Source organism: Oncorhynchus masou, chromosome 24 (genome assembly GCF_036934945.1).
Source record: "Oncorhynchus masou masou isolate Uvic2021 chromosome 24, UVic_Omas_1.1, whole genome shotgun sequence".
In the NCBI taxonomy this organism is placed as follows: Eukaryota; Metazoa; Chordata; class Actinopteri; order Salmoniformes; family Salmonidae; genus Oncorhynchus; species Oncorhynchus masou.
The window spans coordinates 117860812-117932900 of NC_088235.1; the positions used below are offsets into that span (position 1 = coordinate 117860812).

Below are 72089 nucleotides of genomic sequence, written 5' to 3' on the forward strand. Positions count from 1 at the left end.
AGTTTATGTGTCGGGGGGCTAGGGTCAGTTTGTTATATCTGGAGTACTTCTCCTGTCCTATTCAGTGTCCTGTGTGAATCTTAAGTGTGCGTTCTCTAATTCTCTCCTTGTCTCTTTCTTTCTCTCTCTCGGAGGACCTGAGCCCTAGGACCATGCCCCAGGACTACCTGACATGATGACTCCTTGCTGTCCCCAGTCCACCTGGCCGTGCTGCTGCTCCAGTTTCAACTGTTCTGCCTTATTATTATTCGACCATGCTGGTCATTTATGAACATTTGAACATCTGAACATCTTGGCCATGTTCTGTTATAATCTCCACCCGGCACAGCCAGGAGAGGACTGGCCACCCCACATAGCCTGGTTCCTCTCTAGGTTTCTTCCTAGGTTTTGGCCTTTCTAGGGAGTTTTTCCTAGCCACCGTGCTTCTACACCTGCATTGCTTGCTGTTTGGGGTTTTAGGCTGGGTTTCTGTACAGCACTTTGAGATATCAGCTGATGTACGAAGGGCTATATAAATAAATTTGATTTGGTGGTGTTGATGATGTATGCAAATTGGAGGGGGTCAACAAGGTGACTGGTAGTGTTGATGATGTATGCAGATTGGAGGGGGTCAACAAGGTGACTGGTAGTGTTGATGATGTATGCAGATTGGAGGGGGTCAACAAGGTGACTGGTGGTGTTGATGTATGCAGATTGAAGGGGATCAACAAGGGGACTGGTAGTGTTGATGATGTATGCAGATTGGAGGGGGTCAACAAGGTGACTGGTGGTGTTGATGATGTATGCAGATTGGAGGGGGTCAACAAGGTGACTGGTGGTGTTGATGATGTATGCAGATTGGAGGGGGTCAACAAGGTGACTGGTAGTGTTGATGATGTATGCAGATTGGAGGGGGTCAACAAGGTGACTGGTGTTGATGTATGCCTTGATCTTTTCAAGAGATTTAATTAAGAGAGAGGTCAGAGCGACAGTTCTGTAATCATTTTATGCAGACGGATAGTTAGCATCTGAACGGGTTAGAGCAGCTACCCCCTTCTCAAATGAAATCACATTTTATGTCACATACACATGGTTAGCAGATGTTAATGTGAGTGTAGCAAAATGCTTGTGCTTCTAGTTCCGACCATGCAGTAATATCCAACAAGTAATATAACCTAAGAATTTGTTAGAAAAAACACAACAAAAAACTGCACAGTTTCCTAGGAACGCGAAGCGAGGCGGCCATCTCTGTCGGCGCCGGGAGTTCATGTACTTAGTTTGAATGTAGCTGGCACCCTGACATGTACATGTTTGTTTTGCATTTACAATCAATTCTATTAATACACGGTAAGTACCTATAAACAGTTAGTGAAAATCTGTAATACTTTTAATTTGAAACCCAAAAGGGGCGTGTTCTCAGGTAAAAGTCTCAACGGGATCCTTGTGTCATCCTAACTCTGATGTCAACCCGTTGAACATTTCAACGGTTAAAGTAAGGGAGATGGTTAAGGTAACCCATATTTCAACTGTCTCAAGGCATAAAGATCCTTCTGTAACCTGTCTCCTCCCCTTCATCTACCCTGATTGAAGTGGATTTAACAAGTGACATCAATAAGGGATCATAGCTTTCACCTGGTCAGTCTATGTCATGGAAAGAGCAGGTGTTCTTAATGTTTTATATACCCAGTGTATATATTCACATTGTTTTGGTAGATTTTAATTCACCCTTTATTCAAAAAGGGGGAAAAAAGAAAATAAACAACTATATAAGAATGATATGTTACCAAGGATTCAAATGACGTGTCAGTTCCAGCTTTATTTTCCATGTCCTCTCTCTGACTTTGGTCATGATACATCTCTGTGTGGGGAGAATGTCAGTGTTGTTTCCCAACATAGTCACATGTTTTATTCTGTAGCACTGCCTCAAACATCCACAGATCCACTACATATGGTGGCATACCTGCCCTCTGCAATATACGACAGCATGAAAACATACTTAAAATAATTGTCCCTTCTGACATTTTCTGAATCTACAAGTTGGGGAAACAACCACATAAAAATAAAAGCGGTACATTGAGAATTATTCTGAATCAGGCCATGAATCAGTTCAGGTCTAAATGTTCACGTCAGCATTTCCAACATGGCCAGATGACTTCAGCATCAACAGTTACTTAGAGAAATATCACATGCTGTACGGAATATAGAAAAACAGGCAATCCCCTCAAATTAAACACTACTTTAGGACCCTTATCCCACACTACTTTAGGACCCTTATCCCACACTACTTTAGGACCCTTATCCCACACTACTTTAGGACCCTTATCCCACACTACTTTAGGACCCTTATCCCACACTACTTTAGGACCATTATCCCACACTACTTTAGGACCCTTATCCCACACTACTTTAGGACCCTTATCCCACACTACTTTAGGACCCTTATCCCACACTACTTTAGGACCCTTATCCCACACTACTTTAGGACCCTTATCCCACACTACTTTAGGACCCTTATCCCACACTACTTTAGGACCCTTATCCCACACATCGTCAACTCCAGCATTACACCAAACACAGACATCCATCATTACACACACACAATTGACTAACATTTTAATCCTTCATTTCATTAGCCATTCGATAATGTTGAGGATATGGAAGTGTCCGGACAGAAACGTGGTAGAGAACAGTAACAAACAAATGATCAGTCCATTGGAACTCTATCCCGTTCTCAGTGTGCAGGCAACATACAACGTTAATCATCTTAAATACTTCCGAATATGGATTAGTCAATGAGAATGAGAAGTCTATTGAAAGAATCTCCCTTTTGATTTTAGAAGGTTGAATTATTTCTGGGTAGATACTTGGTTTCACATGGCTTTCACATGTTTCTGATAACAGACCAGACAGTGAGGTACAGGAAGGATCATAAGGGTTGGTGATCCATGTTAAACTAAGTACCAAGAAACAGAGGGGTGTGTGGGTCAAACTAAGGGCCTTGAGGAAGAGGGGTGTGTGGGTTAAGACCATTAATTACCAGATGTTTGGGTTCTGGCCTTGGTTGTGAACAGTAAAGCCTCTCCTTTGTTACAGCTCGATTCAACGTGACGTAAACATCATGTAGTGCAGCGTTTCCCAAACTCTGCCTGCCTGCCCCCCCCCCCCGGACAGAGTTTGGGAAATGCTGATATTTGGTCACAGATCAAGTTTCTCTTTTTTATTTATCCAGCAGGTCTACAAAACCAAATGACTGAAACATCTGCAGTTATAATACAATCAGGTTCAGCAGTGGAGAGTGGGAGGGTCTTGGGTCATGTGACAGGGTAGTTACAGTGTGGGTGGCTTCAGCCCGTACTTCCTGGCTACCTCAGTCTGGGCGTATGCTGCGTCACACAGTGAGTAGAGGTGGGCCATCTCCATCTCGGACTTGGCCAGGTTGATGGCCTTGTTGAACATGTCTATTGCCTTGTCCAGGTTGCCCCTGGGAGGGAGAGAGGGATGTTAATAAAGTATTATTTTAACGTGTTTTATACACTGTGGACAAAACATTAAGAACACCTTTCTAAATGATTTGCACCCCCCTCTGCCCTCAGAACAGCCTCCATTCATCAGGGCCATGGACATGTTCCACAGAGATGCTGGGAACATGTTGTCTCCAATGCTTCCCAGAGTTGTGTCAAGTTGGCTGGATGTCCTTTGGGTGGTGGACCATTGTTGCAACACACAGGAAACTGTTGAGCGTGAAAAACCCAGCAGCATTGCAGTTCTTGACACAAACCGGTGCGCCTGGCACCTACTAAAATACCCCATTCACCATCTGAATGACACACAAACACAATCCATGTCTCAAACGTCGCAAGGCTTAAAAATCATTCTTTAACCCATCTCCTCCCCTTCATCTACACTGATTGAAGTGGATTTAACAGGTGGCATCAATCAGGGATCATAGCTTTCACCTGGTCAGTGTAATGTTTTGTCCACCCAGTGTATATTGTATGACATCACATTTAATGTGTATCAGCATATAAACCTAAACATCAGTTATTTCATGTCTTTTAAACCAAACTCCAAAGTGTGTTAAGTGTTTATGTACTGGCCAATATTTTAAAAGTACTCAGCTAACCTTTGAACTTCGATAGTTCCCATGGTTTCGTAGGCAAAGTCACATTTGTTGTCAATCTCGATGGCCTTGCTGATGAGGTCCAGGCCCAGGTCCAAGTCCTGCTTCCACTGGAGCTGCAACAACCTGAATACACCGAGAGGCATTGGCAACTGGCTGGGCACACACAGAACGTGTGTTGTAGTGCTGTCAGACTAACTCACCCCTTGTGGACGTATGTTGTAGCGTTGTCAGACTAACTCACCCCTTGTGGACGTATGTTGTAGTGTTGTCACCCCTTGTGGACGTATGTTGTAGCGTTGTCAGAATAACTCACCCCTTGTGGACGTATGTTGTAGTGTTGTCACCCCTTGTGGACGTATGTTATAGTGTTGTCACCCCTTGTGGACGTATGTTGTAGTGTTGTCACCCCTTGTGGACGTATGTTGTAGTGTTGTCAGACTAACTCACCCCTTGTGGACGTATGTTGTAGTGTTGTCACCCCTTGTGGACGTATGTTGTAGTGTTGTCACCCCTTGTGGACGTATGTTGTAGTGTTGTCAGACTAACTCACCCCTTGTGGACGTATGTTGTAGCGTTGTCAGACTAACTCACCCCTTGTGGACGTATGTTGTAGTGTTGTCACCCCTTGTGGACGTATGTTATAGTGTTGTCTGACTAACTCACCCCTTGTGGACGTATGTTGTAGCGTTGTCAGGCTCCAGGTCAATACACTTGTTGTACATCTGATCTGCCTTGCCAAACTGCTGCTGGTCAGTCAACGCCTGAACAACACAGCGTCACAGGAGAAACGGTTCAGGGTGATTCACATACTCAAGGTAGTTGAGACAACCAGACACAATGTACTGCAAGTGAGACGTGATGTTACGATAGTGTGCCAGACAGGCGAGACTTGCAGTATGTGTGTGAGACGTGACGTTTACCTGAGCGTACAGAGCGTACCCCTCGGCACACTTAGGGAACCTCCTGATGACGTCCTCAAAGCCATCCATGGCCGTCTGCACCTGGGACTGGCTGTTGCCAGTGTACGCCTGTCTGTACTGGAGGGAAATTAGCACAAGAGACTCACAGACTAGCTGGTTAAACTATAATCAACACACATTTAGTATTCTCCACACTGCACCAACCCTAGAGAGCTATACTCCACACTGCACCAACCCTAGAGAGCTATACTCCACACTGCACCAACCCTAGAGAGCTATACTCCACACTGCACCAACCCTAGAGAGCTATACTCCACACTGCCTAACACTGTCCCAACACTGTGCACTGTCCCAACACTGTGCACTGTCCCAACACTGTGCACTGTCCCAACACTGTGCACTGTCCCAACACTGTGCACTGTCCCAACACAGTGTAGAGTGCACTGTCCCAACACAGTGTAGAGTGCACTGTCCCAACACAGTGTAGAGTGCACTGTCCCAACACTGTGTAGAGTGTACTGTCCCAACACTGTGTAGAGTGTACTGTCCCAACACTGTGTAGAGTGTACTGTCCCAACACTGTGTAGAGTGTACTGTCCCAACACTGTGTAGAGTGTACTGTGCCAACACTGTGTAGAGTGTACTGTCCCAACACTGTGTAGAGTGTACTGTCCCAACACTGTGTAGAGTGTACTGTCCAAACACTGTGTAGAGTGTATAGTCCAAACACTGTGTAGAGTGTACTGTCCAAACACTGTGTAGTGTGTACTGTCCAAACACTGTGTAGAGTGTACTGTCCCAACACTGTGTAGAGTGTACTGTCCCAACACTGTGTAGAGTGTACTGTCCCAACACTGTGTAGAGTGTACTGTCCCAACACTGTGTAGAGTGTACTGTCCCAACACTGTGTAGAGTGTACTGTCCCAACACTGTGTAGAGTGTACTGTCCCAACACTGTGTAGAGTGTACTGTCCCAACACTGTGTAGAGTGTACTGTCCCAACACTGTGTAGAGTGTACTGTCCCAACACTGTGTAGAGTGCACTGTCCCAACACTGTGTAGAGTGCACTGTCCCAACACTGTGTAGAGTGCACTGTCCCAACACTGTGTAGTGTGTACTGTCCTAACACTGTGTAGAGCAGACATGGGCAAACTACGGCCCGCGGGCCACATACGGCCCGTTAGGCTTTTTAATCCGGCCCGCCGAACTTGTCCAAATTATAGTAAAAACCTCCTTTTTTCCCCTTTCCCTGCAATGCCCACGTTTCCCCAATAGATGGCGCACTCAAAACACATTGACCGTTGTTGGAGTGGCGCGTATTTCTCTTTATTTCACTTTAATTTTCACTTCGTTTCACGTCACCATTAAGCCCTTCTGTGAAAATGAGCGGACCAAAGAGAAGGAAAGTGGACAGCGAATGCCGAGTGTTTAATAAGGAGTGGACAACAAAATACTTCTTCACTGAAGTCCGATCAACGGCTGTATGTCTGATATGCCAAGAAGCTGTTGCGGTTTTCAAAGAGTACAATATCAGCCGTCACTTTGCCACGAAGCATGCAAACTATGTTAGCAAGCAGTCAACACAAGAACGGGCGGCTACTGCTCAGAGGTTGGCAGCTAATTTACAGAGTCAACAGAACTTTTTTCACCGACAAACTGCAATTCAAGAGTCAAGTACCAAGGCAAGTTATTTGCTGGCATTCAAATTAGCAAAGGCTAGCAAGCCTTTCTCCGAAGGCGAGTTTTTGAAAGAGTGCATGGTAGAGACAGCAGGTCTCTTGTGTCCGGAGAGCAAAGCCAAGTTTGAAAAAATCAATTTAGCACGCAGGACAGTGACTCGCCGCGTGGAACTGATTGACGAAGATATAGTCAGCGAGTTAAACAAAAAGGCGGAGTCCTTTAAGTTATATTCACTAGCACTGGATGAAAGTAACGACATAAAAGACACTGCTCAGGTCCTAATTTTTATCCGAGGGATTAACGACAGTTTTGAGATAACGGAGGAGCTTTTGAGCATGGAATCACTGAAAGGGAAAACGCGAGGAGAGGACTTATATGAACAGTTTTTCTGCTGTGTTATGAAAAAATGCATATGGAAAGTTTGGAAGTGCGTCTTTTAATTAAGAGCAATGCGCATTTACGCACAGCAGCGGTACAGTAGCTTAATTAACACGCCGCATATCGCTCTTAATTTAAATTTAAATTTTCAGCTGATATTTAATACAGCCTATGTCTGTGTGCTTGGCAACGATTCACGTGTACTGTTTGCGCGTGAAGGCGAGGGCGTCCGTGGCGAGTTTGTAGAGCGCGCGGTCAGGACAATCCATCCATGATTTTGCGGAGTTTAACACAAGTAGATATTATTGAGCTTGAGTATTTCGTTGTGTAATAATATGTTTTGAATGTTGAAAGTGATTCCATTTTTCAATAAATGTTGATTTCTTTAACTTTGCACCTTCGATTGAAACTTATTAAAAACAGACGCAATCTTGATAAATCACAGTGCGTATGTTATTTTAATCTATTTACATTTCCTCCTCCCAGTATCTCCGAAATAGTATGTAAATGCCATATCTTGCATATTCCTTGAGACAAATTTATTAACTGATAAGGGCTATTTTTCACATTTTAAAGACAGTTAATAAATTGGGTTGTAGTGTTCTTACTGTGCTATGAGGTTTGCACACACTACATTTAATGCTTTAGTATATCCGGCCCAAACACTCCCTCCAAATGCTCCTGGCCCGGCCCCTCTGTCAAATTTTAGAACCCATTGTGGCCCGCGAGTCAAAAAGTTTGCCCACCTCTGGTGTAGAGTGTACTGTCCCAACACTGTGTAGAGTGTACTGTCCCAACACTGTGTAGTGTGTACTGTCCCAACACTGTGTAGAGTGTACTGTCCCAACACTGTGTAGTGTGTACTGTCCCAACACTGTGTAGTGTGTACTGTCCCAACACCGTGTAGAGTGTACTGTCCCAACACCGTGTAGTGTGTACTGTACCAACACTGTGTAGTGTGTACTGTCCCAACACTGTGTAGTGTGTACTGTCCCAACACTGTGTAGAGTGTACTGTCCCAACACTGTGTAGAGTGTACTGTCCCAACACTGTGTAGAGTGTACTGTCCCAACACTGTGTAGAGTGTACTGTCCCAACACTGTGTAGAGTGTACTGTCCCAACACTGTGTAGAGTGTACTGTCCCAACACTGTGTAGAGTGTACTGTCCCAACACTGTGTAGAGTGTACTGTCCCAACCCTGTGTAGTGTGTACTGTCCCAACACCGTGTAGAGTGTACTGTCCCAACACTGTGTAGAGTGTACTGTCCCAACACTGTGTAGAGTGTACTGTCCCAACCCTGTGTAGTGTGTACTGTCCCAACCCTGTGTAGTGTGTACTGTCCCAACACTGTGTAGTGTGTACTGTCCCAACACTGTGTAGTGTGTACTGTCCCAACACTGTGTAGAGTGTACTGTCCCAACACTGTGTAGCGTGTACTGTCCCAACACTGTGTAGTGTGTACTGTCCCAACACTGTGTAGTGTGTACTGTCCCAACACTGTGTAGAGTGTACTGTCCCAACACTGTGTAGCGTGTACTGTCCCAACACTGTGTAGTGTGTACTGTCCCAACCCTGTGTAGTGTGTACTGTACAGTGGTGGTCTGGTGTCCACTCACCAGGGCGAAACATTTCTGAGCCTGTGCCAGAGCAGAGTCAGGTCTGAGCAGGATGCACTCATCAAAGTCTCCGACGGCCTCCTCCACCTGGTCCAGAAGGATCTTCAACTGAAGGGGAAACACTTCGGTGTGTTAGGGTCAACCAAGCCTGACCTGACTTAATGTCACTTCATGATTGCAACATAGATAGTCACAAATGGAACCTTTTTCTCCATTTAGTGCACTACTTTTGACCAGAGCCCTATGGGTAGGGAACTACTTTTGACCAGAGCCCTATGGGTAGTGCACTACTTTTGACCAGAGCCCTATGGGTAGTGCACTACTTTTGACCAGAGTCCTATGGGTAGTGCACTACTTTTGACCAGAGCCCTATGGGTAGTGCACTACTTTTGACCAGACCCTATGGGTAGGGAACTACTTTTGACCAGAGCCCTATGGGTAGTGCACTACTTTTGACCAGAGCCCTATGGGTAGTGCACTACTTTTGACCAGAGTCCTATGGGTAGGGAACTACTTTTGACCAGAACCCTATGGGTAGGGCACTACTTTTGACCAGAGCCCTATGGGTAGTGCACTACTTTTGACCAGAGTCCTATGGGTAGTGCACTACTTTTGACCAGAGCCCTATGGGTAGTGCACTACTTTTGACCAGAGCCCTATGGGTAGTGCACTACTTTTGACCAGAGCCCTATGGGTAGTGCACTACTTTTGTCCAGAGCCCTATGGGTAGTGCACTACTTTTGACCAGAGCCCTATGGGTAGTGCACTACTTTTGACCAGAGTCCTATGGGTAGGGAACTACTTTTGACCAGAGCACTATGGGTAGGGAACTACTTTTGTCCAGAGCCCTATGGGTAGTGCACTACTTTTGACCAGAGCACTATGGGTAGGGAACTAAATAGGGTGCCATTTGGGCCATAAGGCATAGCGATAGAGACAGCCCTACCTGTCCCCGGTGGTGGTAGACGTCTGCGTTGCGCGTGTCGATCTCAGCGGCCATGTTGAAGTCCTGTGTTGACATCATAGGCTGCTGCTGCTGCATGTACATACTGCCACGCTTGATCAGAGCATTGGCCCTGAGCTGCAGTACCAGGACAGAGACAGGACAAACACAGGGTTTCAGTCAGAGCATTGGCCCTGAGCTGCAGTACCAGGACAGAGACAGGACAAACACAGGGTTTCAGTCAGAGCATTGGCCCTGAGCTGCAGTACCAGGACAGAGACAGGACAAACACAGGGTTTCAGTCAGAGCATTGGCCCTGAGCTGCAGTACCAGGACAGAGACAGGACAAACACAGGGTTTCAGTCAGAGCATTGGCCCTGAGCTGCAGTACCAGGACAGAGACAGGACAAACACAGGGTTTCAGTCAGAGCATTGGCCCTGAGCTGCAGTACCAGGACAGAGACAGGACAAACACAGGGTTTCAGTCAGAGCATTGGCCCTGAGCTGCAGTACCAGGACAGAGACAGGACAAACACAGGGTTTCAGTCAGAGCATTGGCCCTGAGCTGCAGTACCAGGACAGAGACAGGACAAACACAGGGTTTCAGTCAGAGCATTGGCCCTGAGCTGCAGTACCAGGACAGAGACAGGACAAACACAGGGTTTCAGTCAGAGCATTGGCCCTGAGCTGCAGTACCAGGACAGAGACAGGACAAACACAGGGTTTCAGTCAGAGCATTGGCCCTGAGCTGCAGTACCAGGACAGAGACAGGACAAACACAGGGTTTCAGTCAGAGCATTGGCCCTGAGCTGCAGTACCAGGACAGAGACAGGACAAACACAGGGTTTCAGTCAGAGCATTGGCCCTCAGCTGCAGTACCAGGACAGAGACAGGACAAACACAGGGTTTCAGTCAGAGCATTGGCCCTCAGCTGCAGTACCAGGACAGAGACAGGACAAACACAGGGTTTCAGTCAGAGCATTGGCCCTGAGCTGCAGTACCAGGACAGAGACAGGACAAACACAGGGTTTCAGTCAGAGCATTGGCCCTGAGCTGCAGTACCAGGACAGAGACAGGACAAACACAGGGTTTCAGTCAGAGCATTGGCCCTGAGCTGCAGTACCAGGACAGAGACAGGACAAACACAGGGTTTCAGTCAGAGCATTGGCCCTGAGCTGCAGTACCAGGACAGAGACAGGACAAACACAGGGTTTCAGTCAGAGCATTGGCCCTGAGCTGCAGTACCAGGACAGAGACAGGACAAACACAGGGTTTCAGTCAGAGCATTGGCCCTCAGCTGCAGTACCAGGACAGAGACAGGACAAACACAGGGTTTCAGTCAGAGCATTGGCCCTCAGCTGCAGTACCAGGACAGAGACAGGACAAACACAGGGTTTCAGTCAGAGCATTGGCCCTGAGCTGCAGTACCAGGACAGAGACAGGACAAACACAGGGTTTCAGTCAGAGCATTGGCCCTCAGCTGCAGTACCAGGACAGAGACAGGACAAACACAGGGTTTCAGTCAGAGCATTGGCCCTGAGCTGCAGTACCAGGACAGAGACAGGACAAACACAGGGTTTCAGTCAGAGCATTGGCCCTCAGCTGCAGTACCAGGACAGAGACAGGACAAACACAGGGTTTCAGTCAGAGCATTGGCCCTCAGCTGCAGTACCAGGACAGAGACAGGACAAACACAGGGTTTCAGTCAGAGCATTGGCCCTGAGCTGCAGTACCAGGACAGAGACAGGACAAACACATTTTTCAGTCAGAGCATTGGCCCTCAGCTGCAGTACCAGGACAGAGACAGGACAAACACAGGGTTTCAGTCAGAGCATTGGCCCTGAGCTGCAGTACCAGGACAGAGACAGGACAAACACAGGGTTTCAGTCAGAGCATTGGCCCTGAGCTGCAGTACAAGGACAGAGACAGGACAAACACAGGGTTTCAGTCAGAGCATTGGCCCTCAGCTGCAGTACCAGGACAGAGACAGGACAAACACAGGGTTTCAGTCAGAGCATTGGCCCTGAGCTGCAGTACCAGGACAGAGACAGGACAAACACAGGGTTTCAGTCAGAGCATTGGCCCTCAGCTGCAGTACCAGGACAGAGACAGGACAAACACAGGGTTTCAGTCAGAGCATTGGCCCTGAGCTGCAGTACCAGGACAGAGACAGGACAAACACAGGGTTTCAGTCAGAGCATTGGCCCTGAGCTGCAGTACCAGGACAGAGACAGGACAAACACAGGGTTTCAGTCAGAGCATTGGCCCTGAGCTGCAGTACCAGGACAGAGACAGGACAAACACAGGGTTTCAGTCAGAGCATTGGCCCTCAGCTGCAGTACCAGGACAGAGACAGGACAAACACAGGGTTTCAGTCAGAGCATTGGCCCTGAGCTGCAGTACCAGGACAGAGACAGGACAAACACAGGGTTTCAGTCAGAGCATTGGCCCTCAGCTGCAGTACCAGGACAGGGACAGGACAAACACAGGGTTTCAGTCAGAGCATTGGCCCTGAGCTGCAGTACCAGGACAGAGACAGGACAAACACAGGGTTTCAGTCAGAGCATTGGCCCTCAGCTGCAGTACCAGGACAGAGACAGGACAAACACAGGGTTTCAGTCAGAGCATTGGCCCTCAGCTGCAGTACCAGGACAGAGACAGGACAAACACAGGGTTTCAGTCAGAGCATTGGCCCTCAGCTGCAGTACCAGGACAGAGACAGGACAAACACAGGGTTTCAGTCAGAGCATTGGCCCTGAGCTGCAGTACCAGGACAGAGACAGGACAAACACAGGGTTTCAGTCAGAGCATTGGCCCTCAGCTGCAGTACCAGGACAGAGACAGGACAAACACAGGGTTTCAGTCAGAGCATTGGCCCTGAGCTGCAGTACCAGGACAGAGACAGGACAAACACAGGGTTTCAGTCAGAGCATTGGCCCTGAGCTGCAGTACCAGGACAGAGACAGGACAAACACAGGGTTTCAGTCAGAGCATTGGCCCTCAGCGGCAGTACCAGGACAGAGACAGGACAAACACAGGGTTTCAGTCAGAGCATTGGCCCTGAGCTGCAGTACCAGGACAGAGACAGGACAAACACAGGGTTTCAGTCAGAGCATTGGCCCTGAGCTGCAGTACCAGGACAGAGACAGGACAAACACAGGGTTTCAGTCAGAGCATTGGCCGTCAGCTGCAGTACCAGGACAGAGACAGGACAAACACAGGGTTTCAGTCAGAGCATTGGCCCTGAGCTGCAGTACCAGGACAGAGACAGGACAAACACAGGGTTTCAGTCAGAGCATTGGCCCTGAGCTGCAGTACCAGGACAGAGACAGGACAAACACAGGGTTTCAGTCAGAGCATTGGCCCTCAGCGGCAGTACCAGGACAGAGACAGGACAAACACAGGGTTTCAGTCAGAGCATTGGCCCTGAGCTGCAGTACCAGGACAGAGACAGGACAAACACAGGGTTTCAGTCAGAGCATTGGCCCTCAGCTGCAGTACCAGGACAGAGACAGGACAAACACAGGGTTTCAGTCAGAGCACTGGCCGTCAGCTGCAGTACCAGGACAGAGACAGGACAAACACAGGGTTTCAGTCAGAGCATTGGCCCTGAGCTGCAGTACCAGGACAGAGACAGGACAAACACAGGGTTTCAGTCAGAGCATTGGCCCTGAGCTGCAGTACCAGGACAGAGACAGGACAAACACAGGGTTTCAGTCAGAGCATTGGCCGTCAGCTGCAGTACCAGGACAGAGACAGGACAAACACAGGGTTTCAGTCAGAGCATTGGCCCTGAGCTGCAGTACCAGGACAGAGACAGGACAAACACAGGGTTTCAGTCAGAGCATTGGCCCTCAGCTGCAGTACCAGGACAGAGACAGGACAAACACAGGGTTTCAGTCAGAGCATTGGCCGTCAGCTGCAGTACCAGGACAGAGACAGGACAAACACAGGGTTTCAGTCAGAGCATTGGCCGTCAGCTGCAGTACCAGGACAGAGACAGGACAAACACAGGGTTTCAGTCAGAGCATTGGCCGTCAGCTGCAGTACCAGGACAGAGACAGGACAAGCACAGGGTGTATTGGACCTTCCTCGTGCTCTCGAGGAAGACTATAGTCAACGGTGACAGTAGTGGCCACAGGCAGAAAGTCACTACCAGTTTCCACCGACTTCACCACCCCGATCGTAGCGGGTGAAGTACGGTTTCAACATGTTGTCATGACACAGCCGTTTCCTTCCCGCGCTCCGGTGTGGCGATAATGTAATCCAGATCACCAATTCTTTTCACTATGGGGTAAGGGCCTGAAAAGCGAGCATGCAACAGTGAGCCCAGAACGGGCAACAAAACAAAAACTTGGTCACCCACATCTAAAGTACGGATTGGGCTTTTCGCTCGTTACAAACTTAGATTTTAGTTTGAGCCTCAAACTCACAGGTGCATGGCAATCTGTATCGAAAAGCGTTAACATGCTCCAACAAATTTGTTTTTAAGGTGTTACCCTGCATAGCGTGTACGACAGCGTGTTCCAGTTCTCGCCAATATCCAGCAACTTCGCACAGCCATTGAAGAGGAGTGGGACAACATTCCACAGGTCACAATCGACAGCCTGATCAACTCTATGTGAAGGAGATGTGTCTGCTGCATGATGTGAATGCTGGTCAGACACTGACTGGTTTTCTGATCCACCCCCCACCTTTGGTTTTATCTGGATTCCCAGTCATGTGACATCCATAGATTAGGACCTAATGAATGGATTCCCAGTCATGTGACATCCATAGATTAGGACCTAATGAATGGATTCCCAGTCATGTGACATCCATAGATTAGGACCTAATGAATAGATTCCCAGTCATGTGACATCCATAGATTAGGACCTAATGAATGGATTCCCAGTCATGTGACATAGATTAGGACCTAATGAATGGATTCCCAGTCATGTGACATCAATAGATTAGGACCTAATGAATGGATTCCCAGTCATGTGACATCCATAGATTAGGACCTAATGAATGGATTCCCAGTCATGTGACATCAATAGATTAGGACCTAATGAATGGATTCCCAGTCATGTGACATCCATAGATTAGGACCTAATGAATGGATTCCCAGTCATGTGACATCCATAGATTAGGACCTAATGAATGGATTCCCAGTCATGTGACATCCATAGATTAGGACCTAATGAATGGATTCCCAGTCATGTGACATCCATAGATTAGGACCTAATGAATGGATTCCCAGTCATATGACATCCATAGATTAGGACCTAATGAATGGATTCCCAGTCATGTGACATCCATAGATTAGGACCTAATGAATGGATTCCCAGTCATGTGACATCCATAGATTAGGACCTAATGAATAGATTCCCAGTCATGTGACATCCATAGATTAGGACCTAATGAATGGATTCCCAGTCATGTGACATCCATAGATTAGGACCTAATGAATGGATTCCCAGTCATGTGACATCCATAGATTAGGACCTAATGAATGGATTCCCAGTCATGTGACATCCATAGCTTAGGACCTAATGAATGCATTTCATTTGACTGATTTCCTTCTATGAACTGTGAGTCAGTAAAACCTGAAAAACCCTACCTTGATGTTGGCGTCCTCCATGTTGATGACCCGGTCCAGGTCGGGCTGGGCGCCGGTGGCGTTGCCAATCAGGAGGTAGAAGGTTGCCCGTAGCAACAAGGCCTCAGCAGTGTACCGGCCCCCAGACTCCACCTCCTTAGTGCACTCACTGATGATCTTATCATAGTTCTCCTCCTCCATGTACTGCTTGGCCTTCAGGTAACCAGAACTATGGACAGGTTAGAGGTCAGAGGTTAAGAACAGGGTTAATGTACTGCTTGGCCTTCAGATAACCAGAACTATGGACAGGTCAGAGGTTAAGAACAGGGTTAATGTACCGCTTGGCCTTCAGATAACCAGAACTATGGACAGGTTAGAGGTCAGAGGTTAAGGACAGGGTTAATGTACTGGTTGGCCTTCAGGTAACCAGAACTATGGACAGGACAGAGGTCAGAGGTTAAGGACAGGTTTAATGTACTGGTTGGCCTTCAGGTAACCAGAACTATGGACAGGACAGAGGTTAGAGGTTAAGAACAGGGTTAATGTACTGCTTGGCCTTCAGATAACCAGAACTATGGACAGGACAGAGGTCAGAGGTTAAGGACAGGGTTAATGTACTGCTTGGCCTTCAGGTAACCAGAACTATGGACAGGTTAGAGGTTAAGGACAGGGTTAATGCACTGCTTGGCCTTCAGGTAACCAGAACTATGGACAGGTTAGAGGTCAGAGGTTAGGACAGGGTTAATGTACTGCTTGGCCTTCAGGTAACCAGAACTATGGACAGGACAGAGGTTAGAGGTTAAGAACAGGGTTAATGTACTGCTTGGCCTTCAGGTAACCAGAACTATGGACAGGTTAGAGGTTAAGGACAGGGTTAATGCACTGCTTGGCCTTCAGGTAACCAGAACTATGGACAGGTTAGAGGTCAGAGGTTAGGACAGGGTTAATGTACTGCTTGGCCTTCAGGTAACCAGAACTATGGAGAGGTCAGAGGTTAAGGACAGGGTTAATGTACTGCTTGGCCTTCAGGTAACCAGAACTATGGACAGGACAGAGGTTAGAGGTTAAGGACAGGGTTGACATATTAGGATCTTTCAAAATGTATCTTTCCTCAATTCCTATCAATCCTCGGTCCTCACCTTCTCAAAACCCATTGGACAAGAAGGCCTGAGGGGAGGGACTAGTAGTTAGGCAGGCCTTTTCATCCAGAGCCAACATACGGAAAGTGACATCACACAGTGACTTCTGACCTTTCTGTGACCTCTGCGGCCTCGCCCTCGTTGTCCTTGTCCTCGTCCTTCTTCTCGCCCTTCTGGAGCGTCTGGGAGATAATGTCATCGGTGAAGGAGCTGAAGTAGGACTTGATGAACTGAGGAGAAGGCATCAGGGGGTCACGGTTCTGGAGAGAGATGGAAATAGAGGGAGAGACTTGTACTGCTTTCAAAGTATTTACGGTATTTTGCTTAAAAAATATTAAAAAAAAAAAATATATATATATATCTATCTATCGAGTCCATTGTTTATATGACCCCCTTACGAACAGGCCCACCTTTTTGCCATCCGGTGTGCATGCCAGGGATGAGTGGTAGTAGTGGTGTGTGGATGTGGTTGGCTGTCTTATTTTAATAAATCCATTGAGAAAATACACCATCAAAAATGTGTTATCCACGTTCCACCTCTTTCCTAACCCCACTCTGTGGTGTTATCCACGTTCCACCTCTTTCTTACCCCCACTCTGTGGTGTTATCCACGTTTCACCTCTTCCCTAACCCCACTCTGCGGTGTTATCCACGTTCCACCTCTTCCCTAACCCCACTCTGCGGTGTTATCCACGTTTCACCTCTTCCCTAACCCCACTCTGCGGTGTTATCCACGTTCCACCTCTTCCCTAACCCCACTCTGCGGTGTTATCCACGTTTCACCTCTTTCCTACCCCCACTCTGCGGTGTTATCCACGTTCCACCTCTTCCCTAACCCCACTCTGCGGTGTTATCCACGTTTCACCTCTTTCCTACCCCCACTCTGCGGTGTTATCCACGTTTCACCTCTTTCCTACCCCCACTCTGCGGTGTTATCCACGTTCCACCTCTTCCCTAACCCCACTCTGCGGTGTTATCCACGTTCCACCTCTTCCCTAACCCCACTCTGCGGTGTTATCCACGTTCCACCTCTTCCCTAACCCCACTCTGCGGTGTTATCCACGTTCCACCTCTTTCCTACCCCCACTCTGCGGTGTTATCCACGTTTCACCTCTTTCTTACCCCCACTCTGCGGTGTTATCCACGTTTCACCTCTTTCCTACCCCCACTCTGCGGTGTTATCCACGTTCCACCTCTTCCCTAACCCCACTCTGCGGTGTTATCCACGTTCCACCTCTTTCCTACCCCCACTCTGCGGTGTTATCCACGTTTCACCTCTTTCTTACCCCCACTCTGCGGTGTTATCCACGTTTCACCTCTTTCCTACCCCCACTCTGCGGTGTTATCCACGTTCCACCTCTTCCCTAACCCCACTCTGCGGTGTTATCCACGTTCCACCTCTTTCCTACCCCCACTCTGCGGTGTTATCCACGTTTCACCTCTTTCCTAACCCCACTCTGCGGTGTTATCCACGTTCCACCTCTTTCCTACCCCCACTCTGCGGTGTTATCCACGTTCCACCTCTTCCCTAACCCCACTCTGCGGTGTTAGGGAACAGGCGTAGGGTCTTACCTTCATCATGATACAAATAGAAAAAATTAATCCTATTTTCAAAAGCATGTCTCGTTCATATTTCACAACCTCCGTGGGCTTTTGGAGTTGCCTTTACAGGATCTAGCAGAATAATAGCCCTACACTTGATTTGGGCAACATTCTATCATCCTAAATGTATCTGATCAGTACTAGATTAGCTATTCCACCTACACTTATTTGCCCAGCAAGAAACCAATTAACCAAATGGCCTATACAGACAGAGATTCAGTGAAGCAAAATCCCCAAAAGTCAGAGGCTTGTGGTAGGGAGTAGGTCTAGGCTACTAAGTGACCAGTAGGGAGTAGGTCTAGGCTACTAAGTGACCGGTAGGGAGTAGGCCTGGGCTACTAAGTGACCGGTAGGGAGTAGGCCTGGGCTACTAAGTGACCGGTAGGGAGTAGGCCTGGGCTACTAAGTGACCGGTAGGGAGTAGGTCTAGGCTACTAAGTGACCGGTAGGGAGTAGGCTTGGGCTACTAAGTGACCGGTAGGGAGTAGGCCTGGGCTACTAAGTGACCGGTAGGGAGTAGGTCTGGGCTACTAAGTGACCGGTAGGGAGTAGGCTTGGGCTACTAAGTGACCGGTAGGGAGTAGGCCTGGGCTACTAAGTGACCGGTAGGGAGTAGGCCTGGGCTACTAAGTGACCGGTAGGGAGTAGGCCTGGGCTACTAAGTGACCGGTAGGGAGTAGGCCTGGGCTACTAAGTGACCGGTAGGGAGTAGGCCTGGGCTACTAAGTGACCGGTAGGGAGTAGGCCTGGGCTACTAAGTGACCGGTAGGGAGTAGGCCTGGGCTACTAAGTGACCGGTAGGGAGTAGGCCTGGGCTACTAAGTGACCGGTAGGGAGTAGGCCTGGGCTACTAAGTGACCGGTAGGGAGTAGGCCTGGGCTACTAAGTGACCGGTAGGGAGTAGGCCTGGGCTACTAAGTGACCGGTAGGGAGTAGGCCTGGGCTACTAAGTGACCGGTAGGGAGTAGGCCTGGGCTACTAAGTGACCGGTAGGGAGTAGGCCTGGGCTACTAAGTGACCGGTAGGGAGTAGGCTTGGGCTACTAAGTGACCGGTAGGGAGTAGGCCTGGGCTACTAAGTGACCGGTAGGGAGTAGGCCTGGGCTACTAAGTGACCGGTAGGGAGTAGGCCTGGGCTACTAAGTGACCGGTAGGGAGTAGGCCTGGGCTACTAAGTGACCGGTAGGGAGTAGGCCTGGGCTACTAAGTGACCGGTAGGGAGTAGGCTTGGGCTACTAAGTGACTGGTAGGGAGTAGGCCTGGGCTACTAAGTGACTGGTAGGGAGTAGGCCTGGGCTACTAAGTGACCGGTAGGGAGTAGGCCTAGGCTACTGCGAGTGAAGAGCAACATAATCCACTTGATAAACTACACAACAAGCTGGTAGAATGTTCTGATCAGGGCCAATGAATGAGCCAACTAGACAAGTTGATCCAGAGCATCCCAAACATGCTCAATGGGTGACATGTCTGGTGAGTATGCAGACCATGGAAGAACTGGGACACCATACACACTACGCTGCCTGCTCAGTACAGTACACCTACTCAGTACAGTTGAACCTGTGATTCATCCGTGAACAGCACACTTCTCCAGCGTGCCAGTGGCCACTGAAGTCAGTTATGACACCAAGCTGCAGTCAGATCAAGACTAGTGAGGACTAGTGAGGATGACAAGCACGAGAATGAGCTTCCATTAGCCTAACTATATTTGGTATTGGTGCATTACCACTACAAGCCCGACAGTGATAATGCACCATACCAAACACTAAGCCCGACAGTGATAATGCCCCACACCAAACACAAAGCCTGACAGTGATAATGCACCACACCAAACACTAAGCCCGACAGTGATAATGCCCCATACCAAACACTAAGCCCGACAGTGATAATGCCCCATACCAAACACTAAGCCCGACAGTGATAATGGCCCATACCAAACACTAAGCCCGACAGTGATAATGGCCCATACCAAACACTAAGCCCGACAGTGATAATGGCCCATACCAAACACTAAGCCCGACAGTGATAATGGCCCATACCAAACACTAAGCCCGACAGTGATAATGGCCCATACCAAACACTAAGCCCGACAGTGATAATGCACCACACCAAACACTAAGCCCGACAGTGATAATGCACCACACCAAACACAAAGCCCGACAGTGATAATGCCCCACACCAAACACTAAGCCCGACAGTGATAATGCACCACACCAAACACTAAGCCCGACAGTGATAATGCACCACACCAAACACTAAGCCCGACAGTGATAATGCCCCATACCAAACACTAAGCCTGACAGTGATAATGCCCCATACCAAACACTAAGCCTGACAGTGATAATGCCCCATACCAAACACTAAGCCTGACAGTGATAATGCCCCATACCAAACACTAAGCCTGACAGTGATAATGCCCCATACCAAACACTAAGCCTGACAGTGATAATGCCCCATACCAAACACTAAGCCTGACAGTGATAATGGCCCATACCAAACACTAAGCCTGACAGTGATAATGGCCCATACCAAACACTAAGCCTGACAGTGATAATGGCCCATACCAAACACTAAGCCTGACAGTGATAATGGCCCATACCAAACACTAAGCCTGACAGTGATAATGGCCCATACCAAACACTAAGCCTGACAGTGATAATGGCCCATACCAAACACTAAGCCTGACAGTGATAATGGCCCATACCAAACACTAAGCCTGACAGTGATAATGGCCCATACCAAACACTAAGCCTGACAGTGATAATGGCCCATACCAAACACTAAGCCTGACAGTGATAATGGCCCATACCAAACACTAAGCCTGACAGTGATAATGCATCAAAATTCAATTAAACTCAGCAAAAAAAAGAAACATCCAGGACCCTTTTCAGGACCCCTAATTTGTAAAAATCCCAAAAACTCCACAGACCTTCATTGTAAAGGGTTTAAACACTGTTTCCCATGCTTGTTCAATGAACCATAAACAATTAATGAACATGCACCTGTGGAACGGTCGTTAAGACACTAACAGCTTACAGATGGTATGCAATTAAGGTCACAGTTATGAAAACTTAGGACACTAAAGAGGCCTTTCCATAAACACCAAAAGAAAGATGCCCAGGGTCCCTGCTCATCTGCGTGAACGTGCCTTAGGCATGCTGCAAGGAGGCATTAGGACTGCAGATGTGGCCAATGTCTGTACTGTGAGACGCCTAAGACCGCACTACAGGGAGACAGGACGGACAGCTGATGGTCCTCACAGTGGCAGACCACGTGTAACAACACCTGCACAGGATCGGTACATCCGAACATCACACCAGCGGGACAGGTACAGTACAGCAACAACTGCCCGAGTTACACCAGGAACGCACAATCCCTCCATCAGTGCTCAGACTGTCTGCAATAGGCTGAGGGAGGCTGGACTGAGGTCTTGTAGTTCTGTTGTAAGGCAGGTCCTCACCAGACATCACCAGCAACGTTGTCGCCTATGGGCACAAACCCACCGTTGCTGGACCAGACAGGACTGGCAAAAAGTGCTCTTCACTGACGAGCAGCGGTTGTCTCACAAGGGGTGATGGTCGGATTCGCATTTATCGTTGAAGGAATGACCGTTACACCGAGGCCTGTACTCTGGAGCGGGATCGATTTGGAGGTGGAGGGTCCGTCATGGTCTGGGGCAGTGTGTCACAGCATCATCGGACTGAGCTTGTTGTCATTGCAGGCAATCTTAACGCTGTGCTTTACAGGGAAGACAACCCCCTCCCTCATGTGGTACCCTTCCTACAGGCTCATCCTGACATGACCCTCCAGCATGACAATGCCACCAGCCATATTGCTCGTTCTGTGCGTGATTTCCTACAAGACAGGAATGTCAGTGTTCTGCCAGAGCCTGGATCTCAATCCCATTGAGCACGTCTGGGACCTGTTGGATCGGAGGGTGAGGGCTAGGGCCATTCCCCCCAGAAATGTCTGGGAACTTGCAGGTGCCTTGGTGGAAGAGTAGGGTAACATCTCACATAAAGAACTGCCAAATATGGTGCAGGAGGAGATGCATTGCAGTATTTAATGCAGCTGGTGGCCACACCAGATACTGACTGTTACTTTTTATTTTGACCCCCCCCCCTTTTGTTCAGGGACACATTATTCCATTTCTGTTAGTCACATGTCTGTGGAACTTGTTCAGTTTATGTCTCAGTTGTTGAATCTTGATATGTTCATACAAATATTTACACATGTTAAGTTTGCTGAAAATAAACGCAGTTGACAGTGAGAGGATTTTTTTTTTTTTTGCTGAGTTTAGTTGTAATCAAACAGCATCTATGTTCAGTAAGGAGCAACAGGAGAGCTGGGACATCCTCTCACCTTGTATTTGTCTTTGGCCTTCTCCTTCCCCAGCAGTTTCAGGACTTTGTCTGCTAGCAGCATACTCTGCTGGTTCTGGAAGGCCTCCAGGATACACACCGCTGTCACATCTACAGGAACAGGAGGGGGGGGGTATATGGGGGTTCCCTTGTTATCTACAGGAACAGGAGGGGGGGGGTATATGGGGGTTCCCTTGTTATCTACAGGAACAGGAGGAGGGGGAATATATGGGGGTTCCCTTGTTATCTACAGGAACAGGAGGGGGATATATGGGGGTTCCCTTGTTATCTACAGGAACAGGAGGGGGGTATATGGGGGTTCCCTTGTTATCTACAGGAACAGGAGGAGGGGGAATATATGGGGGTTCCCTTGTTATCTACAGGAACAGGAGGGGGGATATATGGGGGTTCCCTTGTTATCTACAGGAACAGGAGGAGGGGGGAATATATGGGGGTTCCCTTGTTATCTACAGGAACAGGAGGAGGAGGGGGAATATATGGGGGTTCCCTTGTTATCTACAGGAACAGGAGGAGGAGGGGGAATATATGGGGGTTCCCTTGTTATCTACAGGAACAGGAGGAGGGGGGGAATATATGGGGGTTCCCTTGTTATCTACAGGAACAGGAGGAGGAGGGGGTATATGGGGGTTCCCTTGTTATCTACAGGAACAGGAGGAGGGGGGAATATATGGGGGTTCCCTTGTTATCTACAGGAACAGGAGGAGGGGGGAATATATGGGGGTTCCCTTGTTATCTACAGGAACAGGAGGGGGATATATGGGGGTTCCCTTGTTATCTACAGGAACAGGAGGAGGAGGGGGTATATGGGGGTTCCCTTGTTATCTACAGGAACAGGAGGAGGGGGAATATATGGGGGTTCCCTTGTCATCTACAGGAACAGGAGGAGGAGGGGGGAATATATGGGGGTTCACTTGTTATCTACAGGAACAGGAGGAGGGGGAATATATGGGGGTTCCCTTGTTATCTACAGGAACAGGAGGAGGAGGGGGGGAATATATGGGGGTTCCCTTGTTATCTACAGGAACAGGAGGAGGGGGGGAATATATGGGGGTTCCCTTGTCATCTACAGGAACAGGAGGAGGAGGGGGGAATATATGGGGGTTCCCTTGTTATCTACAGGAACAGGAGGGGAATATATGGGGGTTCCCTTGTTATCTACAGGAACAGGAGGAGGGGGGGTATATGGGGGTTCCCTTGTTATCTACAGGAATAGGAGGAGGGGGGAATATATGGGGGTTCCCTTGTTATCTACAGGAATAGGAGGAGGGGGGAATATATGGGGGTTCCCTTGTTATCTACAGGAATAGGAGGAGGGGGGAATATATGGGGGTTCCCTTGTTATCTACAGGAACAGGAGGAGGGGGAATATATGGGGGTTCCCTTGTTATCTACAGGAACAGGAGGAGGGGGGGGAATATATGGGGGTTCCCTTGTTATCTACAGGAACAGGAGGAGGGGGAATATATGGGGGTTCCCTTGTCATCTACAGGAACAGGAGGAGGGGGGAATATATGGGGGTTCCCTTGTCATCTACAGGAACAGGAGGAGGAGGGGGGAATATATGGGGGTTCCCTTGTTATCTACAGGAACAGGAGGAGGGGGGGGAATATATGGGGGTTCCCTTGTCATCTACAGGAACAGGAGGAGGAGGGGGGAATATATGGGGGTTCCCTTGTTATCTACAGGAACAGGAGGAGGAGGGGGAATATATGGGGGTTCCCTTGTTATCTACAGGAACAGGAGGAGGAGGGGGAATATATGGGGGTTCCCTTGTTATCTACAGGAACAGGAGGGGGAATATATGGGGGTTCCCTTGTAATCTACAGGAACAGTAGGGGGGGAATATATGGGGGTTCCCTTGTTATCTACAGGAACAGGAGGAGGAGGGGGAATATATGGGGGTTCCCTTGTCATCTACAGGAATAGGAGGAGGAGGGGGGGGAATATATGGGGGTTCCCTTGTTATCTACAGGAACAGGAGGAGGAGGGGGAATATATGGGGGTTCCCTTGTTATCTACAGGAACAGGAGGAGGGGGTATATGGGGGTTCCCTTGTTATCTACAGGAACAGGAGGGGGGGAATATATGGGGGTTCCCTTGTTATCTACAGGAACAGGAGGGGGAATATATGGGGGTTCCCTTGTTATCTACAGGAACAGGAGGGGGAATATATGGGGGTTCCCTTGTTATCTACAGGAACAGGAGGAGGAGGGGGGTATATGGGGGTTCCCTTGTCATCTACAGGAACAGGAGGAGGGGGAATATATGGGGGTTCCCTTGTTATCTACAGGAACAGGAGGGGGAATATATGGGGGTTCCCTTGTTATCTACAGGAACAGGAGGAGAATATATGGGGTTCCCTTGTCATCTACAGGAACAGGAGGAGGGGGGGGGAATATATGGGGGTTCCCTTGTTATCTACAGGAACAGGAGGAGGGGGTATATGGGGGTTCCCTTGTTATCTACAGGAACAGGAGGAGGGGGGTATATGGGGGTTCCCTTGTCATCTACAGGAACAGGAGGAGGGGGAATATATGGGGGTTCCCTTGTTATCTACAGGAAGAGGGGGGGTATATGGGGGTTCCCTTGTTATCTACAGGAACAGGAGGGGGAATATATGGGGGTTCCCGTGTCATCTACAGGAACAGGAGGAGGGGGAATATATGGGGGTTCCCTTGTTATCTACAGGAAGAGGGGGAATATATGGGGGTTCCCTTGTTATCTACAGGAACAGGAGGGGGAATATATGGGGGTTCCCTTGTTATCTACAGGAACAGGAGGAGGGGGGAATATATGGGGGTTCCCTTGTCATCTACAGGAACAGGAGGAGGAGGGGGGAATATATGGGGGTTCCCTTGTTATCTACAGGAACAGGAGGAGGGGGGGAATATATGGGGGTTCCCTTGTTATCTACAGGAACAGGAGGAGGAGGGGGGAATATATGGGGGTTCCCTTGTTATCTACAGGAACAGGAGGGGGAATATATGGGGGTTCCCTTGTAATCTACAGGAACAGTAGGGGGAATATATGGGGGTTCCCTTGTTATCTACAGGAACAGGAGGAGGAGGGGGAATATATGGGGGTTCCCTTGTCATCTACAGGAATAGGAGGAGGAGGGGGGATTATATGGGGGTTCCCTTGTTATCTACAGGAAGAGGGGGGAATATATGGGGGTTCCCTTGTTATCTACAGGAACAGGAGGGGGAATATATGGGGGTTCCCTTGTTATCTACAGGAACAGGAGGAGGGGGGGAATATATGGGGGTTCCCATGTCATCTACAGGAACAGGAGGAGGAGGGGAATATATGGGGGTTCCCTTGTTATCTACAGGAAAAGGAGGAGGGGTGGAATATATGGGGGTTCCCTTGTTATCTACAGGAACAGGAGGAGGAGGGGGGAATATATGGGGGTTCCCTTGTTATCTACAGGAACAGGAGGGGGGAATATATGGGGGTTCCCTTGTAATCTACAGGAACAGTAGGGGGGGAATATATGGGGGTTCCCTTGTTATCTACAGGAACAGGAGGAGGAGGGGGGAATATATGGGGGTTCCCTTGTCATCTACAGGAATAGGAGGAGGAGGGGGGAATATATGGGGGTTCCCTTGTTATCTACAGGAACAGGAGGAGGAGGGGGGAATATATGGGGGTTCCCTTGTTATCTACAGGAACAGGAGGAGGAGGAGGGTATATGGGGGTTCCCTTGTTATCTACAGGAACAGGAGGGGGGGAATATATGGGGGTTCCCTTGTTATCTACAGGAACAGGAGGGGGAATATATGGGGGTTCCCTTGTTATCTACAGGAACAGGAGGAGGAGGGGGTATATGGGGGTTCCCTTGTTATCTACAGGAACAGGAGGAGGAGGGGGAATATATGGGGGTTCCCTTGTTATCTACAGGAACAGGAGGAGGAGGAGGGTATATGGGGGTTCCCTTGTTATCTACAGGAACAGGAGGGGGGAATATATGGGGGTTCCCTTGTTATCTACAGGAACAGGAGGGGGAATATATGGGGGTTCCCTTGTTATCTACAGGAACAGGAGGAGGAGGGGGTATATGGGGGTTCCCTTGTTATCTACAGGAACAGGAGGAGGAGGGGGAATATATGGGGGTTCCCTTGTTATCTACAGGAACAGGAGGAGGAGGAGGGTATATGGGGGTTCCCTTGTTATCTACAGGAACAGGAGGGGGGAATATATGGGGGTTCCCTTGTTATCTACAGGAACAGGAGGGGGAATATATGGGGGTTCCCTTGTTATCTACAGGAACAGGAGGAGGAGGGGGTATATGGGGGTTCCCTTGTTATCTACAGGAACAGGAGGAGGAGGGGGTATATGGGGGTTCCCTTGTTATCTACAGGAACAGGAGGGGGAATATATGGGGGTTCCCTTGTTATCTACAGGAACAGGAGGGGGAATATATGGGGTTTCCCTTGTTATCTACAGGAACAGGAGGGGGAATATATGGGGGTTCCCTTGTAATCTACAGGAACAGTAGGGGGGAATATATGGGGGTTCCCTTGTTATCTACAGGAACAGGAGGAGGAGGGGGAATATATGGGGGTTCCCTTGTCATCTACAGGAATAGGAGGAGGAGGGGGAATATATGGGGGTTCCCTTGTTATCTACAGGAACAGGAGGAGGAGGGGGAATATATGGGGGTTCCCTTGTTATCTACAGGAACAGGAGGAGGAGGAGGGTATATGGGGGTTCCCTTGTTATCTACAGGAACAGGAGGGGGGAATATATGGGGGTTCCCTTGTTATCTACAGGAACAGGAGGGGGAATATATGGGGGTTCCCTTGTTATCTACAGGAACAGGAGGAGGAGGGGGGTATATGGGGGTTCCCTTGTTATCTACAGGAACAGGAGGAGGAGGGGGGAATATATGGGGGTTCCCTTGTTATCTACAGGAACAGGAGGAGGAGGAGGGTATATGGGGGTTCCCTTGTTATCTACAGGAACAGGAGGGGGAATATATGGGGGTTCCCTTGTTATCTACAGGAACAGGAGGGGGAATATATGGGGGTTCCCTTGTTATCTACAGGAACAGGAGGAGGAGGGGGGTATATGGGGGTTCCCTTGTTATCTACAGGAACAGGAGGAGGAGGGGGGAATATATGGGGGTTCCCTTGTTATCTACAGGAACAGGAGGAGGAGGGGGGTATATGGGGGTTCCCTTGTTATCTACAGGAACAGGAGGGGGAATATATGGGGTTTCCCTTGTTATCTACAGGAACAGGAGGGGGGAATATATGGGGGTTCCCTTGTTATCTACAGGAACAGGAGGAGGAGGGGGGTATATGGGGGTTCCCTTGTTATCTACAGGAACAGGAGGAGGAGGGGGGTATATGGGGGTTCCCTTGTTATCTACAGGAACAGGAGGGGGGAATATATGGGGGTTCCCTTGTTATCTACAGGAACAGGAGGGGGGAATATATGGGGTTTCCCTTGTTATCTACAGGAACAGGAGGGGGGAATATATGGGGGTTCCCTTGTTATCTACAGGAACAGGAGGAGGAGGGGGTATATGGGGGTTCCCTTGTCATCTACAGGAACAGGAGGAGGGGGAATATATGGGGGTTCCCTTGTTATCTACAGGAACAGGAGGGGGGGAATATATGGGGGTTCCCTTGTTATCTACAGGAACAGGAGGGGGGGAATATATGGGGGTTCCCTTGTTATCTACAGGAACAGGAGGAGGGGGGGAATATATGGGGTTCCCTTGTTATCTACAGGAATAGGAGGAGGGGGGAATATATGGGGGTTCCCTTGTCATCTACAGGAACAGGAGGAGGGGGGGAATATATGGGGGTTCACTTGTTATCTACAGGAACAGGAGGGGGGAATATATGGGGGTTCCCGTGTCATCTACAGGAACAGGAGGAGGGGGAATATATGGGGGTTCCCTTGTTATCTACAGGAAGAGGGGGAATATATGGGGGTTCCCTTGTTATCTACAGGAACAGGAGGGGGAATATATGGGGGTTCCCTTGTTATCTACAGGAACAGGAGGAGGGGGAATATATGGGGGTTCCCTTGTCATCTACAGGAACAGGAGGAGGAGGGGGAATATATGGGGGTTCCCTTGTTATCTACAGGAACAGGAGGAGGGGGAATATATGGGGGTTCCCTTGTTATCTACAGGAACAGGAGGAGGAGGGGGAATATATGGGGGTTCCCTTGTTATCTACAGGAACAGGAGGGGGAATATATGGGGGTTCCCTTGTAATCTACAGGAACAGTAGGGGGAATATATGGGGGTTCCCTTGTTATCTACAGGAACAGGAGGAGGAGGGGGAATATATGGGGGTTCCCTTGTCATCTACAGGAATAGGAGGAGGAGGGGGATTATATGGGGGTTCCCTTGTTATCTACAGGAAGAGGGGGAATATATGGGGGTTCCCTTGTTATCTACAGGAACAGGAGGGGGAATATATGGGGGTTCCCTTGTTATCTACAGGAACAGGAGGAGGGGGAATATATGGGGGTTCCCTTGTCATCTACAGGAACAGGAGGAGGAGGGGAATATATGGGGGTTCCCTTGTTATCTACAGGAACAGGAGGAGGGGGGAATATATGGGGGTTCCCTTGTTATCTACAGGAACAGGAGGAGGAGGGGGAATATATGGGGGTTCCCTTGTTATCTACAGGAACAGGAGGGGGAATATATGGGGGTTCCCTTGTAATCTACAGGAACAGTAGGGGGGAATATATGGGGGTTCCCTTGTTATCTACAGGAACAGGAGGAGGAGGGGGAATATATGGGGGTTCCCTTGTCATCTACAGGAATAGGAGGAGGAGGGGGAATATATGGGGGTTCCCTTGTTATCTACAGGAACAGGAGGAGGAGGGGGAATATATGGGGGTTCCCTTGTTATCTACAGGAACAGGAGGAGGAGGAGGGTATATGGGGGTTCCCTTGTTATCTACAGGAACAGGAGGGGGGAATATATGGGGGTTCCCTTGTTATCTACAGGAACAGGAGGGGGAATATATGGGGGTTCCCTTGTTATCTACAGGAACAGGAGGAGGAGGGGGTATATGGGGGTTCCCTTGTTATCTACAGGAACAGGAGGAGGAGGGGGAATATATGGGGGTTCCCTTGTTATCTACAGGAACAGGAGGAGGAGGAGGGTATATGGGGGTTCCCTTGTTATCTACAGGAACAGGAGGGGGAATATATGGGGGTTCCCTTGTTATCTACAGGAACAGGAGGGGGAATATATGGGGGTTCCCTTGTTATCTACAGGAACAGGAGGAGGAGGGGGTATATGGGGGTTCCCTTGTTATCTACAGGAACAGGAGGAGGAGGGGGAATATATGGGGGTTCCCTTGTTATCTACAGGAACAGGAGGAGGAGGAGGGTATATGGGGGTTCCCTTGTTATCTACAGGAACAGGAGGGGGAATATATGGGGGTTCCCTTGTTATCTACAGGAACAGGAGGGGGAATATATGGGGGTTCCCTTGTTATCTACAGGAACAGGAGGAGGAGGGGGTATATGGGGGTTCCCTTGTTATCTACAGGAACAGGAGGAGGAGGGGGTATATGGGGGTTCCCTTGTTATCTACAGGAACAGGAGGGGGAATATATGGGGGTTCCCTTGTTATCTACAGGAACAGGAGGGGGAATATATGGGGTTTCCCTTGTTATCTACAGGAACAGGAGGGGGAATATATGGGGGTTCCCTTGTAATCTACAGGAACAGTAGGGGGAATATATGGGGGTTCCCTTGTTATCTACAGGAACAGGAGGAGGAGGGGGAATATATGGGGGTTCCCTTGTCATCTACAGGAATAGGAGGAGGAGGGGGAATATATGGGGGTTCCCTTGTTATCTACAGGAACAGGAGGAGGAGGGGGGAATATATGGGGGTTCCCTTGTTATCTACAGGAACAGGAGGAGGAGGAGGGTATATGGGGGTTCCCTTGTTATCTACAGGAACAGGAGGGGGAATATATGGGGGTTCCCTTGTTATCTACAGGAACAGGAGGGGGGAATATATGGGGGTTCCCTTGTTATCTACAGGAACAGGAGGAGGAGGGGGGTATATGGGGGTTCCCTTGTTATCTACAGGAACAGGAGGAGGGGGGAATATATGGGGGTTCCCTTGTTATCTACAGGAACAGGAGGAGGAGGAGGGTATATGGGGGTTCCCTTGTTATCTACAGGAACAGGAGGGGGAATATATGGGGGTTCCCTTGTTATCTACAGGAACAGGAGGGGGAATATATGGGGGTTCCCTTGTTATCTACAGGAACAGGAGGAGGAGGGGGTATATGGGGGTTCCCTTGTTATCTACAGGAACAGGAGGAGGAGGGGGAATATATGGGGGTTCCCTTGTTATCTACAGGAACAGGAGGAGGAGGAGGGTATATGGGGGTTCCCTTGTTATCTACAGGAACAGGAGGGGGGGAATATATGGGGGTTCCCTTGTTATCTACAGGAACAGGAGGGGGGGAATATATGGGGGTTCCCTTGTTATCTACAGGAACAGGAGGAGGAGGGGGTATATGGGGGTTCCCTTGTTATCTACAGGAACAGGAGGAGGAGGGGGGTATATGGGGGTTCCCTTGTTATCTACAGGAACAGGAGGGGGAATATATGGGGGTTCCCTTGTTATCTACAGGAACAGGAGGGGGAATATATGGGGTTTCCCTTGTTATCTACAGGAACAGGAGGGGGAATATATGGGGGTTCCCTTGTTATCTACAGGAACAGGAGGAGGAGGGGGTATATGGGGGTTCCCTTGTCATCTACAGGAACAGGAGGAGGGGGAATATATGGGGGTTCCCTTGTTATCTACAGGAACAGGAGGGGGGAATATATGGGGGTTCCCTTGTTATCTACAGGAACAGGAGGGGGAATATATGGGGGTTCCCTTGTTATCTACAGGAACAGGAGGAGGGGGGAATATATGGGGTTCCCTTGTTATCTACAGGAATAGGAGGAGGGGGGAATATATGGGGGTTCCCTTGTCATCTACAGGAACAGGAGGAGGGGGGAATATATGGGGTTCCCTTGTTATCTACAGGAATAGGAGGAGGGGGAATATATGGGGGTTCCCTTGTTATCTACAGGAACAGGAGGAGGAGGGGGGGAATATATGGGGGTTCCCTTGTTATCTACAGGAACAGGAGGAGGGGGGAATATATGGGGTTCCCTTGTTATCTACAGGAACAGGAGGAGGGGGGGTATATGGGGGTTCCCTTGTTATCTACAGGAACAGGAGGAGGGGGAATATATGGGGGTTCCCTTGTCATCTACAGGAACAGGAGGAGGGGGAATATATGGGGGTTCCCTTGTTATCTACAGGAAGAGGGGGGTATATGGGGGTTCCCTTGTTATCTACAGGAACAGGAGGGGGAATATATGGGGGTTCCCGTGTCATCTACAGGAACAGGAGGAGGGGGAATATATGGGGGTTCCCTTGTTATCTACAGGAAGAGGGGGAATATATGGGGGTTCCCTTGTTATCTACAGGAACAGGAGGAGGGGGAATATATGGGGGTTCCCTTGTTATCTACAGGAACAGGAGGAGGGGGAATATATGGGGGTTCCCTTGTTATCTACAGGAAGAGGGGGAATATATGGGGGTTCCCTTGTTATCTACAGGAACAGGAGGAGGGGGGTATATGGGGGTTCCCTTGTTATCTACAGGAACAGGAGGAGGGGGGGTATATGGGGGTTCCCTTGTCATCTACAGGAACAGGAGGAGGGGGGAATATATGGGGGTTCCCTTGTTATCTACAGGAAGAGGGGGGTATATGGGGGTTCCCTTGTTATCTACAGGAACAGGAGGGGGAATATATGGGGGTTCCCGTGTCATCTACAGGAACAGGAGGAGGGGGAATATATGGGGGTTCCCTTGTTATCTACAGGAAGAGGGGGGAATATATGGGGGTTCCCTTGTTATCTACAGGAACAGGAGGAGGAGGGGGGAATATATGGGGGTTCCCTTGTTATCTACAGGAACTGGGGGGGGGGGGGGGATATGGGATATACCTATCCTCCAGTGTGTGTGTGACAGTCCACCTTCAATGTAGTTATTGTTGTCCAGTGTGTGTGTGTGTGTGTGTCTACCTTCCATGTAGTTCTTGTTATCCAGTGTGTGTGTGTGTGTGTGTGTCTACCTTCCATGTAGTTCTTGTTATCCAGTGTGTGTGTGTACCTTCCATGTAGTTCTTGTTATCCAGTGTGTGTGTGTGTGTGTGTACCTTCCATGTAGTTCTTGTTATCCAGTGTGTGTGTGTGTGTACCTTCCATGTAGTTCTTGTTATCCAGTGTGTGTGTGTGTGTGTGTGTGTGTGTACCTTCCAGGCACTCCTTCTTGTTGTCCAGTCTCTCCAGGGCCTTGGCCCTCCTGAACAGGGCCTTGATGTAGCGTGGGTTCATCTCTACAGCCTTGGTACAGTCCTGCACCACCTCTGTCCACATCATCTACAAACACAGACAGTTTATGTCAATGACACAGCACCACATGACACCCAAACCCTGGATACAGCACCACATGACACCCAAACCCTGGGTACAGCACCACATGACACCCAAACCCTGGGTACAGCACCACATGACACCCAAACCCTGGGTACAGCACCACATGACACCCAAACCCTGGGTACAGCACCACATGACACCCAAACCCTGGGTACAGCACCACATGACACCCAAACCCTGGGTACAGCACCACGACACCCAAACCCTGGGTACAGCACCACATGACACCCAAACCCTGGGTACAGCACCACATGACACCCAAACCCTGGGTACAGCACCACATGACACCCAAACCCTGGGTACAGCACCACATGACACCCAAACCCTGGATACAACACCACATGACACCCAAACCCTGGGTACAGCACCACGACACCCAAACCCTGGGTACAGCACCACATGAAACCCAAACTCTGGGTACAGCACCACGACACCCAAACCCTGGGTACAGCACCACATGAAACCCAAACTCTGGGTACAGCACCACATGACACCCAAACCCTGGGTGCAGCACCACTTAAAACCCAAACCCTGGATACAGCACCACATGACACCCAAACCCTGGGTACAGCACCACATGACACCCAAACCCTGGGTACAGCACCACATGAAACCCAAACCCTGGGTACAGCACCACATGAAACCCAAACCCTGGGTACAGCACCACGACACCCAAACCCTGGGTACAGCACCACGACACCCAAACCCTGGTTACAGCACCACGACACCCAAACCCTGGTTACAGCACCACATGACACCCAAACCCTGGGTACAGCACCACGACACCCAAACCCTGGGTACAGCACCACGACACCCAAAACCTGGGTACAGCACCACGACACCCAAACCCTGGGTACAGCACCACGACACCCAAACCCTGGGTAGTCCTGCACCACCTCTGTCCACTTCACCGAGAGGTGACAACCAATGTCGTTAATGTTAACACGAGGACACTCTAGTTGTCCAGTGTAAACCAGTGATGTCTGATGACACCTTCAATCAGAAGATGGGCTCATTGTAATGGCTGGTATGGAATTAATGAAACAGCATTCCATTCCAGCTAGTATTATGAGCTGTCCTCCCCTCACCAGCCTCCACTGCTATAAACCCACATGAACACATACAGAGCAACATAATGAATGGTTTCCAAGGTGATAGTTGTCACTAACCTGCTGTTCGTAGGCAGCAGCTCTGTTCTGGTAGAAGGTGGACAGGTCTGTCTGGTTGTCTCTAGGACACAGACCGATGGCCTCTGTGTAACACTGGATGGCCTGCTCATACTTCCCAGCCTTGAAGTACTTGTTACCCTTGTTCTTAGCACCCTGGGCCCGGTCCAGAGGACTCTACAGGATGGAAGGGAGGGAGACAGAGTTAGTGGCACCCTGGGCCCGGTCCAGAGGACTATACAGGATGGAAGGGAGGGAGACAGAGTTAGTGGCACCCTGGGCCCGGTCCAGAGGACTCTACAGGATGGAAGGGAGGGAGACAGAGTTAGTGGCACCCTGGGCCCGGTCCAGAGGACTCTACAGGATGGAAAGGAGGGAGAGTTAGTAGCACCCTGGGCCCGGTCCAGAGGACTCTACAGGATGGAAGGGAGGGAGACAGAGTTAGTGGCACCCTGGGCCCGGTCCAGAGGACTCTACAGGATGGAAGGGAGAGTTAGTGGCACCATGGGCCCGGTCCAGAGGACTCTACAGGATGGAAGGGAGAGTTAGTGGCACCCTGGGCCCGGTCCAGAGGACTATACAGGATGGAAGGGCGGGAGACAGAGTTAGTGGCACCCTGGGTCAAGGGTGAACAAGGAGTAATTAAAAATAATAAACACAGCTCCAACTAGGTTGGAGGGGGAAGAGAGGGATGCATGTGTGTGCCTAACGAAAACAAAGAGGGTCCTTAATCTATGTTTGAACCAACCCAGCTATAACTCTGGTGAGATAGGACAGGGAGTACCCCTCCAGGTTTCCTTTATCTTGGGGGGAATGGAACGGTCAGTTGGGTAGTGATCAATTGTGGTGAGAATGGTAGAGAAGTAGCCGATGCACATTTTTATGGCGACACATCAGTGGGGAGAACTGTCACAAAGCCTGTGTCTGATGGTTGATTATGGAGAGCGTTCGCAATTTCGGCTGTTTTTTCGTTAATGGCATAATTAGGGTTGGTATCACTGCTGAGGTCAGAGATCAATCCTTTTATGGGTGGAGGTTCACTAATTAGCGGAGGAGTGGTGACCACCTGTGATAGCTTGCACATTATTAGAAACATTTAGAGGAAAAATGTTCCTATTTTCTTTCAAAGTTTGGGTTTGGAATTCATTGGAAGCTGCAAAAAAGACACGTTTAATCTATTTATAGATGTTGACGAACTCAGTACTGTACCAGTAATGTGGAAGTTGCACGTGAATGAATTTGCAAAAGCAAATGTAATTAATTAATCAATGCCAATGATTAATCCTACCTGGGTAGGCTATCTGGGTATTAAACTTTAATTAACCTGAGAAGTTTCTTCATCTAGGTTAATATGACAAGTTTAAAAATGTTCCCTTGTTAGCTTTAGCATGCAAGCTAAATCTTCCTTTGTGCCTGGAAATGCAGCACATAGGATTCCCTTGGCAACGGAAAGGTTTTACTTCTAACGTATTATGTTGAAGCTTACATCTCCCGATCGGCTGGCTCTTTGTCCTCGCTCAAGAAATGAATCATTACCGAGCCTAACCGCGTCTGAAACGCGTTTGGCCAAACGCTCGATTTCTCAGATTTCTAGAATTATCTTTCTCGGCCCTCATACAGAAATGTATTCCCTTACGTTACCCACTGACTAGAACGACACGGAGGGGAATCCTCAGCACACACACAATAATGCTTGTCTATCACTCCAAAAATGTGTACGATAAACGTGGTATATTATGTAATCTGCCATTCAATTTTATACAGGCTGAATCAAAATGAAAGCGTCATTCTATTTTAGATTCCTATCAGGGGGCTCCAATTATGTTGTGTCTTTGGCTATGCCGGATTAAGTGATATGACATGCTATTCTATAAAATAATTTATCCGTAATTAATATCACCTGATTGAGCTAATCATGTAAATGTAATTAACTAGAGAGTCGGGCACCATGAAAGAATATTTATAGAGCTGTTATCTTCCGAATAAACTCTTAAAGACCTAGTAATATTTTACATCAATAGGAGTCAATATCAATCGTCATCTTAATTCAGTCTCATCTGCACGAACCCTGGCTAACAAGTTCAACCAGCAATACAAAATTGGGTTTAATTATTTATTTACTAAATACCTAACTAATCACACAGAATTACACATACACATAATTAAATCATAACTTGATTACAAATTACGTCATAAAGGAAAACGTCCCTAGCGGGCGGAACAGATATGATAGCTTGTTACACAAAGGAAAAGGGCTGGGTTTGAGTGAAAGAGCGGGAAGACTGAGGGACACAGGGAGAAGCTGTGCTATCGTAAATACAGTATCTGCTGCATTCTAAATTACCGCCCATTTGGAAAAGAAAAATGCAATAAATATTTACTCGGAGCTGCGCTTCGGTAGGTTGGTGGTAGATGGAAGGCCGTGTTGCCAAACGGAGTCCTTTGAAGAATGTCTCTGGTTGTCAATTGGATACGATGTAGTAACGTTGTTGTGTGACAGACGGGATACTCTGTCTGTTCCTTCCTAACCCTCGTTGCATCTGCTGTTGCTAACTCAACGGCTTGGAGGTATCACTTCTGTAGTGAATAAGAGTTCAAAGTTCATACCATTCGCAACCAAAGCTCGCGCTGATGTTGGCCTCCTTCTGTAGTTATTGTCTGAACCATTCTGACATCGGACCGTCGTCCTACATCCTCGGAACAGGAAGTTATATTGTCGTCAAGGGCTTATATAGGAAGGGAGAGGAGGGCGTGTTTGAAAAGTTTTATAGCCCATGTCCCTTCACAGGTGCGGGCCACTGATTGAGCAGAGCCCTCTCTTATGAAAACCCAAATCTCACTTTTTAGAAGCTAAAATCACATTTCATCCCATCACAAATAATTTAATATTCAAACATTTAAATTGAACAACAATTCCATGTGAATCCGATAACTCTGATGTGTAGACTTTCCACTGTAGAGTTTATGTCATCTTATCATTGATGAGAATGTCTCAGATGACAACCGAACTGACATCATATTCATTAAGTACCACCGCATATGTTCAATTGGTCGGATTACCAGAATATAGTTCATCCCCCCCCCCCACCTACCGAAGTTCCCAGAATCTCTATGTTAACCAAAGGGTTTGCAAATGTAACCTCAGTTGGGTAGAGAAAGGAAAAAGGGAGAAAGAGGTATTTATGACTGTCATAAACCTACCCCCCAGGCCAGCGTCATGACACATCCATCCAGCCAGACTGTCCCCCTACTCCATCCTAACCATCCATCCAGCCAGACTGTCCCCCTACTCCATCCTAACCATCCATCCTGGCAGCCCCCCATCCAAACCATCCATCCAGCCACACTGTCCCCCTACTCCATCCTAACCATCCATCCAAACTGTCCCCCTACTCCATCCCTAACCATCCATCCAGCCTGACTGTCCCCCTACTCCATCCTAACCATTCATCCAAACTGTCCCCCTACTCCATCCCAACCATCCATCCAGCCTGACTCTCCCCCTACTCCATCCTAACCATCCATCCATCCTGACTGTCCCCCTACTCCATCCTAACATCCATCCATCCTGACTGTCCCCCTACTCCATCCATCCAGCCTGACTGTCCCCCTACTCCATCCTAACCATCCATCCATCCTGACTGTCCCCCTACTCCATCCATCCAAAATGTCCCCCTACTCCATCCCTAACCATCCATCCAGCCTGACTGACCCCCTACTCCATCCCTAACCATCCATCCATCCTGACTGTCCCCCTACTCCATCCATCCAGCCTGACTGTCCCCCTACTCCATCCATCCAGCCACACTGTCCCCCTACTCCATCCATCCAGCCACACTGTCCCCCTACTCCATCCATCCAGCCACACTGTCCCCCTACTCCATCCATCCTGACTGTCCCCCTACTCCATCCATCCTGACTGTCCCCCTACTCCATCCATCCAGCCACACTGTCCCCCTACCCCATCCTAACCATCCATCCATCCTGACTGTCCCCCTACTCCATCCTAACATCCATCCATCCTGACTGTCCCCCTACTCCATCCATCCAGCCTGACTGTCCCCCTACTCCATCCTAACCATCCATCCATCCTGACTGTCCCCCTACTCCATCCATCCAAAATGTCCCCCTACTCCATCCCTAACCATCCATCCAGCCTGACTGACCCCCTACTCCATCCCTAACCATCCATCCTGACTGTCCCCCTACTCCATCCATCCAGCCTGACTGTCCCCCTACTCCATCCATCCAGCCACACTGTGCCCCTACTCCATCCATCAAGACTGTCCCCCTACTCCATCCATCCAGCCACACTGTCCCCCTACTCCATCCATCCAGCCACACTGTCCCCCTACTCCATCCATCCAGCCACACTGTCCCCCTACTCCATCCATCCAGCCTGACTGTCCCCCTACTCCATCCATCCAGCCTGACTGTCCCCCTACTCCATCCATCCAGCCTGACTGTCCCCCTACTCCATCCAGCCACACTGGCCCCCTACTCTATCCAACCTGACTGTCCCCCTACTCCATCCATCCAGCCACACTGTCCCCCTACTTCATCCATCCAGCCTGACTGTCCCCCTACTCCATCCATCCATCCTGACTGTCCCCCTACTCCATCCATCCTGACTGTCCCCCTACTCCATCCATCCAGCCACACTGTCCCCCTACTCCATCCAACCTGACTGTCCCCCTACTCCATCCATCCAGCCACACTGTCCCCCTACTCCATCCATCCAGCCACACTGTCCCCCTACTCCATCCATCCAGCCACACTGTCCCCCTACTCCATCCATCCAGCCTGACTGTCCCCCTACTCCATCCATCCATCCTGACTGTCCCCCTACTCCATCCATCCATCCTGACTGTCCCCCTACTCCATCCATCCAGCCTGACTGTCCCCCTACTCCATCCATCCAGCCACACTGTCCCCCTACTCCATCCATCCATCCTGACTGTCCCCCTACTCCATCCATCCATCCATCCATCCTGACTGTCCCCCTACTCCATCCATCCATCCATCCTGACTGTCCCCCTACTCCATCCATCCATCCATCCTGACTGTCCCCCTACTCCATCCATCCATCCATCCTGACTGTCCCCCTACTCCATCCATCCATCCATCCTGACTGTCCCCCTACTCCATCCATCCATCCATCCTGACTGTCCCCCTACTCCATCCATCCATCCATCCTGACTGTCCCCCTACTCCATCCATCCATCCTGACTGTCCCCCTACTCCATCCATCCATCCTGACTGTCCCCCCACTCCATCCATCCATCCTGACTGTCCCCCCACTCCATCTATCCATCCTGACTGTCCCCCTACTCCATCCATCCATCCTGACTGTCCCCCTACTCCATCCATCCATCCTGACTGTCCCCCTACTCCATCCATCCATCCTGACTGTCCCCCTACTCCATCCATCCATCCTGACTGTCCCCCTACTCCATCCATCCAGCCACACTGTCCCCCTACTCCATCCATCCAGCCACACTGTCCCCCTACTCCATCCATCCAGCCACACTGTCCCCCTACTCCATCCATCCAGCCACACTGTCCCCCTACTCCATCCATCCATCCTGACTGTCCCCCTACTCCATCCATCCATCCTGACTGTCCCCCTACTCCATCCATCCATCCTGACTGTCCCCCTACTCCATCCATCCAGCCACACTGTCCCCCTACTCCATCCATCCAGCCACACTGTCCCCCTACTCCATCCATCCATCCTGACTGTCCCCCTACTCCAGGGAGTGAGAAGGGATCCCTCTCAGATGGTGTAATCGACCATGTCAAAGAAAGGGAGGGGCTAGACAGACAGGGTTATTTTCAAGCCAACAAGAACGACTCATGGTGCTGACTTGTGTAAACGGAGGCCCCTGCAAACCTGCAGCCCTGACATTGAGTAAGTTTACATGCACAATAATAATTGAATATTAAACATTATGGCAGTAGTAATTTAAACACCTTATCTTAAAATCAGCATAAGTTAATAATACAAGTAAACATACGCTGATTAAAACACCTGGTTTTCTGAGCAATGTTTTCAATGATTCGGACAAGTAAACACCTTAATGGGCGTTCCAGTGGTGTGTTTGATCCGCACACGTGCCAGCACCAGGCGAGTGGGCCTCCCTCTTTAGGGCGAGTGGGCCTCCCTCTTTAGGGCGAGTGGGCCTCCCTCTTTAGGGCGAGTGGGCCTCCCTCTTTAGGGCGAGTGGGGGGAGTATCCATTTTAGTAAACATATACATTTTATCAAATCAAATACGCTTCCCTGAAAGAACATGGTCGCTGTATTAGAACGTGTATTTTGATTGACGAAGTCCCAACAGGGAGCCTGATTTCAGTCCATGTAAACAGGATTATTAGGGAAATCGTTCTTGCATATCACACAAATGTTTTATTCAAACTATTATATTAATCTGACAGTCCACAATAATGGTATGATTGTGTGCCTTACTCATTGGCAGCTCACCTGCATAGCTAGACGTTAGGCTCATCACAGACAGATCACTTCTGTGGCTGAATTCATTCAAATGAGGAGAGACTTTGAACTGTGGACTCAGGTTGGGTGTAGCTAGCAGGTTACAAATGACCTCAGAATGGAGTGAGGCAGTGCAGTGGAAGGTTCCTATACAACACTGACTGTGGACTTGTCACATTGATTGGGTTGTGTGAATGTGTACAAGCAATTAACACAACAAGATGTCAGAACTATGTAGCTTTAAATGCAGATTCAGGATCGGACTTTTTGTTCGACTGGCAAGCCCTTCCCTGTCTGAACCAATTAAGATCTGTCCCCCCTTACCAACTATGGGAACAAGGGCAATCACAGAGACCAACCAATGAGCAACAATGAGCAGGAGTTCTGACCATCGGTAGTGTTTGGTGACTTGTTAGCAAACGAGTAAACGAAAGGAAAAGCAAGGTGACTCAATACAGTCAGAAAATATTCACACCCCTTTTTCCACATTTTGTTGTTACACAGCCTGAATTTATAAAAGGGATACAATTGAGACTGTTTTGGTCACTGGCCAAAACACACACAATACCCCATAATGTCAAAGTGGAATTATGTTTATTGAAATTGTTACAAATGAATTAATAAATGAAAAATGTATATGTCTTGAGTCAATAAGTATTCAACCGCTAAATAAGTTGTTTAACATGATTTTGAATGACTACACCTGTAAGGTCCCTCGGTCCAGCACTGAATTTCAAAACAGATTCAACCAAAGACCAGGGATGTTTTCCAAAGCCTCGATGGGTAAAATGTTTAAAAAAGCACACCTTGAATATCCCTTTGATCATGGTGAAGTTATTAATTACACTTTGGATGGTGTATCAATAAGCCCAGTCACTACAAAGATACAGGCGTCCTTCCTAACTCAGTTGCCGGAGAAGAAGGAAACAGCTCAGGGATTTCACCATGAGGCCAATGGTGACTTTAAAACAGTCACAGAGTTTAATGGCTGTGACAGGAGAAGACTGAGGATGGATCCACAACATTGTAGTTATTCCACAATACTAAACTAATTGACAGAGTGAAAAGAACAAAGGCTGTAGAGAATACTAATACTCCAAAACCTTGTTTGCAACAAGGCACTAAAACAATACTGTAAAAGACTTAGCAAAGTAATACACTTTTTGAAGTTGTAAATGAGAACTTGTTCTCAACTGGCCTACCTGGTTAAATAAAGGTGTTCTCAACTGGCCTACCTGGTTAAATAAAGGTGTTCTCAACTGGCCTACCTGGTTAAATAAAGGTGTTCTCAACTGGCCTATCTGGTAAAATAAAAAAATAAAAAAAGTCTGGTTAGCTTCAGTTGATCAGAGTATCGCACTGATAACGCAAAGGTTGCAGGTTTGATACCCGTACTGGACAAGATCTATTTTGGGGCGGCAGGTAGCCTAGTTGTTAGAGTGTTGGACCGGGAGGCAGGTAGCCTAGTGGTCAGAGAGTTGGACCGGGAGGCAGGTAGCCCAGTGGTTAGAGTTGGACTGGGAGGCAGGAAGCCTAGTGGTTAGAGAGTTGGACCGGGAGACAGGTAGCCCAGTGGTTAGAGAGTTGGACCGGGAGACAGGTAGCCCAGTGGTTAGAGAGTTGGACCGGGAGACAGGTAGCCCAGTGGTTAGAGAGTTGGACCGGGAGGCAGGTAGCCTAGTGGTTTCTAGAGTTGGACCGGGAGGCAGGTAGCCTAGTGGTTAGAGAGTTGTACCGGGAGACAGGTAGCCCAGTGGTTAGAGAGTTGGACCAGGAGACAGGTAGCCCAGTGGTTAGAGAGTAGGACAGGGAGGCAGGTAGCCCAGTGGTTAGAGAGTTGGACCGGGAGACAGGTAGCCCAGTGGTTAGAGAGTTGGACCGGAAGGCAGGTAGCCTAGTGGTTTCTAGAGTTGGACCGGGAGGCAGGTAGCCTAGTGGTTAGAGAGTTGGACCGGGAGACAGGTAGCCCAGTGGTTAGAGAGTTGGACCGGAAGGCAGGAAGCCTAGTGGTTAGAGAGTTGGACCGGGAGGCAGGAAGCCTAGTAGTTAGAGAGTTGGACCGGGAGGCAGGAAGCCCAGTGGTTAGAGAGTTGGACCGGGAGACAGGTAGCCCAGTGGTTAGAGAGTTGGACCGGAAGGCAGGTAGCCTAGTGGTTTCTAGAGTTGGACCGGGAGGCAGGTAGCCTAGTGGTCAGAGAGTTGGACCGGGAGGCAGGTAGCCCAGTGGTTAGAGTTGGACCGGGAGGCAGGTAGCCCAGTGGTTAGAGAGTTGGACCGGGAGACAGGTAGCCTAGTGGTTAGAGAGTAGGACCGGAAGGCAGGTAGCCTAGTGGTTTCTAGAGTTGGACCGGGAGGCAGGTAGCCTTGTGGTGAGAGAGTTGGACCGGGAGGCAGGTAGCCTAGTGGTCAGAGAGTTGGACCGGGAGGCAGGTAGCCTAGTGTTTAGAGAGTTGGACCGGGAGGCAGGTAGCCCTGTGGTGAGAGAGTTGGACCGGGAGGCAGGTAGCCCAGTGGTTAGAGAGTTGGACCGGGAGGCAGGTAGTCTAGTGGTTAGAGAGTTGGACTGGGAGGCAGGTAGCCTAGTGGTCAGAGAGTTGGACCGGGAGGCAGGTAGCCTAGTGGTCAGAGAGTTGGACCGGGAGGCAGGTAGCCTAGTGGTTAGAGAGTTGGACCGGGAGGCAGGTAGCCCAGTGGTTAGAGAGTTGGACCGGGAGGCAGGTAGCCCAGTGGTTAGAGAGTTGGACCGGGAGGCAGGTAGCCTAGTGGTTAGAGAGTTGGACCGGGAGGCAGGTAGCCCAGTGGTTAGAGAGTTGGACCGGGAGGCAGGTAGCCCAGTGGTTAGAGAGTTGGACCGGGAGGCAGGTAGCCTAGTGGTTAGAGAGTTGGACCGGGAGGCAGGTAGCCTAGTGGTTTCTAGAGTTGGACCGGGAGGCAGGTAGCCCAGTGGTCAGAGTTGGACCGGGAGGCAGGTAGCCCAGTGGTTAGAGTTGGACCGGGAGGCAGGTAGCCCAGTGGTTAGAGTTGGACCGGGAGGTTGCTAGATCAAATCCCCGAGCTGACAGGGTAAAAATCTGTCGTTCTGCCCCTGAACAGACAGTTAACCCACTGTTCCTAGGCCGTCATTATAAATACGAATTTGTTCTTAACTGACTTGCCTCCCGGTTAAGGTTAAATTTAACAAGTCAAGGGGTATGAATCCTTCTTGATGGCTCTATAGAATTAGTAAAACATGTGCTTGGCTCTCAGTTCAACTAGCTAGTTAGCGACATGTTTTGCTCATACCACGCTAAATATGACTTAGTGTAACTACATTAGTTTCCTTCGTTGAAATTGTTATTTAGGCGCCTAGTTAACGTCAGTGAGCGTGCTTTTTTTTTTACCATTCTAACTAGCTACCTAGCTAGTTAGCGGCCATCTGCTACATATAGGTGGGATTCATTGACAGTCTGTCCTTGAATGTATTTCGGCACTGAACAAATTCTGCTCAAGGAACACGGATTTAGTGTTATAGCTAGTACCAGGCTGGGCAGGAAAACTGAAGTAAAGCAGAGTTATATCTAGGAGAGCCTGAGATTCATACCATGTCCTCCAGCTCGCGACTGGTTCGGTTAGCTGCGCCGTCTTGGCCCTGGACGGGGCTCGCGCTGCCTTCTGGAGTTGTCCGTTCCCCATTCCGTTTCCCCGGTGAGTCCTTCGTCTTGCTGCGGTTCCACAGGTAAACAGCTCCTACACCCAGCACTATGGGGGTTCCGATCAGGAGGGCCAGCTGCCAGCGAGGGAGACTGCTCCCGGACTGCGGCTCAACGGGCTTTGAAGCGGCCATCATCCACCATGCAAGGAGAGCACACAACACAGCTTACACTACCGACTCCGTTATCGGCGAGGTCATTGCAGAAACAGCGGAATCTTGGGATACTGGCGGGCGCCTTGCAACTGCAACCGGGGCGGGGTACTCTGTACTTCCGGACTACACAGGACAACAACAACAAAAACACCACTGCAAAATGACATGCAGTGCAAGGGCCCCATCTTGTGTACGTTGTATGTAATGGAGGCTTCAACAAATTCATATCAACAGACCCACCTTGACTATGAGAGATACAGTATGTCTGTATTTGTTGTGCTTTACCACCTGTGCTTTACCACTGATAAAGATGGTCATTATTTAACACTCACATAAACTGTTAATGTTATTAACCTTTATTTTAACAAGGTGTCATATTGAGACCAAAGCTGCGTTCGAATACCCATACTACCATACTATATACTATATACTATTAGTCTATAGGTCTAGAGACTAGAACTGTGTTCCAATAACCATACTAACATACTGTATACTACATACTATATACTATTAGTCCATAGGTCTAGAGACTAGAACTGTGTTCCAATACCCATACTAACATACTGTATTACATTTACATTTAAGTCATTTAGCAGACGCTCTTATCCAGAGCGACCTGTATACTACATACTATATACTATTAGTCTATAGGTCTAGAACTGTGTTCCAATACCCATACTAACATACTGTATACTACATACTATATACTATTAGTCTATAGGTCTAGAGACTAGAGCTGTGTTCCAATACCCATACTAACATACTGTATACTACATACTATTAGTCTATAGGTCTAGAGACTATAGCTGTGTTCTAATACCCATACTAACATACTGTATACTACATACTATATAATATTAGTCTATAGGTCTAGAGACTAGAGCTGTGTTCTAATACCCATACTAACACACTGTATACTACATACTTTAACCTCCCCACGTCTACCTTTGACTCATTCCTCTCTGCCTCCTTCTTTCCACTCCTCTCCTCTTTTGACCTCACCCTCTCACCTTCCCCCCCTACTCACAAGGCAGGCAATATGCTCGACCTCATCTTTACTAGATGCTGTTCTTCCACTAACCTCATCGCAACTCCCCTCCAAGTCTCCGACCACTACCTCGTATCCTTTTCCCTCTCGCTCTCATCCAACACTTCCCACACTGCCCCTACTCGGATGGTATCGCGCCGTCCCAACCTTCGCTCTCTCTCCCCCGCTACTCTCTCCTCTTCCATCCTATCATCTCTTCCCTCTGCTCAAACCTTCTCCAACCTATCTCCTGATTCTGCCTCCTCAACCCTCCTCTCTTCCCTTTCTGCATCCTTTGACTCTCTATGTCCCCTATCCTCCAGGCCAGCTCGGTCCTCCCCTCCCGCTCCGTGGCTCGACGACTCATTGCGAGCTCACAGAACAGGGCTCCGGGCAGCCGAGCGGAAATGGAAGAAAACTCGCCTCCCTGCGGACCTGGCATCCTTTCACTCCCTCCTCTCTACATTTTCCTCCTCTGTCTCTGCTGCTAAAGCCACTTTCTACCACTCTAAATTCCAAGCATCTGCCTCTAACCCTAGGAAGCTCTTTGCCACCTTCTCCTCCCTCCTGAATCCTCCTCCCCCTCCCCCTCCTCCCTCTCTGCAGATGACTTCGTCAACCATTTTGAAAAGAAGGTCGACGACATCCGATCCTCGTTTGCTAAGTCAAACGACACCGCTGGTTCTGCTCACACTGCCCTACCCTGTGCTCTGACCTCTTTCTCCCCTCTCTCTCCAGATGAAATCTCGCTTCTTGTGACGGCCGGCCGCCCAACAACCTGCCCGCTTGACCCTATCCCCTCCTCTCTTCTCCAGACCATTTCCGGAGACCTTCTCCCTTACCTCACCTCGCTCATCAACTCATCCCTGACCGCTGGCTACGTCCCTTCCGTCTTCAAGAGAGCGAGAGTTGCACCCTTCTGAAAAAACCTACACTCGATCCCTCCGATGTCAACAACTACAGACCAGTATCCCTTCTTTCTTTTCTCTCCAAAACTCTTGAACGTGCCGTCCTTGGCCAGCTCTCCCGCTATCTCTCTCAGAATGACCTTCTTGATCCAAATCAGTCAGGTTTCAAGACTAGTCATTCAACTGAGACTTCTCTTCTCTGTATCACGGAGGCGCTCCGCACTGCTAAAGCTAACTCTCTCTCCTCTGCTCTCATCCTTCTAGACCTATCGGCTGCCTTCAATACTGTGAACCATCAGATCCTCCTCTCCACCCTCTCCGAGTTGGGCATCTCCGGCGCGGCCCACGCTTGGATTGCGTCCTACCTGACAGGTCGCTCCTACCAGGTGGCGTGGCGAGAATCTGTCTCCTCACCACGCGCTCTCACCACTGGTGTCCCCCAGGGCTCTGTTCTAGGCCCTCTCCTATTCTCGCTATACACCAAGTCACTTGGCTCTGTCATAACCTCACATGGTCTCTCCTATCATTGCTATGCAGACGACACACAATTAATCTTCTCCTTTCCCCTTCTGATGACCAGGTGGCGAATCGCATCTCTGCATGTCTGGCAGACATATCAGTGTGGATGACGGATCACCACCTCAAGCTGAACCTCGGCAAGGCGGAGCTGCTCTTCCTCCCGGGGAAGGACTGCCCGTTCCATGATCTCGCCATCACGGTTGACAACTCCATTGTGTCCTCCTCCCAGAGCGCTAAGAACCTTGGCGTGATCCTGGACAACACCCTGTCGTTCTCAACTAACATCAAGGCGGTGGCCCGTTCCTGTAGGTTCATGCTCTACAACATCCGTAGAGTACGACCCTGCCTCACACAGGAAGCGGCGCAGGTCCTAATCCAGGCACTTGTCATCTCCCGTCTGGATTACTGCAACTCGCTGTTGGCTGGGCTCCCTGCCTGTGCCATTAAACCCCTACAACTCATCCAGAACGCCGCAGCCCGTCTGGTGTTCAACCTTCCCAAGTTCTCTCACGTCACCCCGCTCCTCCGCTCTCTCCACTGGCTTCCAGTTGAAGCTCGCATCCGCTACAAGACCATGGTGCTTGCCTACGGAGCTGTGAGGGGAACGGCACCGCAGTACCTCCAGGCTCTGATCAGGCCCTACACCCAAACAAGGGCACTGCGTTCATCCACCTCTGGCCTGCTCGCCTCCCTACCACTGAGGAAGTACAGTTCCCGCTCAGCGCAGTCAAAACTGTTCGCTGCTCTTGCCCCCCAATGGTGGAACAAACTCCCTCACGACGCCAGGACAGCGGAGTCAATCACCACCTTCCGGAGACACCTGAAACCCCACCTCTTCAAGGAATACCTAGGATAGGATAAAGTAATCCTTCTCACCCCCCCCCCCTTAAATGATTTAGATGCACTATTGTAAAGTGGCTGTTCCACTGATGTCATAAGGTGAATTCACCAATTTGTAAGTCGCTCTGGATAAGAGCGTCTGCCAAATGACTTGACTTAAATGTATGACTTAAATGTATGTCATGTAAATGTATTAGTCTATAGGTCTAGAGCTGTGTTCCAATACCCATACTAACACACTGTATACTACATACTATATACTATATACTATTAGTCTATTGGTCTAGAGACTAGAACTGTGTTCCAATACCTATACTAACACACTGTATACTACATACTATATACTACATACTATATACTACATACTATATACTATTAGTCTATAGGTCTAGACACTAGAGCTGTGTTCCAATACCCATACTAACACACTGTATACTACATACTATATACTATTAGTCTATAGGTCTAGAGGCTAGAGCTGTGTTCCAATACCCATACTAACACACTGTATACTACATACTATATACTATTAGTCTATAGGTCTAGAGACTAGAGCTGTGTTCCAATACCCATACTAACACACTGTATACTACATACTATATACTATTAGTCTATAGGTCTAGAGGCTAGAGCTGTGTTCCAATACCCATACTAACACACTGTATACCACATACTGTATACTATATACTATTAGTGTCAGGACCTGGTTACGAACCTGGGTCTCCGGAGTGAGAAACAGTCACTTAACCAACTGAGCCACGAATAGTCAGCAGAACCCAGAAGATGAGGCAGACACAGCAGTACTTAAGACGGTGTATTTAATAAAGAAAAAATCCTTAAATACAAAAAATGGCAAATCCAAAAGGTAGTAGGAAAAGCACAAAAAGGCCTCAAAAAAACTCACAAAAAATAAACAAAAAACAGAATACCACAAGAGCGTCACCCGGAATCGACAAGAGTACACAGAACACTAGGGCAGGGTGCTAACATACAAACACAGAGCACAGAACTGAGGGAAACTAAGGGTTTAAATACAATTAGAGAAAACGAGGCACAGGTGCAAATAATAATGGGGATCAAGGGAAAAACATAGGGACAAAAAGCACAATGGGGGCATCTACTGACCAAAACCCGGAACAACCCTGGCCAAATCCTGACAATTAGTCTATAGGTCTAGAGCTGTCTTCTAATACCCATACTAACATACGGTATACTACATACTATATATTATTAGTCTATAGGTCTAGAGACTATAGCTGTGTTCTAAAACCCATACTAACATACTGTATACTACATACTATATACTATATACTATTAGTCTATAGGTCTAGAGTTGTGTTCCAATACCCATACTAACATACTGTATACTACATACTATATACTATATACTTTTAGTCTATAGATCTAGAGACTAGAACTGTGTTCCAATACCCATACTTACACACTGTATACTACATATTGTATACTATATACTATATACTATTAGTCTATAGGTCTAGAGCTGTGTTCCAATACCCATACTAACACACTGTATACCACATACTATAAACTATATACTGTTAGTCTATAGGTCTAGAGACTAGAACTGTGTTCCAATACCCATACTAACATACTGTATACTACATACTATATACTATATACTATTAGTCTATAGGTCTAGAGCTGTGTTCCAATACCCATACTAACATACTGTATAGTACATACTATATACTATTAGTCTATAGGTCTAGAGCTGTGTTCCAATACCTATACTAACACACTGTATACTACATACTATATACTGTATACTATTAGTCTATAGATCTAGAGCTGTGTTCCAATACCCATACTAACATACTGTATACTACATACTATATACTATTAGTCTATAGGTCTAGAGCTGTGTTCCAATACCCATACTAACATACTGTATACCACATACTATAAACTACTAGTTCATTTTAGCCTACTGGAAACAAATGGTATTGTTTCATTTGCGCATATAGCTCTTCGCCTGTCTACCGGAAGTTGATACTGTTGTTATGCATCCTCTTGCTAGGTAGTTAGCAAAACAAATGAGTAGTTATACATTTTACAACTTCGGGTGTGTTCTTAAATTCAATCTGGAGTGCCAGAATGCGCTCGTTCAAAGTGTTGTCAGATTGCCCATTAGTAAATTCAGACACTGGACAGGAGTAGGGTTGATTTGAGCGTTCTGACCTTACAACGAGCAGTCAAGGACCCAAGATAACGTTGGCTAGCTTGCTAGCTACTTCCAGACACAAATGAGACCACTCTGACCATTTTACTCGCCCTAGTAGAGCTGGTTAGGCAGTTTTAATGTTATCAAGAGCGGTGGTGACTGTAACTGTGCTGTTGGCAACAATTTAATTACGCTTTTTTGTAAAGTTTGCTGACACCAGCCATATTCAACTGGTGTTGAGCGCTTGTAAATTCATCAGTTATTCTGTGCTCTGGTAACTCGGAGTAGATAGCCAGAGCAAATTTACGAAAGCACTCGATTGTCCATTGAGTACGCACAACGCCTATACCATTTACCTAAGCTAAGAACGACGGGAATAATCAAGTCAATAAACCTTGGGTAGTTAGTTAGCCTATAGTTAATATACTGGCAAGTTTGATGTATAAGTAGCCAACTAACGTTAGCTAGCTAACATACCGGTACATATTGCTGTAAAGATACACTATGTGGTTCATAAGGAAAGCTTAGCTAACAAATTGTCAGCCAACATAACGTGTAAGGTAATTTATTTGAAAAGTCATTACGTTATGTGGCAAAGAAGGGGGTCGAGTGGTAAATGGCAGATATGTGAGAGCAGAACTAATAAACGGGCTCTCCCCGATCACTAAAATGGCCACCCCTGTCAGAACTACAGATCACAAAATGGCCGACCACCAAAACTACAAGTCCCAGAAGCAAGGGGAACCCTCAGAAGGTGGAGCCAACCCACAGATAAAGGGTCAAGTAAAACCAGGAAGAGAAGAAGAGAGTGCTGGAAGGATCTATGAACAATAGAGAAAGAGACAATAGAGATTGGCTGGATTTACCGTGTATGAGTTGGACTGTTTTGGACTTACCTGTTGGCGTTTGGACCTGGACCTACCGAGAACCCTGCTATCCTTGACCTCGCCTACGGCCTGGGTGGACCAGGACGGAGAAACAAACACTCAGGTACTGTCCTGTTCGAAAGAACTCTCATTCTTGGGTGATTTGGTGACAGTTTACCACTTAGTTTGTGACAAACGCTCCTAACCTTGAAGAGGTTTGCCACACGTGGTGGAGGATGCGGGCATGGACTAACCATACCACTGGTTAGGTAGAAGAAAAAGAAAAATGTTCAGTTAGCACTCCAAAGGGGAGTCAGGTTTTTTTTTTGTGGCTTTGTTTGGTTAGGACAGTTTCTCAGGAAAATGAGTATGGAGGGAGCCATACAGGCCCTGTTACAAGCGGCGGCCGCCCAACAAGAGGCAACTAGAGCTCAACAAATAGCTCATCAGGATGCAATGCGAATGTATCAGGACACGTTACAGGTCCAGCACCGCACCAACCAGCTGCTCAGAGGAGAGCAAGAGAGAAACACCCAGGAGTTAAGAGAAGGCCTAAAGGTTCTAGCGGACCAAATTGGGGCTCAATTACCAGCTGCAAATACCCAGAGGAGGGCCAATCATTTTCTTCAAAAAATGACAGCGCAGGATGATGTGGAAGCATATCTTACCACCTTCGAAAGGACGGCAGAGAGGGAGAAGTGGCCAAAAGAAGAATGGGCAGGGCTTCTGGCACCATACCTGGCAGGGGACGCTCAAAAAGCGTATTTCGACCTGGAGTTGAAAGATGCACAGGATTACGATAAACTAAAGGGAGAGATCCTGACTAGACTGGGAGTGACCAATACCGTGAGGGCACACCGCTTCCACCAGTGGTCCTACCGACCGGGACAACCCCCACGAACACAGATGTTCGACTTGATTCACCTGGCACGGAAATGGTTGCGACCAGAGACCCGGTCATCCGCCGAGATCGTCGAGACCATCGTACTCAACCAGTTTCAGCGAGGTCTACCCCAAGAAGTGAGACGATGGGTTGGCCAGAACGAGGTACTTTCCGCCGACCATCTCGTGGGCCTGGTTGAACGGTATTGTACGGCAGGAACAGCTGAGCAGGCACAGGAGGAAAGATTCCCGTTCCCCAGGCATGGGCAAACCAGCGGACAGGGTAAGGCTGTCCCAGCATATAGAGGGGGAAGAGAGCAGCGTGGGGCCATGAGGAAAGAATCAGAATCAGGCCGAGACACTAAGGGAAAAAACGGAAACCGGGACTGGGTGTCGAGGGGGTCTCTCCCCCGAACCCCTATTATCTGTTACAATTGTAATCAACCAGGACATATTGCAGCCTACTGCCCTATTAAAGAAGAGCCAATGCAATGTAACCTCGGTGAAAATGAAGATGATATACGGTATGCATGTCCTGTTGTAACCACTGTACTTGAAAGATCAAGAAACAAACATATATGTGCAGGGTGAATGTTGAAGGGAAAGAGGTTGAAGCACTGCTGGATTCCGGCAGTATGCTAACCCTGGTCGTTGCAAGCCTAGTTCCGAATCATAAACTGGATACAAGACAGGATATCAGTGTTACATGCATTCATGGGGATACCCGTCTGTACCCCACGGCCTTAGTGAGCATACAAACAGAGGACGGTCTGCTGGATTATGAGGTCGGCTTGGGAGCAGTGCTATCCCAAGAGGTAGAAGGGGTGGAACACCCCATCCTGTTTTTAAGCAGGAAGCTGGAACCACGGGAAACCAACTACTCAGTCGTTGAGAAAGAGGCGCTGGCAGTAAAGTGGGCTCTAGAAAGCCTGAAATACTACCTGCTGGGGCGCCACTTCACCATCATCAGTGACCATGCCCCACTCACCTGGATGCATAGGGCTAAAGAGAAGAACGCTCGGGTGATGCGGTGGTTTTTGAGTCTCCAACCGTTTCATTTTGACTTGAAACACAGAGCAGGGAAGGAAATGGGAATCGTGGATGGGTTATCCCGCATGCACGCATATTTTGTTGCGGTAGCCCGACCTAGGGGGTCGGATCTAGGGGGAGAGATGTGTGGCAAAGAAGGGGGTCGAGTGGTAAATGGCAGATATGTGAGAGCAGAACTAATAAACGGGCTCTGCCCGATCACTAAAATGGCCACCCCTGTCAGAACTACAGATCACAAAATGGCCGACCACCAAAACTACAAGTCCCAGAAGCAAGGGGAACCCTCAGAAGGTGGAGCCAACCCACAGATAAAGGGTCAAGAAAAACCAGGAAGAGAAGAAGAGAGTGCTGGAAGGATCTATGAACAATAGAGAAAGAGACAATAGAGATTGGCTGGATTTACCGTGTATGAGTTGGACTGTTTTGGACTTACCTGTTGGCGTTTGGACCTGGACCTACCGAGAACACTGCTATCCTTGACCTCGCCTACGGCCTGGGTGGACCAGGACGGAGAAACAAACACTCAGGTACTGTCCTGTTCGAAAGAACTCTCATTCTTGGGTGATTTGGTGACAGTTTACCACTTAGTTTGTGACAAACGCTCCTAACCTTGAAGAGGTTTGCCACAGTTATTACATTGCTCAACATTTTCTCAACATTTATCATAATTAGTTAAAGCAATGAATTTGTATCCGCTCCAGTTGTACTTCGGCTGCATATTGTCCGCCATTTTCCTCAAATATCAAAACGTTGTGAAGCTATGACCATTTCCTGAAGATTTGCATTATGGGCCCTAAAAGTACAGTAATAGTGTCCACTGCTTGTATACTTCGTATTTTGGCGAATGTGTAGTACAACATCTGAACGTTTGGCATGCTAACTATATCCATACTATGACCAATAAGCCTACTATATACTCAATTTACATCACAAATAGTACGCTTAGTGCGGTTTGTATGGGAATTCAAACACAGCTCAAGTCTCTTTTTCAAATGATCCCTGCACAATACAAACACATACATCAATATAAAATATTACATTCCCTAAACGGAACAGGCATTCAAGCCTCCCCTGCAACACATTCAAACCTGAGCCTCCCCTGCAACACATCCCAGCCTGAGCCTCCCCTGCAACACATTCCACACATGTGGAATATAAAAACCCAAAGCAGCTCTCCCTGCAACACATTCCAGCCTGAGCCTCCCCTGCAACACATTCCAGGCTGAGCCTCCCCTGCAACACATTCCAGCCTGAGTCTCCCCTGCAACACATTCCAGCCTGAGTCTCCCCTGCAACACATTCCAGCCTGAGTCTCCCCTGCAACACATTCCAGCCTGAGTCTCCCCTGCAACACATTCCAGCCTGAGTCTCCCCTGCAACACATTCCAGGCTGAGCCTCCCCTGCAACACATTCCAGCCTGAGCCTCCCCTGCAACACATTCCACATATGTGGAATATAAAAACCCAAAGCAGCTCTCCCTGCAACACATTCCAGGCTGAGCCTCCCCTGCAACACATTTCACATATGTGGAATATAAAAACCCAAAGCAGCTCTCCCTGCAACACATTCCAGCCTGAGCCTCCCCTGCAACACATTTCACATATGTGGAATATAAAAACCCAAAGCAGCTCTCCCTGCAACACATTCCAGCCTGAGCCTCCCCTGCAACACATTCCACATATGTGGAATATAAAAACCCAAAGCAGCTCTCCCTGCAACACATTCCAGCCTGAGCCTCCCCTGCAACACATTCCAGGCTGAGCCTCCCCTGCAACACATCCCAGCCTGAGCCTCCCCTGCAACACATTCCAGCCTGAGCCTCCCCTGCAACACATTCCAGCCTGAGTCTCCCCTGCAACACATCCCAGCCTGAGCCTCCTCTGCAACACATTCCAGGCTGAGCCTCCCCTGCAACACATTCCAGGCTGAGCCTCCCCTGCAACACATTCCAGGCTGAGCCTCCCCTGCAACACATTCCAGGCTGAGCCTCCCCTGCAACACATTCCAGGCTGAGCCTCCCCTGCAACACATTCCAGGCTGAGCCTCCCCTGCAACACATTCCAGGCTGAGCCTCCCCTGCAACACATTCCAGGCTGAGCCTCCCCTGCAACACATTCCAGGCTGAGCCTCCCCTGCAACACATTCCAGCCTGAGTCTCCCCTGCAACACATTCCAGCCTGAGTCTCCCCTGCAACACATTCCAGGCTGAGCCTCCCCTGCAACACATTCCAGGCTGAGCCTCCCCTGCAACACATTCCAGCCTGAGCCTCCCCTGCAACACATTCCACATATGTGGAATATAAAAACCCAAAGCAGCTCTCCCTGCAACACATTCCAGGCTGAGCCTCCCCTGCAACACATTTCACATATGTGGAATATAAAAACCCAAAGCAGCTCTCCCTGCAACACATTCCAGCCTGAGCCTCCCCTGCAACACATTCCACATATGTGGAATATAAAAACCCAAAGCAGCTCTCCCTGCAACACATTCCAGCCTGAGCCTCCCCTGCAACACATTCCAGCCTGAGTCTCCCCTGCAACACATTCCAGCCTGAGCCTCCCCTGCAACACATCCCAGCCTGAGCCTCCCCTGCAACACATTCCAGCCTGAGTCTCCCCTGCAACACATCCCAGCCTGAGCCTCCCCTGCAACACATTCCAGGCTGAGCCTCCCCTGCAACACATTCCAGGCTGAGCCTCCTCTGCAACACATTCCACATATGTGGAATATAAAAACCCAAAGCAGCTCTCCCTGCAACACATTCCAGCCTGAGCCTCCCCTGCAACACATTCCACATATGTGGAATATAAAAACCCAAAGCAGCTCTCCCTGCAACACATTCCAGGCTGAGCCTCCCCTGCAACACATTTCACATATGTGGAATATAAAAACCCAAAGCAGCTCTCCCTGCAACACATTCCAGCCTGAGCCTCCCCTGCAACACATTCCACATATGTGGAATATAAAAACCCAAAGCAGCTCTCCCTGCAACACATTCCAGCCTGAGCCTCCCCTGCAACACATTCCACATATGTGGAATATAAAAACCCAAAGCAGCTCTCCCTGCAACACATTCCAGCCTGAGCCTCCCCTGCAACACATTCCAGCCTGAGCCTCCCCTGCAACACATTCCAGCCTGAGCCTCCCCTGCAACACATTCCAGGCTGAGCCTCCCCTGCAACACATTCCAGGCTGAGCCTCCCCTGCAACACATTCCAGCCTGAGCCTCCCCTGCAACACATTCCACATGTGGAATATAAAAACCCAAAGCAGCTCTCCCTGCAACACATTCCAGGCTGAGCCTCCCCTGCAACACATTTCACATATGTGGAATATAAAAACCCAAAGCAGCTCTCCCTGCAACACATTCCAGCCTGAGCCTCCCTGCAACACATTCCACATATGTGGAATATAAAAACCCAAAGCAGCTTTCCCTGCAACACATTCCAGGCTGAGCCTCCCCTGCAACACATTTCACATATGTGGAATATAAAAACCCAAAGCAGCTCTCCCTGCAACACATTCCAGCCTGAGCCTCCCCTGCAACACATTCCACATATGTGGAATATAAAAACCCAAAGCAGCTCTCCCTGCAACACATTCCAGGCTGAGCCTCCCCTGCAACACATTCCAGGCTGAGCCTCCCCTGCAACACATTCCAGGCTGAGCCTCCCCTGCAACACATTCCAGGCTGAGCCTCCCCTGCAACACATTCCAGGCTGAGCCTCCCCTGCAACACATTCCAGGCTGAGCCTCCCCTGCAACACATTTCACATATGTGGAATATAAAAACCCAAAGCAGCTCTCCCTGCAACACATTCCAGCCTGAGCCTCCCCTGCAACACATTCCACATATGTGGAATATAAAAACCCAAAGCAGCTTTCCCTGCAACACATTCCAGGCTGAGCCTCCCCTGCAACACATTTCACATATGTGGAATATAAAAACCCAAAGCAGCTCTCCCTGCAACACATTCCAGCCTGAGCCTCCCCTGCAACACATTCCACATATGTGGAATATAAAAACCCAAAGCAGCTCTCCCTGCAACACATTCCAGGCTGAGCCTCCCCTGCAACACATTCCAGGCTGAGCCTCCCCTGCAACACATTCCAGGCTGAGCCTCCCCTGCAACACATTCCAGGCTGAGCCTCCCCTGCAACACATTCCAGGCTGAGCCTCCCCTGCAACACATTCCAGGCTGAGCCTCCCCTGCAACACATTCCAGGCTGAGCCTCCCCTGCAACACATTCCAGCCTGAGCCTCCCCTGCAACACATTCCAGCCTGAGTCTCCCCTGCAACACATCCCAGCCTGAGCCTCCCCTGCAACACATTCCAGCCTGAGCCTCCCCTGCAACACATCCCAGCCTGAGTCTCCCCTGCAACACATCCCAGCCTGAGCCTCCCCTGCAACACATTCCAGCCTGAGCCTCCCCTGCAACACATTCCAGGCTGAGCCTCCCCTGCAACACATTCCAGGCTGAGCCTCCCCTGCAACACATCCCAGCCTGAGTCTCCCCTGCAACACATCCCAGCCTGAGTCTCCCCTGCAACACATTCCAGGCTGAGCCTCCCCTGCAACACATTCCAGGCTGAGCCTCCCCTGCAACACATTCCAGGCTGAGCCTCCCCTGCAACACATTCCAGCCTGAGCCTCCCCTGCAACACATTCCACATATGTGGAATATAAAAACCCAAAGCAGCTCTCCCTGCAACACATTCCAGGCTGAGCCTCCCCTGCAACACATTTCACATATGTGGAATATAAAAACCCAAAGCAGCTCTCCCTGCAACACATTCCAGCCTGAGCCTCCCCTGCAACACATTCCACATATGTGGAATATAAAAACCCAAAGCAGCTCTCCCTGCAACACATTCAAACCTGAGCCTCCCCTGCAACACATTCCACATATGTGGAATATAAAAACCCAAAGCAGCTCTCCCTGCAACACATTCCAGCCTGAGCCTCCCCTGCAACACATTCCAGGCTGAGCCTCCCCTGCAACACATTCCAGCCTGAGCCTCCCCTGCAACACATTCCACATATGTGGAATATAAAAACCCAAAGCAGCTCTCCCTGCAACACATTCCAGGCTGAGCCTCCCCTGCAACACATTTCACATATGTGGAATATAAAAACCCAAAGCAGCTCTCCCTGCAACACATTCCAGCCTGAGCCTCCCCTGCAACACATTCCACATATGTGGAATATAAAAACCCAAAGCAGCTCTCCCTGCAACACATTCCAGGCTGAGCCTCCCCTGCAACACATTTCACATTCATATTTTATTGTTTTGACATTGATTAGTGATGTCAGATGCATCGGATGATTACGTAGGAGTGCTTTGTAAATAAACAGAAGTGAAGGCTGCTCTCTTCTTACATACAGAGAGGCCCAACCACCTTTTGATACAAAACACACATGGAGGTCAGTGTGGAAGATGCAGCCTCTAGAGGTCAGTGTAGGAGCTGGGGATTTATAAGTGTCTCAAATGTTAAAAGTATAATTGAGCCCCCTATAAATTTACCTGACACCCCTGTGCACTCCTTCACCAGGTTCTCCTTCTCATCCTTCTCTGTTTCAGAAGTGTGTAAAGCCCTGAAAGAAATTAATTTAAAGAAATCCCCTGTCCCTGACAAACTAGACCCCGCCTCCTACACCTAGCCACAGACATCATTGCTCCCCCTGAACATGTATTTTTAACCTTACGCTTGAGGAAATCCCCAAGTAATGGAAATCTGCTTTTGTACTGCCTCTTGAAAGGTGGAGATCCTTCGCTACTTGACAACTATCAACCCATATCAACATTGTCTGTACTGTCAAAGGTACTGGAGTCCTTAGTTAGTAGGCAGCTAAAGACCTACTTCCAAGAAAACAACATCTTAAATGAAATGCAATCAGGTTTTAGGTCTGGCCACAGCACTGTTTCAGCAACATTGAAGGTTTTTAAATGACATCCACTGTGCTCTTGATAAGAAGTTACATTGTGTGTGTTTTTATTGATTTGTCGAAGGCTTTGGTCACCGTGGACCATGCTATGTTAGTGCAAATGTTAAAATGTTTTGGAATTACTGGTCATGCTCTAGATAGGTAATTTATTAACCAATCAAATCGTACACAATGTGTAATGGTGGATGGTTGTAAATCTGAGTCCATAGAGGTGTGCTCAGGTGTTCCGCAAGGTTCTATTTTAGGCCCACTGTTGTTCATTTTGTACATCAACAACATTGGGGATCTTATTGAAACAGCGGATGTTCATTTTTAAACAGATGATACTGTTCTTTACTGTCAGTTTTGGATTTTAGTGATGATATATATATATATATATATATGTGTGTGTGTGTATGTATATATATATATATATATATATATATATATATATATGCAGGCCTCAGCCACTACCCTGAGAGCACTTGATTCAGTGAGTCATGCGGACTCCACAACTACCACATATCCACAGTACTAAATCCATGTGTGTGTGTATAGTGCGTATGTTATCGCGTGTGTGTGTATGCATGTGTCTGTGCCTATGTTTGTGTTGCTTCACAGTCCCCGCTGTTCCATAAGGTGTATTTTTATGTTTTTTTAATCTAATTTTAAAAACACTGCTCTACCAGACAGCACCTCTCAACTTGGGATTGGTGCGGTTCCCTCATCCATAGCTGCACTGAGAGTGAAAAGAGGTGGCACAAGTCAAGAACAATGGTAAGGCTGTGCGGATGGTTATTGAAGGCTATTATGAGTCATATAAATGAGAGATGTGAATTTGATGATCTAAGTGCCCCTTGGTATTCCTAGGGTGTGAAGCCAGGCCCTGTTATCAGGATGATGGTCTTGTCATCAAGACCCAAGGAGAGGAGACTGGCTGAGGGAGTGAGGTAAAAATGTTGAGCATTTATTATAATCTGAGCTAATCTTTGATCTAATAGATCGACGCTCGTTGGATGTGGCAGGGCTTGCAAACTATTTTGGACTAGAAAGAGAAACCCAGCCACGTGTTGCCCAGTGACGTGAGCCTACCAGAAGAGCTAAATGCCTTTTATGCTCACTTCGAGGCAAGCAACACTGAAGCATGCATGAGAGCACCAGCTGTTCCGGACAACTGTATGATCACGCTCTCCATGGCCGATATGAGCAAGACCTTTAAACAGGTCCACATTCATAAGGCCGTGGGACCAGACATATTACCAGGACGTGTACACTGCGCATGCGCGGACCAACTGGCAAGTGTCTTCACTGATATTTTCAACATCTCCCTGACTGAGTCTGTAATACCCACATGTTTCAAGCAGACCACCATAGTACCTGTACCAAGAATGTGAAGGTAACCTGCCTAAATTACTACCACCCCGTAGCAGAAAGGCTGGTCATGGCTCATATCAACACCATCATCCCGGAAACCCTGGACCCAGTCCAATTCACATACTGCCCCAACAGATCCACAGATGACGCAATCTCAATCGCACCCCACACTGCCCTTTCCCACCTGGACAAAAGGAACACCTATGTGAGAATGCTGTTCATTGACTACAGCTCAGCGTTCAACACCATAGTTCCCACAAATCCATTCACTAAGCTAAGGACCCTGGGACTAAACACCTCCCTCTGCAACTGGATCCTGGACTTCTTGATGAGCTGCCCCCAGATGGTAAGGGTAGGAAACAACACATCTACCACGCTGATCCTCAACACCGGGGCCCCTCAGGGCTGCGTGCTTAGTCCTCTCCTGTACTCCCTGTTCACCCACGTCTAACTGGCCAGGCGTGACTCCATCACCATCACTAAATTTTGACACAACAGTGGGAGGCCTGATCACCGACAACGACGAGACAGCCTATAGGGAGGAGGTCAGAAACCTGGTAGTGTGGTGCCAGGACAACAACCTCTCCCTCAACATGGGCAAAACAAAGGAGTTGATAGTGGACTACAGGGAAAAGGAGGGCCAAACAGGCCCCCATTAACATCGACAGGGCTGTAGTGGAGTGGGTCGAGAGTTTCAAGTTCCTTGGTGTCCACATCACCAACGAACTATCATGGTCCAAACACACCAAGACAGTCGTGAAGAGGGCACGACAATATATTTTCTCCCCCAGGAGACTGAAAAGATTGGCCATGGGTCCCCAGATCCTCCAAAAAACCTACAGCAGCACAATCGAGAGGATCCTGACCGGTTGCATCACCGCCTGGTATGGCAGCTGCTCGGCATCCGACCTAAAGGCGCTACAGAGGGTATGGGGACAACCCAGTACATCACTGGGGCCAAGCTTCCTGCCATCCAGGACCTACAGTACCAGTCACAAGTTTGGACACACCTACTCATTCAAGGGTTTTTCTTTATTTTTTCAAATTTCTACATTGTAGAATCACAGTGAAGACATCAAAACTATGAAATAATACATATGGAATCATGTAGTGACCAAGAGGTAGTCACCTGGAATTAATTTCAATGAACAGGTGTGCCTTCTTAAAAGTTAAGTTGTGGAATTTCTTTCCTTCTTAATGCGTTTGAGCCAATCAGTTGTGTTGTGACAAGGTAGGGGTGGTATATAGAAGATAAAAGTCCATATTATGGCAAGAACAGCTCAAATAAGCAAAGAGAAATGACAGTCCATCATGACTAACACATGAAGATCAGTCAATTCGGAGAATTTTAAAGTGAAACTGAAAGTGCAGTTGCAAAAACCATCAAGCGCTGTGATGAAACTGGCTCTCATGACTACAGCCACAGGAAAGAAAGAGCCAGCTGTAGAGGATAAGTTTAGAGTTAACCGCACCTCAGATTGCAGCCCAAAAAAATGCTTCACAGAGTTCAAGTAACAGACACATCTCAACATCAACTGTTCAGAGGAGACTGCATGATTCAGGTTTTCATGGTTGCAAAGAAACCACTAAAGGACACCAATAATAACAAGAGACTTGCTTGGGCCAAGAAACATGAGCAATGGACATCAAACCGGTGGAAATCTGTCCTTTGGTCTGGAGTCCAAATTTGAAATTCTTTGTTCCAACCGTCGTGTCTTTGTGAGACGCAGAGTAGGTGAACGGATGATCTCTGCATGTGTGGATCCCACCATGAAGCATGGAGGGGGAGGTGCAATGATGTGGGGGTGTTTTGCTGGTAACATTGTCTGTGATTTATTTAGAATTCAAGGCACACTTAACCAGCAGGCTACCACAGCATTCTGCAGCGATATGCCATCCCATCTGGTTTGCGCTTAGTGGAACTATAATTTGTTTTTCAACAGGACAATGACCCAAAAGACACCTCCAGGCTGTGTAAGAGCTATTTGACTAAGGAGAGTGATGGAGTGCTGCAGCAGATGACCTGGCCTCCACAATCACCCGACCTCAACCCAATGAGATGGTTTGGGATGAGTTGGACCGCAGAGTGAAGGAAAAGCAGCCAACAAGTGCTCAGAATATGTGGAAACTCCTTGAAGACTGTTGGAAAAGCAATCCTCATGAAGCTGGTTGAGAGAATACCAAGAGTGTGCAAAGCTGTCAACGGGTGGCTACTTTGAAGAATATAAAATATATTTTGATTTGTTTAACACTTTTTTTTTGTTACTACATGATTCCATATGTGTTATTACATAGTTTTTATGTCTTCACTATTATTCTACAATGTAGTAAATAGTAAAAATAAAGAAAAACCCTTGAATGAGTAAGTGTGTCCAAACTTATGACTGGTACTATATACTCTAGGCGGTGTCAGAGGAAGGTCCAAAAAATGGTCAACGACTCCAGTCACCCAAGTCATAGACTGTTCTCTCTGCAACCGCATGTAAAGCAGTACTGGATCGCCAAGTCTAAGTCCAAAAGGCTCCTTAACAGCTTCTACCCCAAGCTATAAGACTGCTGAACAATTAATCAAATGCCCATCTGGTCTATTTACATTGACCCCCCTTTGTTTTTACACTACAACTCTGTTCATTATCTATGCATTGTCACTTTACCCCAACCTACATGTACAAACTAACTTGACTAACCTTCCAGCTAGTAATGAGGAATCGGCTCAAAAGTGGTCCTCTTCTGGGGGGCCGGGACTGATTCAATCGGCCCGGAATCGAAATGAATGACTGCCCAGAATCAGCCCAAAGACATCGGGCCGTTTCCATCTACTGGAATTCAACCGACTTTGCCGGCATCTCACCAGAATCTCCCCAGAAGCGGCAGATGCAAATGTAAATAAATGTTTACAAAAATCACCAGATTTAGTCATTTTACTATTATACATTTTATGCATACAAATTATACCCGTCCACCAAAAAATAAATGTTATATCGAAGGAAACACCGTACACCTGGTGACTGTGTCAGCATGCATTTGCCTGGCCCGCCACAGGAGTCGCTACAGCGCGATGGGACAAGGACATCCCGACCGGCCAAAACCTCCCTTAACTCGGACGACGCTGGGCCAATTGTGCGTCTCCTCATGGGTCTCCCAGTCGTTGCCGGCACGGGTATCGATCTAGCATCTGTAGCAACAAACTGCAGGGCAGTGTCTGAGACCGCTGCGCCACTCGGGAGGCTCCATCCACAAAGTTTTTAATGCTTATCAGTCGCCTTGCACAAAGTATCAAAATATAAAAATACTACTTAAACAGGACTCTTAAAGGATTTCATCTAAATGTTAATTGTATTTTTTTATCAGAAACAATGAGAAAATATGGAAAAATAAATGAATCATGAAATGTTATATAAAGCAGTCCGTGTAATCATCTGCCAGAGATTATCCCCAATCGGCCAGAGCTCCAAGTAATACATTTGGGCCAAATAACTCACCGGAATCGGCCTGAGCTCAATCCCCACATCCTAGCCATAAGTAACATTAATGAAAACTCAGGGAGAAAAATGTGTAGATTCACATGCAGAGCGTGGCATGTGTTTATTTCACAGGCAGGAATCGTGGTCACAGGGAGGCAATGGTCATACACAGGTAGGCAAGCAGGCAGGTGAATCAGAACTAGGACTGAAGGCTGGTTCTCACAAACGAGCTGGGAAAAGGCTTAGTAGAGTCAAAACGAACAATAACTCACAAAGGCACAACCAGAATGAACTGAACTAAATACGTAGCTGATGAAACCAGGTGAGTAACTAACACTGACACACATTTACATTTACATTTAAGTCATTTAGCAGACGCTCTTATCCAGAGCGCGACTTACAAATTGGTGAATTCACCTTCTGACATCCAGTGGAACAGCCACTTTACAATAGTGCATCTAAATCATTAAGGGGGGGGGGGGGTGGTGAGAAGGATTACTTATCCTATCCTGGTTTCAATCCCATCATTACGTGTTGTGTATTGAACCCTCCGTTTCCCTTCATGTCGTTGTCAGTGATTGTTTGTTGTATGTTAGTGCAAGTCGTGTTTGGTGTGTGACGGGTTTTGTACCCTTATTTATTATTTGATTTTTTTTCAGCATTTTATTAAACTGCTCCGTTTTATACCAAGTTCACTCTCCTACGAGACAGATCTAGATCTAGCTGGTCTGTCATAATACAATAGAGACAGTAGATCTAGCTAGTCTGTCATAATATAATAGAGGCAGTAAATCTAGCTGGTCTGTCATAATATAATAGAGACAGTAGATGTAGCTGGTCTGTCATAATATAATAGAGACATTAGATCTACCTGGTCTTTCATAATATAATAGAGGCAGTAAATCTTGCTGGTCTGTCATAATACAATAGAGACAGTAGAACGAGCTGATCTGTCATATTATAATAGAGACAGCATATCTAGCTGGTCTGTCATATTATAATAGAGACAGTAGATGTATCTGGTCTGTCATAATATAATAGAGACAGATGTCGCTGGTCTTTCATAATATAGTAGAGACAGCATATCTAGCTGGTCTGTCATATTATTATAGAGACAGTAGATCTAGCTGGTCTTTCATAATATAGTAGAGACAGTAGATCTAGCTGGTCTGGCATAATCTAATAGAGACAGTAGATGTCGCTGGTCTTTCATAATATAGTAGAGACAGCATATCTAGCTGGTCTGTCATATTATTATAGAGACAGTAGATCTAGCTGGTCTTTCATAATATAGTAGAGACAGTAGATCTAGCTGGTCTGTCATAATATAATAGGGACAGTAAATCTTGCTGGTCTGTCATAATATAATAGAGACAGTAGATCTAGCTGGTCTTTCATAATATATTAGAGACAGCATATCTAGCTGGTCTGTCATATTATTATATATACAGTAGATCTAGCTGGTCTGTCATAATATAATAGAGACAGTAGATCTTGCTGGTCTGTCATAATATAATAGCGACATTAGATCTTCCTGGTCTTTCAAAGTATAATAGAGGCAGTAAATCTAGCTGGTCTGTCATATTATGATAGAGACAGTAGATGTGGCTGGTCTGTCATAATAGATACAGTAGATCTCGCTGGTCTGTCATTATACAATAGAGACAGAGACAGTAGATGTAGCTGGTCTGTCATAATATAATAGAGACATTAGATCTACCTGGTCTTTCATAATATAATAGAGGCAGTAAATCTGGCTGGTCTGTCATAATACAATAGAGGCTGTAGAACGAGCTGGTCTGTCATATTATAATAGAGACAGTAGATCTAGCTGGTCTGGCATAATCTAATAGAGACAATAGATCTAGCTGGTCTGGCATAATCTAATAGAGACAATAGATCTAGCTGGTCTTTCATAATATAGTAGAGACAGTATATCTAGTTGGTCTGTCATATTATAATAGAGACAATAGATCTAGCTTGTCTGTCATATTATATTAGAGACAGTTGTTCTAGCTGGTCTGTCATGTTATAATAGAGACAGTAGATCTAGCTGGTCTGTCATATTATTATAGAGACAGTAGATCTAGCTGGTCTGTCATATTATAATATAGACACTAGATCTAGCTGGTCTGTCATAATCTAATAGAGACAGTAGATCTAGCTGGTCTGTCATATTATTATAGAGACAGTAGATCTAGCTGGTCTGTCATATTATAATATAGACACTAGATCTAGCTGGTCTGTCATAATCTAATAGAGACAGTAGATCTAGCTGGTCTGTCATGTTATTATAGAAACAGTAGATCTAGCTGGTCTGGCATAATCTAATAGAGACAGTAGATGTAGCTGGTCTGTCATATTATAATAGATACAGTAGATCTACCTGGTCTGTAATAATATAATACAGACAGAGACTGTAGATCTAGCTGGTCTGTCATATTATAATAGAGACAGTAGATCTAGCTGGTCTTTCATAATATATTAGAGGCAGTAAATCTAGCTGGTCTGTCATAATACAATAGAGACAGTAGAACTAGCTGGTCTGTCATATTATAATAGAGACAGTAGATCTAGCTGGTCTTTCATAATATAATAGAGACAGTAAATCTAGCTGGTCTGTCATAATACAATAGAGAGAGTATATCTAGCTGGTCTGTCATATTATAATAGAGACAGTAGATCTAGCTGGTCTGGCATAATATAATAGAGACAGTAGATCTCGCTGGTCTGTCATATTATAATAGAGACAGTAGATGTAGCTGGTCTATCATAGTATAGTAGAGACAGAGACGGTAGATCTTGCTGGTCTGTCATATTATAATAGAGACAGTAGATCTAGCTGGTCTGGCATAATCTAATAGAGACAATAGATCTTGCTGGTCTGTCATATTATAGAGACAGTAAGTCTAGCTGGTCTGTCATAATATAATAGATACAGTAGATCGAGCTGGTCTGTCATAATATAATAGAGATAGTAGATCTAGCTGGTCTTTCATAATATAATAGAGACAGTAGATCTAGCTGGTCTTTCATAATATAATAGAGACAGTAAATCTAGCTGGTCTGTCATAATATAATAGAGATAGTAGATCTAGCTGGTCTTTCATAATATAGTAGAGACAGCATATCTAGCTTGTCTGTCATATTATTATAGAGACAGTAGATCGAGCTGGTCTGTCATATTATAATAGAGACAATATATCTAGCTGGTCTGCCATATTATAATAGATACAGTAGATCTAGCTGGTCTTTTATATTATAATAGATAGATCTAGCTGGTCTGTCATAATACAATAGAGACAGTGACAGTAGATTGAGCTGGTCTGTCACGTTATAATAGAGACACTGGATCTAGCTGGTATGTCATTATACAATAGAGACAGTAGATCTAGCTGGTCTGTCATATTATAATAGAGACAGTAGATCTAGCTGGTCTGTCAAAATATAATAGAGACAGCATATCTAGCTGGTCTGTCATATTATAATATAGACACTAGATCTAGCTGGTCTGTCATAATCTAATAGAGACAGTAGATCTAGCTGGTCTGTCATGTTATTATAGAAACAGTAGATCTAGCTGGTCTGGCATAATCTAATAGAGACAGTAGATGTAGCTGGTCTGTCATAATATAATAGAGACAGTCGATCTAGCTGGTCTTTCAAAATATATTAGAGACAGCATATCTAGCTGGTCTGTCATATTATTATATATACAGTAGATCTAGCTGGTCTGTCATATTATAATTGTGACAATAGATCTAGCTGGTCTGTCATAATATAATAGAGACAGTAGATCTTGCTGCTCTGTCATAATATAATAGCGACATTAGGTCTTCCTGGTCTTTCATAATATAATAGAGGCAGTAAATCTAGCTGGTCTGTCATATTATAATAGAGACAGTAGATGTGGCTGGTCTGTCATAATATAATAGATACAGTAGATCTCGCTGGTCTGTCATAATACAATAGAGACATTGATGGTAGATTGAGCTGGTCTGTCATATTATAATAGAGACAGTAGATCTAGCTGGTCTGTCATAATACAATAGAGACAGTAGAACTAGCTGGTCTGTCATATGATAATAGAGACAGTAGATCTAGCTGGTATGGCATAATCTAATAGAGACAGTAGAACTAGCTGGTCTGGCATAATCTAATAGAGACAATAGATCTTGCTGGTCTGTCATAATATAATAGTGACAGTAGATCTAGCTGGTCTGTCATATTATAATAGAGACAGCATATCTAGCTTGTCTGTCATATTATTATAGAGACAGTAGATCGAGCTGGTCTGTCATATTATAATAGAGACAATAGATCTAGCTGGTCTGTCATATTATTATAGAGACAGTAGATCTAGCTTGTCTGTCATATTATTATAGAGACAGTAGATCGAGCTGGTCTGTCATATTATAATAGATACAGTAGATCTACCTGGTCTGTAATAATATAATACAGACAGAGACGGTAGATCTAGCTGGTCTGTCATATTATAATAGAGACAGTAGATCTAGCTGGTCTTTCATAATATATTAGAGGCAGTAAATCTAGCTGGTCTGTCATAATACAATAGAGACAGTAGAACTAGCTGGTCTGTCATATTATAATAGAGACAGTAGATCTAGCTGGTCTGTCATAATATAATAGAGACAGTAGATCTAGCTGGTCTTTCATAATATAATAGAGACAGTAAATCTAGCTGGTCTGTCATATTATAATAGAGACAGTAGATCTAGCTGGTCTGTCATGTTATTATAGAGACAGTAGATCTAGCTAGTCTTTCATAATATAGTAGAGACAGCATATCTAGCTGGTCTGTCATATTATTATAGATACAGTAAATCTAGCTGGTCTGTCATAATATAATAGAGACAGTAGATCTAGCTGGTCTGTCATGTTATTATAGAGACAGTAGATCTAGCTAGTCTTTCATAATATAGTAGAGACAGCATATCTAGCTGGTCTGTCATATTATTATAGATACAGTAAATCTTGCTGGTCTGTCATAATATAATAGCAACATTAGATCTAGCTGGTCTGTCATAATATAATCGAGACAGCATATCTAGCTGGTCTGTCATATTATTATAGATACAGTTGATCTGGCTGGTCTGTCATGTTATTATAGAGACAGTAGATCGAGCTGGTCTGTCATATTATAATAGAGACAGTAGATCTAGCTGGTCTGTCATGTTATTACAGAGAGTAGATCTAGCTGGTCTGGCATAATACGATAGAGATAGTAGAACTAGCTGGTCTGTCATATTATAATAGAGACAGTAGATTTAGCTGGCCTGGCATAATCTAATAGAGACAGTAGATGTAGCTGGTCTGTCATAATTTAATAGAGACAGCATATCTAGCTGGTCTGTCATAATTTAATAGAGACAGTAGATCAAGCTGGTCTGTCATAATCTAATAGAGGCAGTAAATCTAGATGGTCTGTCATAATACAATAGAGACAGTAGAACTAGCTGGTCTGGCATAATCTAATAGAGACAGTAGATCTTGCTGGTCTGTCATAATATAATAGCGACATTAGATCTAGCTGGTCTGGCATAATCTAATAGAGACAGTAGATGTAGCTGGTCTGTCATAATATAATAGAGACAGTCGATCTAGCTGGTCTTTCAAAATATATTAGAGACAGCATATCTAGCTGGTCTGTCATATTATTATATATACAGTAGATCTAGCTGGTCTGTCATATTATAATTGTGACAATAGATCTAGCTGGTCTGTCATAATATAATAGAGACAGTAGATCTTGCTGCTCTGTCATAATATAATAGCGACATTAGATCTTCTTGGTCTTTCATAATATGAGGCAGTAAATCTAGCTGGTCTGTCATATTATAATAGAGACAGTAGATGTGGCTGGTCTGTCATAATATAATAGATACAGTAGATCTCGCTGGTCTGTCATAATACAATAGAGACATTGATGGTAGATTGAGCTGGTCTGTCATATTATAATAGAGACAGTAGATCTAGCTGGTCTGTCATAATACAATAGAGACAGTAGATCTAGCTAGTCTGTCATAATATAATAGAGACAGTAGATCTAGCTGGTCTGTCATAATATAATAGAGACAGTAGATCTAGCTGGTCTGTCATAATATAATAGAGACAGTAGATCTAGCTGGTCTGTCATAATATAATAGAGACATAGTGACAGTAGATCAAGCTGGTCTGTCATAATATAATAGAGACATAGTGACAACATATCTAGCTGGTCTGTCATATTATTATAGAGACAGTAGATCTAGCTGGTCTGTCATATTATAATATAGACACTAGATCTTGCTGGTCTGTCATAACATAATGGAGACAGTAAATCGAGCTGGTCTGTCATATTATAATAGAGACAGTAGTTCTAGCTGGTCTGTCATGTTATTATAGAGACAGTAGATCTAGCTGGTCTGTCATAATACAATAGAGATAGTAGATCTAGCTGGAATGTCATGATTTAATAGAGACAGTAGATGTAGCTGGTCTGTCATAATATAATAGAGACATTAGATCTACCTGGTCTTTCATAATATAATAGAGGCAGCATATCTCGCTGGTCTGTCATATTATAATAGAGACAGTAGATCTAGCTGGTCTGTCATATTATTATAGAGACAGTAGATCTAGCTGGTCTGTCATAATCTAATAGAGACAGTAGATCTAGCTGGTCTGTCATGTTATTATAGAAACAGTAGATCTAGCTGGTCTGGCATAATCTAATAGAGACAGTAGATGTAGCTGGTCTGTCATATTATAATAGATACAGTAGATCTACCTGGTCTGTAATAATATAATACAGACAGAGACGGTAGATCTAGCTGGTCTGTCATATTATAATAGAGACAGTAGATCTAGCTGGTCTTTCATAATATATTAGAGGCAGTAAATCTAGCTGGTCTGTCATAATACAATAGAGACAGTAGAACTAGCTGGTCTGTCATATTATAATAGAGACAGTAGATCTAGCTGGTCTTTCATAATATAATAGAGACAGTAAATCTAGCTGGTCTGTCATAATACAATAGAGAGAGTATATCTAGCTGGTCTGTCATATTATAATAGAGACAGTAGATCTAGCTGGTCTGGCATAATATAATAGAGACAGTAGATCTCGCTGGTCTGTCATATTATAATAGAGACAGTAGATGTAGCTGGTCTATCATAGTATAGTAGAGACCGAGACGGTAGATCTTGCTGGTCTGTCATATTATAATAGAGACAGTAGAACTAGCTGGTCTGGCATAATCTAATAGAGACAATAGATCTTGCTGGTCTGTCATATTATAGAGACAGTAAGTCTAGCTGGTCTGTCATAATATAATAGATACAGTAGATCGAGCTGGTCTGTCATAATATAATAGAGATAGTAGATCTAGCTGGTCTTTCATAATATAATAGAGACTGTAGATCTAGCTGGTCTTTCATAATATAATAGAGACAGTAAATCTAGCTGGTCTGTCATAATAAAATAGAGAGAGTAGAACTAGCTGGTCTGTCATATTATTATAGAGACAGTAGATCGAGCTGGTCTGTCATATTATAATAGAGACAATATATCTAGCTGGTCTGCCATATTATAATAGATACAGTAGATCTAGCTGGTCTTTCATATTATAATAGATAGATCTAGCTGGTCTGTCATAATACAATAGAGACAGTGACAGTAGATTGAGCTGGTCTGTCACGTTATAATAGAGACACTGGATCTAGCTGGTATGTCATTATACAATAGAGACAGTAGATCTAGCTGGTCTGTCATATTATAATAGAGACAGTAGATCTAGCTGGTCTGTCAAAATATAATAGAGACAGCATATCTAGCTGGTCTGTCATATTATAATATAGACACTAGATCTAGCTGGTCTGTCATAATCTAATAGAGACAGTAGATCTAGCTGGTCTGTCATGTTATTATAGAAACAGTAGATCTAGCTGGTCTGGCATAATCTAATAGAGACAGTAGATGTAGCTGGTCTGTCATAATATAATAGAGACAGTCGATCTAGCTGGTCTTTCAAAATATATTAGAGACAGCATATCTAGCTGGTCTGTCATATTATTATATATACAGTAGATCTAGCTGGTCTGTCATATTATAATTGTGACAATAGATCTAGCTGGTCTGTCATAATATAATAGAGACAGTAGATCTTGCTGCTCTGTCATAATATAATAGCGACATTAGATCTTCCTGGTCTTTCATAATATAATAGAGGCAGTAAATCTAGCTGGTCTGTCATATTATAATAGAGACAGTAGATCGAGCTGGTCTGTCATATTATAATAGAGACAATAGATCTAGCTGGTCTGTCATATTATTATAGAGACAGTAGATCTAGCTTGTCTGTCATATTATTATAGAGACAGTAGATCGAGCTGGTCTGTCATATTATAATAGATACAGTAGATCTACCTGGTCTGTAATAATATAATACAGACAGAGACGGTAGATCTAGCTGGTCTGTCATATTATAATAGAGACAGTAGATCTAGCTGGTCTTTCATAATATATTAGAGGCAGTAAATCTAGCTGGTCTGTCATAATACAATAGAGACAGTAGAACTAGCTGGTCTGTCATATTATAATAGAGACAGTAGATCTAGCTGGTCTGTCATAATATAATAGAGACAGTAGATCTAGCTGGTCTTTCATAATATAATAGAGACAGTAAATCTAGCTGGTCTGTCA

At 47.0% G+C, this 72089-nt stretch overlaps 1 protein-coding gene across 1 annotated transcript; it reads right to left on the minus strand.

Moving 5' to 3' along the window:
• Nucleotides 1-1775: 1775 nt before the first annotated feature.
• Nucleotides 1776-44423, minus strand: LOC135513330 (mitochondrial import receptor subunit TOM70-like). The gene is made up of 12 exons (XM_064936249.1): nucleotides 44080-44423; nucleotides 34012-34185; nucleotides 32659-32785; nucleotides 22323-22432; nucleotides 16474-16622; nucleotides 15245-15452; nucleotides 9646-9780; nucleotides 8700-8807; nucleotides 5023-5139; nucleotides 4766-4863; nucleotides 4103-4225; nucleotides 1776-3460 (listed from the first exon to the last, which is right to left on the minus strand). The coding sequence occupies exons 1-12, from the start codon at nucleotides 44323-44325 to the stop codon at nucleotides 3307-3309; spliced, it is 1749 nt and encodes a 582-aa protein (XP_064792321.1). The 5' UTR covers nucleotides 44326-44423; the 3' UTR covers nucleotides 1776-3306.
• Between the last annotated feature and the right edge of the window lie 27666 nt (nucleotides 44424-72089).

Coding starts and splice junctions, on each gene's coding strand:
- LOC135513330 (XM_064936249.1), bottom strand. CDS start 44,325: ATGATGGCCGCTTCAAAGCCCGTTGAGCCGCAGTCCGGGAGCAGTCTC. Junction 8,808..9,645: donor TCTACCACCACCGGGGACAG/GTAGGGCTGTCT, acceptor TTTCCCCTTCAG/TTGAAGATCCTTCTGGACCA. Junction 4,226..4,765: donor ACAACATACGTCCACAAGGG/GTGAGTTAGTCA, acceptor CGGTGTATTCAG/GTTGTTGCAGCTCCAGTGGA.